Source organism: Amaranthus tricolor, chromosome 8 (assembly GCF_026212465.1).
Source record: "Amaranthus tricolor cultivar Red isolate AtriRed21 chromosome 8, ASM2621246v1, whole genome shotgun sequence".
NCBI lineage: Eukaryota > Viridiplantae > Streptophyta > Magnoliopsida > Caryophyllales > Amaranthaceae > Amaranthus > Amaranthus tricolor.
The window spans coordinates 17,028,868-17,100,956 of NC_080054.1; the positions used below are offsets into that span (position 1 = coordinate 17,028,868).

Genomic DNA, 72,089 nt, shown 5'->3' on the forward strand with positions numbered 1-72,089 from the left:
CAAGAGACTTACTACTTTAAGATAAGTTTTTCCTCCTATCTTTTTAGGGTTTTTTTTTTTATTCTTCCAGTTTTCAGTTTTTGCGTATTACTCTCTTAGTTATTTAGCTTTTATTCTAATATATTTTTTTTAGCCTAATCTTGAATTGCAGTTGTGATTTGTTTGTTACTTCAATTCAATTATGTTCGTAATGCATTCTCTATTCTTCGTTCTGCTCGGTATGATATGATTTCTATTATTAGATCTTAAGTAAGTTAAGTTTATTTTATTGTTATTGCTTTAATTTCTTTATGTTAAATTCTTTAATTTGTTCTTGATTTTATAATCTAGGATTGAAAGATTGAACCCAATTTTAGTATGAAATGATATTTCTCGATTAATTGTTCATAAGTGAAATGATGATTAAATCTATATGCATAATGAGCCTCTTTTTAATAGCTTTATTAACCATTTTAAGATATTTTTGTTTATAAGTGAAAAGTTCGAGATTATAAACATCATGTAGCATTGAAGCATTTTTAGGTTAAATTCCATTAATTTAGCCAATAAGGGTAGTTTGTAGATTAAAACTAGTAAGGTTACAAAAAGATATTAATCGATATAGTAGATGCTTAAGATTAATTAGATCACTTTTAATCATAAAAAGATTCATTTTTATATAAAGTAATTGAATCTCATACTAGGATTAAGTGATTCTCGATATCCTAGACTGTTCTTATTATAGTTCAGACCCAAAATCGTGGGCATGCAATTAAATTAAATAAAAGTTCACATCATAAGGGAAATATTTACCTCTTTTTCCCCCAAATAAGTTGATAATCTCCCCTTTCTTTCATCCAACTCATACCTACATATCGTATATCCTATCATCTCCCTTTTAAACTCTTCTCTAAATTTATGTTAACCAAATATTATTGCTATATAAAGTATAAAAAAATCACAAATTTTAAAACAAACCTTGTGCATATTATATTATTTAAATTAACACGCAAATTAAAGTCTTGCACGTGACATTAATATTAGGTCATTCAATACTATTTTAAGTTTTAACGTAACTTTATTAATCACGTTAATTGGCATCTAACTCTTGTTGAATTTAAACAAACATCAACTCTAATCATTTTCTGAACACATGCTTATAAGGAGGATTGTCCGATAAAATTTGCTATATTTTGTTAGTCCTTTTCATAATATTTGCTCCATGCTATTCTCAATCGTGACATCTTTCTCACGTAAAGTCTTTGTTTCGATTCTCACTTAACATTTTCTTTCATCAACCTACCCTATAATCCTAAAAAATACAAATTATGATAACTAAATTTAACAATATGTAGAGTATTATGAAAATGACTTGCATTACAAAATAGAATCAAAGAGAATATAATATATATATATATATATATATATATATATATATATATATATATATATATATATATATATATATATATATATATATATATATATATATATATATATATATATATATATATATATATATATATATATATATATATATATATATATATATATATATATATATATATATATATATATATATATATATATATATATATATATATATATATATATATATAAAACATCAACACGATTAATAGTGGACTCATGGTATATTGGTACCACACGGCCTATATGTTGCAATTTAGCGATTAGGGAAATTAGGATGGACCCAATTTGGGAAAATCCTGCGTGGGAATAGGAAGAAATTAAAGTATGGCATACGTTAACATGATGCATAAACACACAAGAAATATCAGATACCAAAAGTTGTTAGTGACTGTCTAGAAGATCGTTAGGGCAATTGCAAATTGCACAAAATGCACGCCAACGATTGAAGATAGTTGAGACAAATTTTGGAAGATGGTGCATCAACGTACACGCTGCTTTCTGGGGTGGTACCAAAGGGTATATTAGATTTTTCATTCTATTTTGACATCCTACATCTCACTTTTTTTTATCATCTTTAATTGAACCGGTCTATTAAGAAAAATATTGAGTAAATTACTCAGTGGGTATTAAGGTAAGTATGCATTGAAGATATTATAAGTACTGCACATTTACTCCATGGGTTTTAAGAATATTGTAAATAGCTAGGCATTAAGGATAAGGCATCAAGAATGATGCAATTAGGCGTTAATATACCAACTCAATGTCATGCATATACAGATATACTTATTTTAAACTAACTCAAAATTATGTACATAAGGATTGTGTATTATAAACGGGTGGATAAATATAATTATTCTACTTTTATACTTTCTTATATTCACTATTATTGTCTCATTTGTTTTTTAATACTTTTTTTCAATTATTTTTAATTTGTGTTTTATTCTTAATTTATAGGTCAAAATATAGTCAAGTGGATTATTATTTGATTTATCTTAATGTAAATATTATTAATATTAATTTATTGTAATTTTTACTCAAACACAATTGAAGATATTTATAATTAAAATACAACATCTACAAATATGCCACTTCATGAAATAATAATAGTAGATAAGGAGTATAATATTGTTATGACTTGAAGACGATTAAAATTTGATATACTACCATCGTAGTTTGTCCTAAGTGTGATTCTGTTCCATCTTGAATGGTGTAATGGGAAATTTAGGATTGAAGCGCAGAAGGCTAAGCTTGGGTTTGAATCCCTAGAACTTAAATTACTCCCTCTTTCACGAAATTTACGTTATTTACCATTACTTATATTTTTTTTTCATTCCTCGTAGATTATTAATAAATGAGATTATTCAGAATAATTTTTCATATTTTTATTTTAGAGTTTGATTTATATTTTTTTTATTTTTCATCTACATATTTAACTTATACTTTTTTTGTTTCATATTATTTGCACCAGATAAAATTTTGCATTATCCATCAATTTATTGTAAATTACATATTTCGATTATTATACAAGAAAAAAAATAATCATGTGGGATCTTATTTTAGTTATCTCGTCGTATATTTTGATAATATCAAATTTTTATAATTTTTAATTATGTATAACTCTAAATAAATGATCCAATAAACACATTGGGTTGTGCAAAAATATGTTAGATGCAAGTATTTTAAAATGAAGAAAATATTATCATTGCATTTACGTATTTCTTTCACTCTTCCATGAAATTTCACATTAACCAATTTTCTTAATTTTTCCGCCAATTACCATTGGGGCAAAATTAGTGAGACAGATAAGAATTAAGAGTATGTCGCCTTTGAGCCTAGTGTTTGTCAGGGGTTGACTTGTAATTTAAAGTCGTAGCTGACTCCTGAATCAAATGTCTCAATCAGGATTCAGGCATCAGCTACCTTCTCATTAATCAAGCCAAGACAGCATAAACACCATAGCTAAGCTAACCTAAGTTATGCCATACGTGACATCTAGTCTGGTCGAGCTAATAACCCATACATTCCACTACAACCAACACTTTATCAAGTTTTATTTTTCAAGTTTTATATGATAATTAATGTTGTTTACTTCACATAAGATAAATATCAAATATATTATATATTTTTTATTCTTTCCAATTAGTTTTCATAATTTCTTAAACAATTTTCAAACTAAGTATCACTAAATATGCATCATAAAAATATGATCATTTAATTATATTAAATGAGACTATGCTTTTCGATCCTCATATAGCATGTTTAAATGAAAATGTGATCTTTCATAAATTTAACTTAATATTTGTTCATGTCGAAGAATGGACATATTTTGTACAAATTTGTCTTGTATACAAAGGGTTAATGTTGTTGATTATGATTACTGGTGAAAGTTTGTATTTGCTATCTGACCCTTCTCTTCTAAGTGCACATAACCGTTGGATTGGGGAGAGAAATAGAGCTTAGCTTGTTTATGATTTGAGCACTATGTTGTTGATTATAATTACTGAATTCGTGTAGAACCTCTTTGACTATAGAAAGAGTATCTATGTCTGCTTTACGATAGAGGAGATTTAGATCGTCTACAAACATAAGGTGAGAGATAAAACCATTATTATCTTTAAGGGGTGCTTGAATTGAGAGAAAATATTTAAAGGGTAAATAAAAGTCAAATTAGGAAACAATATTAATATTAATTAAATAGATGATTAAACAAATTTGATTGTTAGAGAGGTGGAAGAATTAATTGAAAATTAATGAAAAATGGAGAAAATAGCAATTAGTTCCCTTATTTTGAGGTCTAAATTTACTTAGGGAAGGGTGAGAGTATTTTTTACCTCCAAAAGAGAGAAATCAACCTCTTTTTTATTCAGCTTTTTTAATTTACTCTCATTCTACCACTATTACAATTCTTTTAATAACTTCATTCGCATTTGTTGATGATTAGTGACTCGAATCGAGTCTTGGTCAAGGAAATTGATAAATCAACAAGTTGGTCAAATTTAGGGGTCGCGAATTTGGTATTGTCTTACGAGAAGTTGAGCAAAAGCTACTAGATTGGAAGACACCCAGGTCGCGGGCCGTACATTTGTTTGCGGGTCCCGAGTTTCTAAAGGAAAAGCTACTGTTTTGGAAAACAGGTAGGTCGTGAGCCACAACCTAGTACGAGAACTGTGACTTGCTTCACTGATTTTGCGATTTAGCAGTTTTTATTGCTTTTGACGGTTTTATTTGTTACTTGGAGCCCAAGCCTCTTCATTTAGGAATTTAATATATAAAAACCCCTCATTTAGGGTTAGGGTTTCATGTCACAAAATAGAGAGAACACAAATTGAGCCATTGTAATTTAGTGAGAGAAATTCTTGATTAATCTTGTAATTCTTTGCGATCATAGTGACATTATTTGATCTTGGTTCCGGTGGACTTAGCTATAACATTAATAGTGAACCACGTTAAATCTCTAGTGTTATTCTTATTGTTCACATTGTATTTCTTCATTGTTTCATTATTGTTTCACGATTGTTGCTTCCGCTGTCGCACAACAATTGGCATCAAGAGCTCAGGTTTAAGTCCTTGGAGAGTTTTTAAGTGAGACAATGGATGGAGACTCTACAATAAGAATTGAGAAGTTTACCGGCAAGAATAGTTTCAGGCTATGGCATATAAAGATGAAGGTTGTGTTGAAACAACAGCAAATCTGGCGTCCGTTGGCCCCGAAAAGTACTACTGCAGGGTCGAAAAACGAAATAACTGACGGTAAATTAGCAGTAATGGAGGAAAAAGGCTCATTCTACCATTTTGCTAAGTTTTGATGATCATATCATCACGGAGGTTGCTAATCAGCCTACGGCGGTTGAATTGTGGCTGAAATTGGAGTCCTTATGTAACAAACTCAAAATTCTTAATCTTAATCTTCCAATTAATTTTTCCGAATTTTCAATTCAAATTTCTAATCTTTTGGTTATCCATTTCAATTCAAATATTAAACTTTAAAATATTATTTTATTTAAAATCTTTTTATAAGCACTAAAATATTATTTTATTATTTTATAGTACGAAAAGTAAAATTTTATTATCATATTCACAATTTTGTAAAATGTTATGTTTTAACTTTCTTTCTTAAACTAATATTACTACTTATTATTTTAACATTATAACTTTGAATTAATTATTTTATACATAAAAATGAGTCGTATTTCTATTATTAACTTTAAGTATAGTTCATGCAAAATTTTCTAAGTAAACTACATATTTTCATGATCAAATTTACCCATTATTTTAAAGTATATTCACGTATAAATACTAGAACAAAAATTTGATGAACCAAAATCCTTTCTATTGTAACTCATGATGTTCATAATGTTCATCACTTACACAAGCTATCACCATTTCCTTACACAAGTTAACTTTCTTCTACACTTCAAACTCTTACACATTCATTTACATACTCTAAATCACTTACACAAGTTAACCTTCTTTATACTTCTAACACTCTTTTTCATACAATCTAATGAACTATAAAATTGTCCAAACCTATTATAAATACCCCCTTATCCATGAGATCACTCACAACACCATCATCAAATCTTTCTAACATTCTTTCTTATATTCTCACTTCACTAAAATCTTACTACCTTAATACCTTTATTATTAATTGAAAAAATTCAAAAAGATGGAGCTTAGAACACTCTTTATTTAGCTTAAATCATCATCATTATTTTGGGAGTTTGGATTAATTATCTTTGGAGCATTATTATCTATCTTGGAGGGTCTTATTTCTTATTATTTTCCTAATTACTCCCTCTGTTTCTTAATGTTCTTTCTGTTGAGAATATTCTACTTTGGAGAGAGAAATTTGATTAAGACTTTTAAGACATATATAGATGATAAAATATATCCATGTGAGATCTCGTTAGATTCGTCTTAATGTATACTTTTTTATTATATATCTTTTATAATTTTTCATGATGCGGATTTAGAGATATCAAGGCTCAAAATTTACTCTGAAATCTGTGCAAAAAGTAAATGGAAAGAACATTAGGAAACAGAGGGAGTAGTATTTAGTACTAATCCTTGGTGTTAGTATGATATAACTTCTTACCTTACTCTTTTTGTGGAATTTGACATTATATTTACTTTATATTAGACAAAGTATGAAATATGTCGATATGTTTTAGTAGGAAGTTAGTTTAATGAAATTATGATCAAGATTATATTAAGTATGTGTATGTTAAAAGTATTTTTAGTATGTTAATTTAATAATCTTTGAACAAGTGTAGGAAGTTGGGTGCAAACTTATATTCTAGTGATATTAAGTATGATTCATGTTATAAACTAGTGCTAGTATGTTTATGAGTTATGTGCTATATTAGAAATGTTATTATATTTAAGAATTTTTATGTTATAATTTTATTAATATGTTTTTGTTAGCCTTCAAATTAGTTTATAAGGTAGTAAGTTATTTTATGAACTTATTTTTTTTATTAAGTATGGTTATATTAAAAATATTGTTATTATACTTTAATTAGAGATTTAAGTTTATCCTTAAAGTTATAGTAAATTTCTAAATTATTGCGCAAAGTTTTAATTTTTGTAAGTGGTTATGTTAATTATTTAGATCTAGGATTTAGTATGATAAATTAAATTAAGTCGTTCTTTTTATGTGAAAAGGGCCCAAAACACTCATAGGCCATTCGACCACCATCATATATATATATAAAAAAAAGAGTTTGATTTACTATTTTAAATTATTACAACTATTTTTGTAATAATAATAAAATAAAAATTTAAAAGGATATTTTTGAGAAATTTTTATAAGTTATTAAATATTGAAATGTTTTTCTTGAATATATGAGATTTTATAATAAAAGATACTTTTAATCACGATTTAGTATAAAATATTTTATTTGCTAACTATTTGACCAAAATTTATGTAAAATGATGTAAAAGTATTTTTAGTATACTTGCCGCTCAAACTATGTGTGAAATATTGATTTTGTGAGACTACAAGATTTACTTGTTTTAAAATTAGAAATATTGACTTTTGTGAAAATTGTAAGTTTGTCTTGTTTTTAAAACAAGAAATATTGATTTTTGTGAAATTATAAGTTTTATTTGTTTTATAACTAGAAATATAGATTTTGGTGAACTTGTAGAATTTTGAAAACTTATCCAAGCGATGCAATTTTAACTTGAATTTTAATTAGAATATTTGATTTTTTTTTGAACAGAATAAAGTTTTATTTATTGTAAAGTTGGAAATGTTAATTTTGAGAAATTATTTAAAGAGAAATAGATTTTAGTAGCTACTTGTGAAAAATATTAATTTGAAGACTTTTAATAGATTATTAAGTTATTAGTGTGAATTTAGCAAACTATTAAACATAAAGGTATAAATAAAATTTAATGTGTAAAAATTTAATAATGAATGTATAAAGACATAAAGGTTAATTTTACGTTATGATTAAGAATTTTATTAAATAAAAGAAATTATATCACATAAGTTGATCAAAGTCAAAGTTAAAGTCAAAGTCGAATTGTAGTAATAAAAATGTGACGTTCTTGTGTGAATGAATATTGATTGAATGACCCTGATAGTAAGTAATGTCGAACCATGGACCGGCATGTAAAATCCCGACGCCCGTGTTGGCCGGCACGTAAAATACAGTGTAAGACAGAGGGTTAGCTACCTATCCTGTAGAGCTCGAGCATAAATTGTATTGGAGGGGTGACGACTCCCACCACAATTAGGGTTTAGGATTACGGTACTCACCTAACCAGACCCTTACATATATCAGGTGTCATAATTATGTGCTTGTTGATCAGTGATAAACTTGATTAGTGTTGTTGTATGGTACGGTTATGAGTATTAACCAAATGAACTTACTTAAGAGATTACCGAATTGTATAAGTGGCAGTAACGTACTTCCGTCAAGATTGAGAATGGTATCTTAATGACTTAAAAGTATGGAGTAGAAAAAGAATATGGTAAAAGTATACGGTGGTTTCAATTAATTATAAGTTCGTACTTAAATTATTATTTTATAAATGTAGCGTATAATTTTCTTATTTTGAGCTGGATAGGAAGTTATGCTCGGCGTTAGGCGTTGACCGATTCAATCGGCTGTCATCCATATCATGGATGGCAGCATTTTGCAGGATTTAGTTCAGGTTCTGATCCAGGCCGCAGCAATTACTATTTATCAAGAACTTAACTGTTTTTTATATCTTTATTGATGACTTGATGTTGATGATGTATTTTTTTCATTTTAAGCAAACAATATTTCTTATCAGATGTAATATTTTGCTTTTGTTTTAAACAGTTTTAGGTACTCCCTTACGGGAACATCTTGTAAAACTTAATTCTGTTTTACTGGATCTGCGTAATTTAGATGTTAAGATTGATGATGAGGATGTTGCGTTGATTTTACTTGTGTCTCTATCATCTAGCTTTGAGAATTTTGTAGAGTCTTTTGTTGTGTGTGAGGACTCTCTGACCTTAGAAGAAGTAAAGGCAACACTTCATACTAGGGAACTTTTTCAAAAGGCTATAGGTGATAACGAGGAGAGTGGCAGTGGGTTGTTTGTTAAGTCTGGGAAGTCGAAAAAGAAAATGGGGTTTAACAAGGGCAACAATACTGGTTTGGGTGCTGGCAACGACAATCAGGGATCTAGTAAGACTGCTGAGAAGACGTGTTATTACTATAAAGAACTGGGTCACTTTAGGGCTAACTGTCTAGTAAGAAAGGGCATGTCCTAAGTTGCTATAGTTGAGGAAAAACCGAAGGAGAACTATAATTCGAGTAAAACTTGGCATTAGTGAGTTCTGCTAAGTCTGGGGGATCTTTTTGATGATTGGATTCTGGATTCGGGGTGTTCTTTCCATATAAGTCCACGTCAAGACTGGTTTGGTACGTATGAGTTTTACAATGGGGGTACGATTATTGTAGGTAACAATGCACCTTGTAAGATTACGGGTATTGGGTCCATGAGATTGAAGACTAGTGATGGGAGAAAGTTGACCTTGACTAGGGTGCGTCATATCCCTGCTTTGGGAGGAGGTATTGGAGTGAAGATGTGATGACATCTTGTTATATTATTAATAGGGGTCCTCATTCTGGAATTGACTTCAAAATCCCGTTTGAGATCTGGAGTGGTAAGTTGCCTAGTTTCTCTAATTTGAAGATCTTTGGTTGTGTTGCTTATTATCATGTTAGTGAGGGTAAGCTGGATCCACGAGCCAAGCTAGGGTGTTTTGTTGGGTACGGTGATGGTGTGATGGGGTTTAGGATCTATTCACCTTCAGAGGGTTGGGTCATTTTGAGTAGGGATGTTACTTTCGATGAGAGCACCATGTATTCCAAGAAGAGCTTTGAGTCTTCTAATTTGAGGAGGGAAGAGGAGAACTTGCTACAGACAGATGGGGTGCTTAAGGTACATCAATCATCCATTATTGATTTACCTCGAGTGCAATTCATTGATGATGATGCTAAGGTTCCAGTGCCGGGTACTCCTGAACCTGAGGTTGTTCCATCTTCTCCTAACTCTAGGGAGGAGGTGGAGCAGTCTAATCAGGGGTCATCTAGTCAATCTGACACCATTCTTGAGAGACCTAAATGAGTTATCAAGAAGCCTGTTAGGTTGATTGAAGACATGGAGGGAAGCAATTGCTTTGTTAAGAATTTGACAGGTTATGTATTAAGTGTAGCTGATGATGTAGAGTCATATGAACCTGCCACGTATAAGCAAGAAATTAGTTGTAGTGATTGAGTCAACGCAATGGCTTGCTGCAATGGGCGAGGAGATGCAGTCTCTTTACAAGAACAAAGTGTGGGAACTTGTCAAGGTACCGGAGGGGAGGAAGCTTATAGGGTGTAAGTGGATTTTCAAGAAGAAAGAAGGGTCATCTGAATGTGAGAAAGTTCATTTTAAGTCTAGGCTAGTTTCTAAGGGGTTCAGTCAGGTAGAAGGGGTTGATTTTGGGGAGATATTCTCACATGTGGTTTGACATACTTCTATTCGCGTGCTATTGTCAATTGTAGCACATTATGACCTTGAGCTGGAGTAACTGGATGTTAAGACGACTTTCCTGCATGGTGATTTGGAGGAGGAAATTCTGATGGAGCAGCCCGAGGGATTCGAGATTCCAGGGAAGGAGCACTATGCATGCAGATTGCTAAAGTAATTATATGGACTTAAGCAATCTCCCTGCCAGTGTTACAAGAGGTTTGATTCTTTTATGGTTTTGCATGGTTTTGATAGGAACTCTTATGATTGCTGTGTGTATCATAGTAAGCTGGATGATGGTTCCATGATTTATTTGTTGTTATATGTTGATGACATGCTTGTTGCCACAAAGAATAATCTGATGTTGCCAGACTTAAAAAAGTTGCTTAGCTTGGAATTTGACATGAGAGATTTGGGTCCAGCTAAGAAGATTTTAGGTATGGAGATCTATAGGGATCGAGCTAGGGGTAAGCTTTTCTTGACTCAAAAAACTTACACCGAAAAGATTTTGTCTCGTTTTGGGATGGAGAAAATCGAAACCTATGAGTGCACCAACATCTGTGAGCTGCAAATTTTCTTTGTCTATATCACCTCAAACTGAGGAGGAGTTGGAGTATATGTCTAGAGTCCCTTATGCCAACGCAGATGGTTGTTTGATGTATGCTATAGTCTGTACTAGGTCGGATATTGCGCACGCTATAAGTGTTGTGAGTAGGTTCATGACTCGACCTGGGAGAGAGCACTAGCAGGGGGAGAAAAGAATTTTTTGCCATTTGAGAAAGACAGCTAATATTGGTCTTGTGTATGGGAAGGGTAAGGAGTGTTTGGTAACTGGGTATAGTGATTCTGATTATGCAGCTGATGTGGATACCAGGAGGTCGGTGACCGGATATGTGTTCACTTTGGGTGGTTTTGTGGTTAGTTGGAAGTCTACATTGCAGTCTTTGGTTACGTTGTCTACTACTGAAGCTGAGTACATGGCTTTAACTTCTACAACTAAGGAGTTTATTTAGCTCAAAGGCCTTGTGGGTGAACTGGGTATTGCACTGGATTTTGCTACGGTGTATTGTGATAGTCTAAGTGCCATTTGCGTAGCTAAAGATCAAGTGCACCATGATCGGACCAAGCATATTGATGTCAGGTATCATTTCTTGCGTACAGACAAAAGGGTAAAGTTAAAGAAGATCGGAACCGGTGAAAACCCAGTTGATTTCTTTACTAAGTATGTTCCATTTAGTAAGTTTAAACATTGCTTAGACTTGCTAAATATTGATTACTATGCGATGTAGTAGGCCTTTAGGGGCGGTGTTAGGGAGCTCTTGTTGTAGGCATTATTAGCCTCAAGGTGGAGCTTGCCCGGGGCTTGTGATGTAGGTGGAGCATCATGAGTTGTTATACTTGGAGACGAATATGTGATGGGTCTTGGTTGAAGACTTGTCGGGATGGGTCTTAGTTAAAGACTTATGGGTATGTACAACTTATGCATGAGCTTTGCATTGGATTTTGCTTGAGATTTTTTTCACTATGTATTGATGGGATCGTTCGCTGACTACGAGTTTTTGTCAAGGTGGAGATTGTTGATGATTAGTGGCTCGAATCGAGTCTTGGTCATAGAAATTGATAAATCAAGAAGTTGGTCAAATTCACGGGTCGTACTGTCTCGCGAGAAGTTGAGCAAAAGTTACTTGATCGGAAGACGCACAGGTCGAGGGCCGTAAATTTATTCGCGAGTCGCGAGTTTCTAAAGGAAAAGCTACGGTTTTGGAAAACAGGCAGGTTGCGAGCCGTGACTTGCTTCGTTGATTTTGCGGTTTAGCAGTTTATATTGCTTTTGACGGTATTATTTGTTACTTGGAGCCCAAGCCTCTTCATTTAGGGATTTATAAGTATATATAACCCCTCATTTAGAGTTAGGGTTTCATGTCACAAAATAAAGAGAACACAAATTAAGCCATTGTAATTTAGTGAGAGAAATTCTTGATTCATCTTGTAATTCTTTGCGATCATAGTAAAATTATTTGATCTCGGTGTCGGTGGACGTAGCTATCATATTGATAGTGAACCACGTTAAATCTCTGTTGTTATTCTTATTGTTTGCATTGAATTTCTTTATTGTTTCATTATTATTTCACGATCGTTGATTCCGCTGTCGCACAACAGCATCTCTAATTACATTAGATTGACTTTTTTATCCACTTAAATATTTACTCTCAATCCAAACGGCTCCTAAAAGAAAAAGAGTTTTCAAAAGCTTAAATTGACAAATTTTTCTATTTTTCTTGAAAGGGTTTCTATACAAAGTATGAACACTGCTATATATGGATGCAGTGGACACACATCTCATAAGAAATTTACAAGAGTGAGCATCAAACCCCCAAGAATGGAGGTTTCCTTGATGAAACTCCATTCTAAGCATAGGCTTTATAGAGGTCAATTTTAAGCGCAAAAAAAGCTTTTATTACCTTTCTTAATCTTTATTAAATGTTTGATTTTTTAGGGTTAATCGATAAAAATGAATCAGAATGCAGCTGCTTTTTTTAGGGTTATCTATTCCGGCACACTGATCCTGTGACAATCTAATCTTCGCAATCAAAGTGCTTTTTTTTTAAATGACTTAATCATTGATAAAAAAGTCATACGATATTTACAATAAAGTAACAATCGATCAGATATATAATAATTTTTATCAAATACATTCTATATAGAAAAAGTTACGATAATTAGCAGAACTGTCACCTGTGATGACGTCATATAACTTTTTATCATCATTTTATAACAAGACTCTAAACTCTCATCATGAAAGACTTTAAAACCCTGGGTAGATCGAGTTCAATAAATAGATAGAATAACTCTATAATATAAAGAAAATGAATTTTATTTATAACTAAAAACGAAAAAACAAAAATAAAGACATAGGGCTTATTATCAACCATAAAATTGATAGTAATCTCAAAATTAACGATAGAGGTTAGGTTTTTTTGAAGAGAAAGGAGGGAGAAGAGAGGAAGATAGGCGGCATAAGGTTGGCAATCAAAGTGCTAATTCAAGCATATTAGTGTTTGTTCAAGCATGATCTCTATTTCAACCCCTTTGCTTTATTGACGCAATGCTTGAAATTCCAACATAACAAAGCTAATCTTTTTTAGGGGAATCCTTTCTATCACATGATTGAATTCTCTATCTATGTTTTAGTGCAAAATTGTTGTTTCAAAATACTTAGTGAAGTCAACACATTCATGTAATTCGTTACCTTTTGATATTCCCACAAAAAATTTTATTTAATGAGAGAAACTGTTTTATGATTTTTTATGGATATTTACTAATTAAAATATACTTGCTATGTTTTTTTTTTGGGTGTGTGTTATTCAATGTATATTTGTATATTAAATAACTTTATTTTGACTAAATGAAAAATAATGAAAATTACATATATTAAAAAAATAGGTTTTAATAAGATTAAAATAAGATCTTATATGACTATATTATTTCTTTTACATGAGTTGAAATTACCAAAACAAGAGTAGAGATGAATAGTATTACTATTCAAATGTAGCGGATATAATAGAACGAAGGAAGTATATATGTAAGATCTTGTAAGATTCATCTCGACATATAGAAGTTATTATATATACTTTCAATAATTTTTTAATGTATTTATAGATATTAAATCTCAAACGTATAATTTGAAAAGTGTGCAAAAAAAACAAAAACAAACGAAAATATCAAATAGGTTTAGAGGGAGTAGTAACCTTGACTACAAATTACATGAGAGATAGTGCCACTGAGATAGGGCCATATACTTTCTTTGTTCCATTATACTTATTAGATTGACTTTTTAAGCAATTTAATGCGTTATTTTAAACATTTATATATTGAAATATACATAACTAAAAATTAGAATAAAATAACTTTATGAAAATACGTGATTAGGCAATATAAACCAAATCTTAGTTGACTATTTTTTTACACATTAGTCGGAATATATAAATTAAACTTTGAATGATTAATAGTGTCATAATCGTAATGTGAAAAAACACTCTTCTATTCCCTTCGTCTCATTGAATATGCATCGTTTTCCGTTTTGGTCTGTCTCACTTAATTTGGATCACTATTATTTTTGAACAATGACTCACCACTTTCTTTTAATCCATTCCATACATTTTATTTCTCTTTTATTAAAACTTACCCACATAATTCATTCCATACATAATTCATTCTCTCTTTATTTATTACTATTTTTTTAAAAACTTATCCACTTTATTTTTAATGCAATTCATAAAAAAGAAATAAAGTAAAAATTACTATATTTAGTCTTAAAAGCTCTTATATTAAAACTTCTAAAATAAGATTTTAAATGGAGCAAAATAATACACGTTTATGGGAAATTCTATTGATGAAAAATAGAGTTCAGTTGAAACGCAATTGACTGGTTCAAAATTTGAAGTACTCCATTATGGAATTGCAAGGACAAGAATAATGGGGTAACTTTCAAATTCTGTTCAGAAAACTGGAAAAGAAATACTCCTAACCCTACTAATGGATGTCAAGTGACTACTCAGAACCTACAACAAAAGAATGTCTCTTCTAGAACTAATAAAGTTGTCATCCATTCAAATAATATGTCTTTCCCCTTTAATTTATACTATAAAATTTTCTAAAACTATTATATACTTCCTCCGTTCCAAAATTGTTACTACATTTGCATGGGCACGGGAATTAAGAAAAGTGATTGACCTACACTGTAGCTGATTGTTTACTTTATAGAGTATAGTAATTTATTATTGTTAATTGAAAAAGAATAAGGAAAAATAGGTTGTTAGGTTACTTTATAGAGTATAGTATATATTTTATTATAGAGTATAGAGTATAGAGTAGGATAAAAATAGGGGTAGATAGAACTTTAAATGATTGTTATATTACTAAAAACAGAAATATAGCAAGTAATATGAAATTGCCAAAAATAGAAAATTTAGCAAGTATTATGGAACGGAGGAAGTATATTTAAATTTCATGATCGAAACTCAAAGGCAAAAGAAGTAATTCTTTTTCCGTATAAAATACTTGTAATATTTAATCTTTCATACGGTCTAATTGTTGGAAATACTTCACCTGCAAGGAAGATCCAACATCACTGAAATAGTTGAGGACTTGCATATAATATTTGGTGGGTAATCCTACTAAAACTATATGGCTTTTAGAAAGAGTGAACCTCATCAAGTGTCTATATACAAAAGTCAACGCTCATTACCAGTAGGTTTGTAGGCCTGAGCCCATGGGTACCGGTGTTTCCACACGAGTGTGTGTAATCAACTCTCTTCTTATGTGGGTCTTGTTGTATAAAAGTTCAAACAAATTTACATGGTTTCAAAGCCGACAATTACCGATCAACTGAAAACAAAAAATCTCGGTCTTTCATAAAAAATGTGTGAGTTCAAGAATGGTGTTCCTGCCCAAATAAAAAATGGGCTCACATTTGAGGGGAGCGATCAAAAATAACCCACATGTGATTCCACATCAAAGAATTAGAGAGAAACTGATTAATATATATACTTGATGGACTATTCCTCCTGATAGAAATTGGTTTTAGAATGGAACCCCATCAGGTTTGTGTGAAGTCACACCCAAATTTATCACTAATGCACTAATTCAATCTTTAATATTTCAAATTATATATAGTAAAAATTAAAAAAATTTGCTATTAATAATCTTTACGTTGTGACATACTAAACAAAAATTCAATTGAATATATTTTTTTAATATTACAAATAATTTGAAAGTGAGAATGTAATATTGTGCGCATCCATTTGAAAGAGAAATGCAGTACAATTAAATGAAGGCCCCTAAAGTCAAAGAGGGAGGACTACCTATTGCTTTAATTACTTGGCTAATTGTGCCACTGTTCATTCATTCGCGACTTGTGATTTTATTACACAATTTACGCAAATCCAATTGCAATCATTTTATTTCCTCTTATTTTTTCTAGATAACGTGGTGCTTGGCCAATAAATTATACTTCATCCGTTCCATAATATCCGCTATATTTTCTATTTTTGGCAATTTCATATTACTTGCTACATTTTCGTTTTTAGTAATAAAACAATCATTTAAAGTTCTACCTACCTCTATTTTTATCCTACTCTATACTCTATACTCTATAATAAAATACTATACAATACTCTATAAAGTAACCTAACAACCTATTTTTCCTTTTTCTTTTTCAATTAATAATAATAAACTACTATACTCTATAAAGTAACCAATCAGCTACAGTGTAGGTCAATCACTTTTCTTAATTTTCGTGCCCATGCAAATGTAGCAACTAAAACGAAACGGAGGAAGTAATTGATTGATGAGAAGATATAATTAATTATTTTGAATATGCTTATCAGATTAACTTCTTGTTATTTATCAATTATTTAATGTATAATAATACGTAATTTTATAGTAGTTATTTTATTGAATTATGATTGAGACATAAATAGTACACTTCTTTTTTAATTTAGGATAACATACAACAACAATAATAGTGTCTTGGTCTAAATCCCAACAAATTGTTATTGAATATATAAATTAATATATCAATTTTAATGGTTTTTCATTTGAATTTTCTTTTTATTTATCTTTTTATTATGTGTTGGGACATAGGACTTTGGACTTGGGACTTGGGACTTGGGACGTGGGCCATGGGACTTAGCAAGGAATAAGGATGAATTTGTCATGTTGGTTTAGCCCATGCGGCCATGCCTGGTTATTGGGTTTAGGTTCATATTTTTGTAACCCCCAACAAGCATTTACAATTTGTTATTTTTGTAGGCCTCGTCATCCTAAAGTCCAACAATTTTTACTCCAATTTTTAGTATTTGTTTTGTATAGGATAGACTAACGGCCTATTTGGTTAGTGGTATTAAATTGTGGTTATGAAAATGATTTATAGTGTAGATTTTATGAAAAGTTTCATATCGTTCTCATGGTAAATGAAACTTTGATCACAAAAAAGTTTTTTTATTTATAAATTTTCAATACCACATGTCCCAATGGTAATGCATTGGAATGAATTTTATGAAGAAAGTGAGATGATTGAAGTTGAACAAGCATGTCCTTTAAGGTAGCCAAGAGATTTTTCAACCAAAATTATACTAGATTTTCATTTTCATTATCCCCGTTTATTATCACCTACCAAACACGAAAAGAAAAACAATGTTAAACGAAAATTGAACTGGGATTCTAATTGAGACAATGTCGTATTTAATTTTTCTAGTGTTTTCAACCCTTTGTAAAGGGCATAGATTATGCAAGCCTTGAAATATACTCCTACACCAAACACATAACTAAATCATCAAATTGAATGTTGAAAAATATTGTTTAATTATAGAATTTGAACCGCCGTAAAAGATTAGTTTTAAAACGCACACATTGATGATCTTTAAATAAATAATAGGAGTAGTTGTATCAGGGCCGATTTTAGATTTTCAAGGGCTCAGGGTGAAAGATTACTTATGAGCCCCCTAAACTATTGTACATATATAGAAAATTTTGAATCTTAGAACTAATTGAAAACTAAAATTTTTCGAGGGCCCTGGGCGTAGGCACGGCTTGTACTTGCTTAGGACCGGCCCAGGTTGTATCAAGGTACCATTGCGCTGCTATATCATGTGTATCGAGATTTAATTAAGAGAAAATTTTTAAAAATAAATTTACTTTTAATATATTGTTGAAAATAAATTTATTTATGGCTTATTTTTGAATAAAACTTACCTATTTGATAAAACTGTTGATTATAAATAAAACTATTGCTTTTTTTAGTTGTTTAACTTACAAAGAAGGTTTGAGGTTGGTTATAAACAACATATAAATTTATTTTTAGTAAATATACCTAATACATAAATATATCTACAATTAAACATTAAGTGAATTTATTTTCACAAATCGAACAAAAATTAGTTTATTATTTACAATTTTAAGGATCTTGGAGTAAATTTAATTGTACTTGGTGTTAGGCCATTTAAGAAAGTGAAATCCCACTCCCTTAGTCGTCTATGTTGCATATAAACAATATTTTAATATAAAATGGTAAATTATTCAATCATAAACAAATTTACCCTATGAAAAAAACAAATTCTAAACTTTGCTACTCGCTTAAATTACCTCCAATGAATCCTAGGCGTTTGGCACATGAAATTTTAAAAGGAAATAAGACTTCCGTCTAAAAAAGTTTTAAGTTTTTATTTGTTTAAAAATATTGTAAATACGAAATAAGTTTAAAAATTCAGAAAGTCTTCAAATAAGTATTTTTCTTTATACTTAATTGTACTTATATAGTAAAAATACTTATTATTTTAATACCAAAATTATATTAAAATAGTGTAATTAAATCTATACAAGAGTTTTTCAACAAATAAAAAACATGAAAAGTGATAAATAAAAATATAAATTACTGTGAAAAATACAAACTTTTACTAATTTTCAAAATACCAATTTTTGATTAGTTATGAATTATATCAACTTATGCATGTTGCCTTGAATAATAGCATTTGTTTATAGTAGGCTATTTGACAAAAAAAGTAAATTAATAGTTAAATAAAAATTGATATTATTTTAGGAAAACATATCCGACATTATTTATGATTAATTAAAAGTTAATATAATTATATAGAAACAATAAAAATTTATATTATTCACGGACTCACGGTAATTTTTTCAAAATAAAATAGTTCAAAATTGAGTCCAATTCCAAAACCAAAACGACAACGTCTTGAAACCCTAACACAATAAAGGTGATGCATACTATAAAACCAGAGATTGAGCAGATTTGGTAAAAATGGAGGGTTTTGGAAGCGCTGAGATGTGATAAAGAAACGGCTTGAAGCAGCGAATCCAGTAAAGAAAAATGAGGATTGAAATATGAGCGCATAATTTCTGAGGAATTAACAACAATTCTAATGATGAATTGATTTTAGTTTTCAATCTGAATATCTAATTCTTTTCGTTGCTCGTCATTTCATCTTAATCTCTCAACTCTAAACGAATCAAACAATCATACTTCTACTTCAACATATATATATATATATATACACATACATACTCCTTTCTGTTCCTCTCGGTCACTCTCGGAAGATCCATCTCGTGTCGCTTCCCCCTCCCGAACCTTATGATGATTCTGCCTTTGTGCTACTGAAGGTTCTCTGGATGGTTGATTTTGAAATTACATTTTGCTATTATTGATTTTTTTTTTTCTTTCCAATTTTTCGGTTTTTTTAAATTTTATTTGAAGAGAGATTCTGCTTTTCTTGGTTGAAAGTAAAATTATTTGTTACAAGTTTTTGCCTGTTACAATTTCAAGATGAATAGTCGATATTTTTTGTTGTTAAATTAAATTGGGGATTTTAATTTAAATGCATGTTAGGTGAATATTGAATAATGATTAGGTATTTGGTTTGTTTTGGTTAATGATTCTTTGATTTTGTTATGTAAAATAAGTACCTTTGTATCTGGGTAATGTTGGATACTTGGATTGTTTGATCCTTTGATCAAAGATCTAATTAATTTCTACATTGAGATTCTAAAATAAGCGAAAGCTGAAAGAGGACGTTGCAGTGGAATTAATGAGAAAAATTTAAAAGATGGTGATATATTTTTTAATATATTATATTTAGGAATAATATCAATCATTCAACTTTTCACCTCTTCGTTATGAATAATTTCAATTTTAGATTGTTTTTAATATGGATAGGTGAAAGGTCGAATTATTAGTATTAGAAAAATTACTAGGAATAATATAAACTCTTGCTTATTTAATACCATCTTTTGATTAACCATTAATAATATCAACTTTGGTAATTTAAAATATACATAATATGTTCAAAATCAAACTATAGAAGATTATACGACAAAAAAATTTGGTAATTTTGTTAATAAACTATAGTTGGTATTATTCTAAGAAACAAACCCTTAAGTTGATATTATTTATGATTAATCAATAGTTTATATTATTATAGAAAAGTTAATAAAATGTATGGTAATTTTTCCTTAATATTAATTTTTTTCTTATATTTAATAATAAAAGTCAAAGTTAATAATAAGACTGTATAATTAATACTTATATAATTTAAAATTATTCAAAAGTAATTTATATCTTTACTTAAAAATGCTCCAATCCATAATACTTTTGTGATCCTTACATCGTTATAAATTTGCAAAAATAAACATAGGTTTAAGGCTTACAAAGAAAGTCAACAAAAAATTAATTTTCAATATAGATTTTATGGGGAAAATATATTGTGATACTAAAATTAGGGAAAGCTAAAAATAAAGACATTGGAGTGTTCATTATTGAGAAAATTTTTTATTAAAATTTGGAAAAAAATTGATGATAATATCATATATTTCGGTGGTATAATTTTATCAAATTTGGAAGAAAAAAGCAATAAGGTTATCTCAAATTAGCATTAACAAGACTTCAAAAAATATTAATGATATTTCAAATTGGCATTAAAGACAATTTAAGTAGTCTTTAAGGATATCTTAAGTTGGAGTTTAGGACACTTCAAGTAGTTATTAAAGATATCACAAATTGGTATTAAAGACACTTTAAATAGTCATTAAAGATATCACAAATTGATATTAAGGACACTTCAAACAGTCATTAAGGATATCAAAAGTAGACAACTAATATTTTCGCATGTTTACTATCCAACATTGTTTATGTTCACAAGAAATGATCATGATAATACACTACAAATTATCCAACACATTGAGAGGTATACTAAAACGTCTATTTGAGGTATCTTAAACCCCTACATATGGTATCTTAAATGCCTACTTAAGATATACTAAATACCTACTATAAACCTTTATTTGACATATTTTAAATGCCTACTTGTAATATCTTCAAACCCCACCGAGTAAGCATGCATTACTTACTCTACATTTTCCATTTAGTTAAAAAACTTTTAATCAACCAACCTAATTAGAAATAGTTTCTCAAAGAGATCGCCTCTTACAAAAAATTTGTGAACCACTATTTATAAAAGACTAACTATTTTTCATTATTTTACAACTATGTATTCTAAGTTCATTTCATTAGTATTGATAAACGTCTTATTTCAGTTGGAGAGCAAATGTCATTTTAAAAAAACATTATCAGCATAATTCTTATTTGACCTCTTTTTTCCTCAACCTACTCTGTAATCCAAGAAAAAAAACTCATTTCGTTAGAATCCCATTAGGTAAATATATTTTTTAGTTCTTTAGAAGTCTTCACATAAGTAAAATAAAAGGATAACAAAAAAAGGAAGTAATTTTATAGTACGATCTAAGTTTAGTAAGATTGATGTAACGAATTCCCTCTTACCTATTATCATGGATCTTTTAAGACATTTTCTCTATCTCTGAAATTGTGCATGCATCAAGCTCCATTGAAACAAATTACCTCATATTTCTTTTCCATTTTCCAGAAAGCAATAATAAATCACTTGAATGCATTTGATAAGAACTTGTAAATTGTAAAAGTAATCTAATCCTTCCTCAAAAAATGGCTTTCGGAAGGACGCGAAACGCTAAGAGATCATCTTCCTCGAATTCATATGTCTCGACCATTACAACCGTATTCTTTATAACCCTTTTTGTTTTAGGTGTATGGATGCTTACCTCTGATGATGCAGTTTCTCTGAAGGCTACAACTCGAGCTTCTACCACTATTACGCCTGATGGTAAAGGGAGCTCTGGCTCGTTTGATGATAATCCCGGAGATCTACCAGAAGATGCTTTAAAAACAGATGAGAAGTATCAAGGAGATAAAAATAAGTTAGATCAAGGTAGTGCTAAGGATTTTTCTAAGGAATCTAATGTAGGAGGATCCTACGATCATAATAAAGGGGAAAATGAACCTAAAATTGACGAAAATGCGCAGACTCTGGGTGACAAAGAGTCCGCTGAAGAACATGAAAAGCAAAATGAACGCCAAATACAAGTCTCAGAAGAGAGTACACTCACCGAGAAGCAGAACATTCAACGAAGCATTACGCAGGATCAAGACAATAAGAAAGGTACACTATCGGATCAGGTAGATGAAAGAAGAGATGGTGATCAAAGCAAGGAAGATGCAACACAAAAGTATGATAGCCAACAACTTAACCAGCAACAACTTATGGAGGACCAACAACAAGAACAGGAAAAAGAACAACAAAAGGCTAAAAACAAACAAAATTTGGATGATCATCAACAAGATCCGGAGCATTTACAACAAAAGGATATCAACCAACAACAGGCTACAGAGGAACAACAGGAGCAGCAACCACAGGATGAGAAACCAATCACATTTAGTGATGAAACGAAGAATGGTCCATTAAAACAAGATAGCACAGAAGATTCAGCGATAAAACAGGAAAGAGAGGACACAAACCAGCAAGAGAAACCAATGGACAGGCAGCAGGAAGAAGAAGCAGGTAAGCAGGCAGATCCCGAGCAGGAGAATGCAAAAAGTACTCAGACAAGTAAACAGGAAACAATGGGATCAACTGAAGAGAAATCAACAGGGTCACATTCACTCCCTACATCAGGGATTCCAAAAGAGTCCAATGAATCAAAAAGGTCTTGGTCGACTCAGGCAGCTCACTCCAATGATGAGAAGCAAAGACAGAAGGAGACTGTAAAGGGACAAGATGAGGAGAAACTATATGGGTACACATGGAAGCTTTGTAATGCGACAGCAGGTGCAGACTATATACCATGTTTGGACAATGAGAAAGCGTTGAAAAAATTGCGTACTACCAAACATTTCGAGCATCGTGAGAGGCATTGCCCTGAGGATCCCCCAACTTGCCTTGTCCCAGCTCCTCAAGGCTATAAGAAACCTGTTCCATGGCCACAAAGCAGGGACAAGGTGAGATTTTATTTACAACTACTACCACCTATCAAGTAACATCAATCTGCTATACATGTTTGTTTCAAGTCTTTACACATTAATTATTAGCATGATATTTGTTACCTCGTCAGCCACAAATTCATATTCTTGTCATAATTTAACATATAGGTGAGAGTTTTACAATAGTCTGGGAGTGATTAAACTCTGACTGATTTGTGCGGTTTGGCAGATTTGGTTTCACAATGTACCCCACCAAGAATTAGCACAGGTGAAAGGCCATCAGAACTGGGTGAAAGTTACAGGGGAGTTCTTAACTTTCCCCGGAGGTGGAACGCAATTTATACATGGTGCTTTCCATTATATCGATTTCCTTGAAAAGGTAAGTCTCTTTGCATTACTAGCATGTATGAATGGATGAGGGAAATGAAAGAGAGATAATCAGATAGAGATCGGCTAAGTTTCATTTACAAATACTTTGAATCAGCTGGAACCTATGTTACTTGGACTTGGGTATTGATGTCGGATACTGATACGTGTCCTAGTGTCGGATACATCTAAATTTTCAATATTACGCTTAAAATGAAGTGTCTAAGTGCCATACCAAAGTCTGAACATCAAGGATCGGACACAGATACATGAAGCAAAGTGAAGTGTCCGAGTAACATAGGCTGAAACTGGTTTTGTCTCACCATATCTTGATCACTACAACTGCTATAAAAAATAAAACAAACAATTTTCAGCCAAACATAAAAAGAAAATGGGGCAACTATTTTCTTTTTTTTGAAGATCCACATAAATTGAACATAATAAGTAGAGATGCTCTGCAGTATGAAGCTGGATTACTGATGCTGCTCTTATTTGGTTACAGACAGTTCCAGGAATTAAATGGGGCAAGCACACAAGAGTCATATTAGATGTTGGATGCGGTGTTGCAAGTTTTGGAGGCTTTCTTTTTGAGAGGGATGTACTTACCATGTCATTTGCGCCTAAAGATGAACACCAAGCTCAGGTTCAGTTTGCTTTGGAGAGAGGTATACCTGCAATATCAGCTGTGATGGGTTCTCAAAGGCTCCCATTCCCTAGCAGAGTGTTTGATGCTGTGCATTGTGCTCGTTGTAGGGTTCCTTGGCATGCTGAAGGTTAGTACCAACATTATATGTAGGCTAAGAAGGGAAGGGGGGCCTTCTACTGTTTAACATAACAAGAAAAAGAGGGCACTAGAAACAAAATTAACTAATTCTGAATGGAATACCCTGGTATCAGAACAAAAATTTTTTAAAAACGTTTTTCTTGGAATCTCCATGAAGGTGGTAGACTTCTGCTCGAACTTAACAGAGTACTAAGACCTGGAGGCCATTTTATTTGGTCAGCAACACCTGTTTACCAAATGCTTGAAGAAGATGTAGAGATATGGGAAGGTAAGTACGATCTCAATACTTCCAATTTTTAACTACCATAAACTCAATACCAACTATCAACCTTGGTCCATGAAGCACACATATTTTCAAGAAAACTTATAAATATAGTTCTGTTTTTTGAAGCAATGACTGCATTGACTAAATCAATGTGCTGGAGACTTGAGAAGAAAGAGAAAGATGCTCTAAATAAGGTTGGAGTTGCCATATTCCGCAAACCAACAAACAACCAATGCTATGACCAAAGAAAGGAAAATAAACCTCCAATGTGTAAAAGTGATGATGATCCTGACGCAGCATGGTTACTTTTTCCCCCCCACTTCCATTTTTTTCTTAAAACAGTGGTAAAACACATATCTAAAAGTTTTTTATGACAGGTATGTCCCACTGCAAGCATGCATGCATCGTGTGCCAACTGATGCATCAGCAAGGGGAGGAAAATGGCCAATTAGGTGGGCTAAAAGGTTGGAGACTCCGCCATATTGGTTGAACAAAACTCAGATGGGAATATACGGAAAACCAGCACCTGATGATTTTGAAAAAGACTATGAGCACTGGCAAGATGTGGTGAACAAGTCATACTTCAATGAACTAGGCATCAGTTGGGAAAATGTACGGAATGTTATGGACATGAGAGCTGTTTACGGAGGGTAAGGATCCATTTACTCTGTTTATGTTTCAAAAAATCTGTTTGGAACAAGTCAGATGAAAATTTTACTAACCTTACCTTTCCAGATTTGCAGCAGCATTAAGAGACCGTAAAATCTGGGTCCTTAATGTTGTCAATGTAAATGCTCCAGACACACTTCCTATAATCTACGAAAGAGGCCTCTTCGGGATCTACCATGACTGGTGTGAATCTTTCAGCACATACCCACGAAGCTACGACCTTCTGCATGCTGATCATCTATTCTCAAAACTGAAAGGAAGGTGAAATTCGATAGCCCAACAGATGTTCAAGATTAAGCATTTTAATAATAGCAGAACATAATTTCAGTGTAATTTTCTTTACAGGTGCAAACTTATGCCAGTGATGGCAGAAGTAGACAGAATAGTCAGACCTGGAGGAAAATTGATTGTTCGCGACGAGTCCAGCGCAATTGGAGAAGTTGAAAATCTGCTAAAATCACTGCACTGGGAGGTTCATTTAACTTTCTCCAAAGATCACGAAGGAATACTCAGTGCAACCAAATCTGACTGGCGACCAACAAATGAATCTTCATGATACCTAATCTAGTAGCTTGCAGGAGGAAAACTACTTTCATGCCTCTAGAATTAAGTACGAATGAAACACCACATCACAAAACAGCTCAGTAGCTGTATAGCCATACTCAAACATAAATCACCAGGAAGAAATTATGGTTATGGAATACAATGGTGTTATTTGATGAAATCGTAACAAATCAAAATGCTTTCTGACAGCAAAAGTTTGTTGTATAAGAAATTGCATTATTTAGTACTCCATTATCTTAGTATTCCAGTAAGGTTTCACCCATGGTTTCGTACATCAGCCAAAAATCTAAACATGTGTATGAAAAGCTGCCTGTCAGTTTAGACTTCTGAACATTCAATGTTCAGTAGCTACAGACATGTTTAAAAGAACGTGTGATTTGAGCATGTCTTTCTCGGTCAATAATTACAAATAAGTTCAAGTTCCTTTTGCATACACGTAACTCCAAAATTGAGTACCATATTATTTCCTAGGCACATATATGGAGGAGAGTTAATTACAATGTTTTAACACACTGAAAACTGCACATAATTTTTTGACTCACGGAGAGTGGGGCAAAAAGTTCATGAACATAACATGATGTGATTTACAACCATATCATAGTCCTTACTAGGTAAAAACAATCCATGACCTACACCAATCTCCAGAACATCACAGTTGATTTTTCAACAGTTTCATTGTAGTATGTATGTATGATCAGCCATCAACTAATTGAGAGATGTGTCTGCAATTGTCCGCTCAAGACTGCACTCTGTAGATCTGAATTCAAGACAAACAAAATCATGCATTTGATAGAAGCTAAAACTTGAAGAGGCAAAAAAAAAAAATACATGTCACTATATACGAGAGTTTTTGATGAAAACAAAGATTACACACCATCTGAACCACCAATATGCTTTCCATTCACAAAAACTTGAGGCACTGTACGTCGACCAACCAGTTCAAGAAGAATATCTTGAATTTCAGACCCATCATCTGAATGGGTGATCATGAACTAGTTAACAACTTTGAAATAACTAACCATATAATGACATGAATGAAAGAATGGTCACTAAATACCTCGAAGATCAAGCTCCACGACATATGGATGTTCATTCAGTTGTTTTAATATACGCTTTGCACGCAAAGAGTATCTGTTAAGAGAATCAACAAAGACGTCAATAATCAACCAATGATCCTTTGTGATTTTTTAAAAAAGCAGACAACTTTTAACCACGGTTGAAACTCCCTATTTGACAAAACATATGAAACTTTACATTCCAAAAAATGCAAATAATAGCTAAAGGGCAAGTTTTATCGAACGACCATTAGACAAGCGCTACTATACGGCAAAATGTTAAGATTTTATAAAGCATCATAGTCGCAAGATGTGAGTAGCGGAAATGTAAATGCTTCGATAAATAATTGAACATACATTGAGCGAAAGAATTCGAAATGAAGATATAAAATAAGTTTAGAAGGTGCAAATATTGAGGAAAAGATAAAAGAAAATTGTTTCAGATGGTTTGGGCGGTATTAGCAAACCAGTAAAGTAGATAAAAAAGTTGGAACTCGAGAGAATTATTAAAAAAGGTCGAGAAAGACCAAAGATGACATGGAGGTCATGAGCGAAAAAGGGCATGAAGAATGTAGATAAACAGATTGAGATGCTAGAAAAACAAAGTGAATAGAGAAGAATAATCTGTGGGTGAACGTTAGAATGACATATTAAATTATGTAGACAACCCCAATCTTTTGGAATCAAGGCTCAAGCAATCTTCTTATTGTTAAAACTTACAAAGAACCCGTATACGAGCCAACGATAATTCAGAAGAGCCTACAACCTAAAAGGTTCTTTTCGGTCAATGCATTTACAATGACTTGAGCTCATTAAGGAGTGACATTCCAAACATACCACGTCATCATCCAATGTTATTAAACGGCTTCTACCTAGGCATATTTTGGGGTACGCAACCTTAACCTGTTAGTGATGAAAAAGAAGTAGTTTTCGATTGACCATTGGTAGTAAATTAGCAAATGTCACTAACAATTTCAAATAAATAATAAGTGCTCATGATTTAATAGCTATTTTAATATAACCCAGTATAGTCCGAGACTAAAAAATTGTAAATTATTGGCCCAATCGAAATAAGGGGCATTCCAACAATAGTAAGTGTTGTATTAACATAAATTCCTCAAACCATATGGTAAAACACTACAAATTCATCATCAAGAAAGTTTACTGATTTAAGGCTTGTTCTCCCTCCTAATTAAACATGTATTGAACTTGTTAGAATTTATTAAGTATTGAAGAGCCGAAAATGCGAGAATGAATTAATAATAAAACATGTAGGAGAGAACAGGCCCTTACTCGAAGGCATTACATGATGACAATGCACTACAAAACTTTAAATGATTCAAACTGTAATTATCTCAAAGTGTGGCAATTAAAACAACTTATGGAAAACAGAAGTAACACTTTAAAATGAAGTTATTACATTGACGGGGTTCATTTAGCTAGGATTCTTTCACATAATTAAGACATAATTCCAGCTTCTAATCCAAAGGATTTCAAAAACATAATATACAATGCTCCTTCATCAGTGATGAATGATGATACAAATAATTTATGATTACGAGTTGTCTCTGCAAATGATTATCAAGAAACATCAAACGAAAACCTAATTTGAACAAATTAAGGAGTGATCAATAAAGTCGCAATATGATGAAATTGAAGAAATTATCCAGAGCAGCATATTGATTGAATTAGGGTTTTAAACAAGATAGCTAAAAATGAGAGGGAGAGAAAATTACGGGCAATAAGATTTAGAAAAAACAGCGATACGATTGGAGTAGATGACATTGTTGACGAAGGCCGAAGCAGAATTGCTGGCCATGGCTACTTTGATTCCGCCATTATTACTCATCAAAATCATCACCGCTATCAACAGAATCATAGAAAATTTCATTTGAAATAAACTCGCAGCAATTCCATGACATCTCTTCATTTTTTTTCTTCTTTCCTGAAATTACGACTTATGCTTTGTTCTGTTGTGCTTTCTCGGCACTATGTCAAAGACTCAAAGTATGTTTTTGACTCGTATACTCCATGTCTCCATTATTTATGTTGAAAGAGTCCCAACACATGAGATCAATACGCCAAGAGCAACCTACTTTTTATATCCTAATATCACGTTCCTTAATCAATACTAAATAGTAAAAATAATAATAGAAAGTTAGTATAAATTTTAATAGGAATATCTCTCGATAAATTTAATGACGAAAATTAATAGAAAATTATAAATAAAAAGACGTTTTTATGATCAAACTTTTATTACCCTAAGAATGACATATTGTAAAAACTTACATCATTCTTGGCATAAAAGTAAAGATTACAAACCCATCACATAATATTTGCAACAAGCCCATAAAATTAATCTATTAATTAGTATGTTTTTTGATTTTATATAGAACTGGCGTAAAAACGTGTGCAATGTGTGATTACATAAATTATTTAAAATGTATGATCAAATAAAAGATAATTTAAATGTATGAATGAAAACTAAAACGAGAGTGTAAAGTCATACTTAAAATAAAAAAATAAACTCCCTTCTATTATTATCATTTTAATTTTCATTTCACATCATTTATCAATGAGTTTTAATTTGTATTTTGTTATTAATTTATAATTTTTTTTTGAAAACTGTTAGTAATTTATATTAAATCATTGATAAATAGAATCTTGTTTGATTTGTCTTATTGTAAACTTTATTAACACTAATTTTTTAAAAATAAATTAAATATTCACAAATAAAGATACATAAAATCTTAAATAAGACGGTCTCAAGGTGAAAAAACATCTCTATTGAGTTGACTGACGTCATTTAATGTGTTATTTATTTTGTTTCAGTATTATTTATTTTGGCGTAGTCTCTTTCATCTTGTCCATATTGTCCTCTTGAGCATTCTTTTTGTCTTTTAATTTATTTATGTCTAAGTAGATTAAAAGCAAATAATGTCGACATAAATAAATGAATAATTTTGTTAAACCCTTCAAAAAACATGCACATAATAAGGTTTAAACCTTAGTAAATGTTATCATATTGGTAACTCATACCAAGTTAATCAACATGCAAATTAATATCTCTAAATATATGATTCTGTACATAATTTAAATGTTGTTTGGTTGACAACATTGCATGGTGGTACCAATTCTTATTGGTTACTACATTTTAGTTTTTACATAATCCAATGTGTAATTTAATAATTTATATCTTAAATTATGTTTAACTAAAAGTTACAAAAATTTAATATTATGAAAGTATACAAGTAGACGACTAAAACAAGATTTCATTTGACTATATTTCTTCTTATACATCAGCCACAATATATAAATTAAAAGTAGCTTGAAAGATGAATAGTGGTACTAAATTAAATGTAGCGAGTACCGAGTATATTAGAACGGAGTAAGTATTAGTTTCTTAAACTATAATATAATTAATTTTCCAAATAAACTGAAGACAAGACGATACAAATTGAATTTGTTTTTGTAAAAGATGTTCCACAAAACAAATTGTTTGTAGTAATTTCAATTGATTTGTAATAGAATCAAATCTGTATATCACAAATTCAATTTCAAATCCAATTCAATTACAACGGCAAAAATACAAGAATTACATGAGAAGAAGAAAAAAACGAATAGGATGCACAGAAATTCATTTGAGAGAGTTATTGTATTCCTTGAGCAATTGATTATAAGTTTCGAGTTCATCATAGTAAACATCCCAAACGCATCGAACGCATCCACTTCCACAACAATCTCCAGCCTCTGGTTTCTCCGGCGGCTCTGGCAATTCCTTTTTCTTCGGCGGAATTTCTTTGTTCTCCGCCTTCTTCTCCGTCTGCAACGTTTGCGTAATCTCTGATCTGCTCTCGGAATCCGCCATTGACGTTCTTGGAGAAAAATTGACTGGCTTTACGATCAGTAAATTAAGATTATTCGTGTTAAAATTGGTATTAGGATGAAGATGGATTGTTTGATTGAAGCCTCTTAATTTCAACATGCGAAAACGTTAGGCTACTAATCAATTGTTGTTTGTAGTATTTAGGAATTTGATAGGAGGTATGGAAGGGAAAAGGGAAGATGAGATTCGATTTGAATTTGACAATTTCAATATGGTGTCTGGTGTGCATTTATTTGACCATTTTGGGTTTCTCATGTGGGACAATATTTAACTACCTTTTATACCCTAACAGCCGCAAATCAAATTTTATACTAGTAGGGCAGTAGCATTTACCAACTTTTTATCAATTACAATTTCATAATATAAAATAAGGAGAATTTGTTAAAATAAATAAATAAAGATTTTTGGAATAGATTTTTGAGTTCCAGCAAATTTGAATTTAAGCCTAGGTTAAACACTGGGTTTGGGTCTAGGGTATTTAAAATCGAACCCTCTTTTTATAACTATTTAATACTCATATAGTTAACCCTATTCCGAACCTGCTTTAAATTCAACCTATATTATCTGATTTTTTTAGTTGCTACATATAGTGACATTTCTCCTCATAATATATCACTATTTATAGCAACTAAATAAAACCAAAGGAAGTATCACACAACTTAAAATCAATTTTATATTCATTCTAAACAAATTTCTATATTTATTTGAACTTAATTTAGACTTATACATAACCTATAGCCCCATTTTCGTACTAATGAATCCTTTCAAATGTAAAAAAGTTTATGTATATTTTAGCAAATACATTAAGACCCTTTTAGTACTCGTTTGAGACCCTAGACCCATCAGACCCGACATGTCCGAGTCCTTGTATGAGACTAAAAAAAAATAATGGATCTGGGTTCGAGTTTGGTTAGAGCCGACCCAGATATGACCTATGACCATTCCTATGCAATAATCATTAACATCGAATGTATCGTGCTTATAATAATTATGATCATGGATTAAGAGAAATAAAAGACGACAAATTATACCCATAAAGTAGAATGCGGTCGAGAAAGATTATAATTTTTTAACATATAATAACTATTTAATGGTCAAGTATACAAAATGTTCCACATCATTTGATAAACTCATGGTTTTTTTAACAAGTAATTTTTCACTATCACCATTGGTGATCATAATTTTTGTAAGGGTTTTCAATATTTTGGGCATGTTCGGCTAAATACTTTTAGCTCATTTTTCTGGTTAGCTATGACTTTTATTTTTTTTATAGATTCAATAACTAAAAATGTGTTTAGTAAATAACATTTAAAATAAACTGAAAAAGTCATTTTTATGCCGAAACAAAATTAAATATTATGAGTGGTTTTTCATTGTTTTCTGAAAATTTAATTTAAAAAATCCCACCTTTTGCTCGTTGTCTTTTAAAAATTCCACTTTTCGATTATTTTTTTAAAATTCAACTTTTATACTGCGTTTTCTTTTAAAAATCCGACCTTTTGGTTCTTAATTTATTTACTGCTGAATTTTGCAAGTAACTTAATGAGGTCAGTACTTTAAAAGAAAATGCAGCATATAAGGTCGAATTTTTAAAAAATAATCGAAAGGTGAAATTTTTAAACGACAACGAGCAAAATGTGAGATTTTTAAAATTAAAATTTTCTTTTTTTTTATTTGACTTATTTTTTCTTCAACAGACGGCCAACAACTTAAATTTTTTTTTTTTTAACCAAACATCATCATAAACCATAACTACCACCTTAAACAAGTGAATTTCCAACTAACAAATTAAAAGTAGCCAACTATGGCCAAAACACACCCTTGGTATTTTCAGGATCATTTTGGCCACCTATAAGGTTAGTCTTAATTTCATTCATAAAATTATTGTTTATCTTTGACTTATCCCTTACCATTTGTCTATTTTTTTTTTTTTAAAAAAAAAATTTACCTACATTAATCCAACTTTTTCCTTATTTTTCTACAAAAATTACCTACAATAATTTAACTAAGAAAGGGCACTCATCATTTTCTAACCTTGTAGCTTAATATTGGTCTATCTGAAAGAACACCTCTTCCCAGGAATTTGACAATGGTTTATGACAAATCAAACACATTTCATTTGCTTTAGAATATGAAAATTGCATTGTATTGTTTATTGAAGTTTCTTACTGATACAACGTGTTCTTGCATCTTTGTTTAACCTGTTTAACATATAACAAGCACATACTAACTCAAATGATGGAATTGGCAACTGTTCCCAACTTTTATCAGCAATCGTTTCGATCTGATACCCTTCTGAGACCAAGCAAGAGCAGCACGAGGTTGATGTAGTCAACTTTGTACCCGAGCCTACAAAACTCGAGCTTGAATGCGTTGTATGGAGGATACCTTGCGGATAAATCAGGAAAGAAGCCTCTATGCAGCACAGCTTTCTCATGACTAAATGTCTCGAATGAAAACTTGCCATGATATCTCCCTATCCCACTCTCCCCTACTCCTCCGAAAGGTAGTTCATCACAAACATACTACAACAAGTATCAAGCATACTGTTAGAGTATATAACATATCATAAGCCTTAACCATCAGCTTAAGTTTTGGGTTGATTTGGTTTCTTGATATGGTATCAGAAGCAAGCGTGACAAGAGGTCACGGGTTATGAGATGGCATGTGCTACATCCACACATCTAGCCCAAAGGCTCTCGTATGAGGGAACGTGTTAGAGACTTAGAGTATATAACATATCATGGGCCTTAACCATTAACTTAAGCTTTTGGTTGAGTTGGTTTCTTAACACGTATAGCTTTATTAAACAACTTTTGATATATTTATGACAAAATCACAACATTTACCCCTCTAAATCCCAGATGGGAGGCACAAGAGTAACAAAATAAGAAGCAGTTATAACTTATATGATTTGGCCTGGCCCAAACAAGCCCATATAGTATAAAATGAAGCCTGGTTCCTGGCCTGACTCAAGTGCATGTGGGTATGTATTGAAAGCCTGGTCCAAATAGGACATAATAGCTTAGAATTCAAGCCCACAGATTGGGCAAAGCCCATGGTCCTGCAGGATGATCAACTCTAGTTTATGGTATCATTAGTTAGACCTTAAGAATAAAAGATAACAAGCAGGCATTACCTGAATCATAACATCATTGAAAGCTACAGTTCCAGAGGATGTTTCTGAGATGATTCTCTTTTTGAAAGCATCATTGTGTGTAAATGCATATATAACAAGAGGCTTTGTCTTCATATTGATGAAGTTAATACTCTCTTGGATGTTCTTTAACTGTTTTCAGAAAACACTTCATTAGACAACTTCATACATGACATCAAGGAAAATAAAATAGTTATTACTATAGTGTAAGTGCTACATCAATAAATGTTGGAGGTAATTTTGATCACATCATTGCTCAGGCATATATCGTTAATGAGGATGATGGGAATGCAAGAGAAAAGGAGTGACATGAAGTTGGTGCTTCAAGAAGCAAAAACAACGGTTGCAATAGGTGGCCTTGAACAAGGCAGCATGCAACAACAAACATCAGTAGCACATTGATGCAGTGTGCTCGAACGAGCACATTGTGTCAAGGCCTACTGACATATTTTTTCTTTGAGGACGCGTATTATCCTTGTACAAGGCTTCTATTATTAATTTAGGGGGCTATACATAAGGCCAAAATCAATGTTATAATAAGGTGGTAGAAGCTACACAAAAGAGAGAAATAGGTTTGCCTTGAGCGTCTTCTTGTATTAGCATGTTAAATGAGGGCACTTTGAGCTTGATAGTGTTTTTCAAGCATTGCGAGTGGTATTTCATTAATGTATCATTGAGGGGAGGTGTCTAAGACACTATTTATATTGCATGTGCATCCACACTCTTTATTTCATCCTCCTACACCGCTTCTCACCGTTGGAGGGTCCAAGATCCTTCCCTTTCGAATACCTAACCGCTAAAAAAGAAAGCATATGAAATATATTCTTACAGTTATAATAGGCAAAATCGGGCCAAAAATTTCCTCGTTCATGACTGCAGAATCAAGTGGAGGATCTAGCAAGATTGTTGGTTCAATAAGCCTGGAAAAGAAAAATACAGGAATATTAGCTCTAGTTAGGTTTAACAATAGATAAAAACCCAAAAATGGGCGCATCAAGCATCAGTATAATAAAAAAACCTTCGGAAATTCTACGTGGTGACCTTGAATTTTTTGTTTTTTCATAAATGTTTGTTCAAATTCACGTGGTGACCTTGAGCTTTCAATTTTCCATGTGATAGACAAAATGTTAAGTTTTTGGTTGAATTAAGTACCTATTCAACTGGTTTTCGAAATATATGGTCAATTAGGGTGATCACGATGTTTATTTTATGAAAAAAATGTCATCGCGTTGGGTAAATATAGCATAAAGTTAACAATTCTGTTTAGTCTACAACATGGAAAAACTGAAAAGTCCAGTTCACCACGTGGATTAAAAAAAAAGTTTGTCTACCACGTGGAAAAACCTAAAATTTAGGGTTGCCATATGGAAATTCCCATAAACTATAAATTAATGGAGTTCTTCTCGAGCAAAGGAGAAACATTACAATTTATCTTCATCATATGAGCCTCCATGCACAATTGAAGCTCCCACCATTGGATCCTTGAGGAAACTACAAAGTCTGTTAAAGTGATGCTTATTAACAATCCTGCTAATGCCTCCTAAGGTCTCTATGTTCTCCCCATAAATTCTTCTTATTAGTTTCGATAGCATGTCGATCTGAACAAAGAACATTGCACAAAGTATATGACAATCCGCATAGGGATTACTTGCTTACCATAAGTTATCAATGGTACCCCTAAGTTTTTTTTATTATCAATGGTACCCTCATACTATTAAGCGTTTTACAACCGTAATCTTTTTAAATTTTTGCGTCAAAAATCGTCCAAAACCGTTAACTTTTTTCTTTTTCTTTTATTTTTCAATTCAAAACATATAAGAAAGTTGTTGTGCGACAGCAGAAGCAACGATCGATGAACAATAAAGAAATTCAATACAAACAATAAGAAAATGACACAAGAGATTTAACGTGGTTCACTATCAATATGATAGCTACGTCCATCGGCACCAAGATTAAATAATTTCACTACAAGGAATCAAGATATCTCTCACAAATAATAATGGCTCTCTTGTGATCTTTCAATTTGTGAATAATGAAACCCTAGCACTAATAGGAGGAGATATATATACTAAAACCTAACTAAAAGATACTTGGGCTCCAAGAAACTCAAATAACCGTCAAAAAATCCACGAGCAAATAAGCAAAACACATAACCGCCAAAGCAACGAGTCGTCTCCAGTGAGCAACGACTCTTGGCAAAAAGCGACAAGTCGTCCCCAAAAATCCACGACTCGTGGCAAAATTTCTGACCCAAAGATGCGACTTCAGAGAGGAAGCCACGACTCGTTGCTTTATCTCCTTCAGATGCGACGACTCGTCGCTAAGTCTCTGACCCATATCTTTACTCGTTCGACTTCAATTCATCTACAACCACGATTAAAACTCGATTCGAGTCACCAATCATCAACAAAAGTTAACGGTTTTGAACGATTTTGGACGAAAAAAGTTAAAAAGGTTACGGTTGTAAAACGCTTAATAATACAAGGGTGCCATTGATAATAATAAAAACTTAGGGGTACTATTGATAAAGTGTCAAAATTCAGGGGTACCGTTGATAATTTTCCTATAATCATTCTACATACCAATGAGGACGCAAACTTATCCTCCACGAGCAAATAATCCACCGCGATACAAGCTTGTCCACAAGCTGGGCCCCATTTAGCAGAAGCTAGCCTTCGAAGAGCCACCTTAAAAACATTTTCAAGTGAATTAAATCATTGAAAATGGAAGAACTTTAGAAGGAAAATGAGAACAAGATCTTTCTTGATCAAAGTTTTCATACTTGGGCCTTTTCTGCTCTTTCATGTTGTAAAAATTTAGGTTACTTATGCCATGTTATGTTCTTCCTTAATGTAAATTAATTCTAGAATAGAGGTGTACAATGGGGCCGACCCTTTAAGAAAATTACAGCTTGACCCTTTTAAACATGGGTCGGGTCACGGGCTTTTAACGGGCCTCCGACTCATTAAGAATCTCTATTCTAGAAGTATATAATTTGCTAATATATTGAGTATTTGGCCCTCTAATTCAAAATCTTGGCTTCGCTCTTGGTTGGGAACAATGTAAATGCGTAGAGCCTCCTACTTAGCTCTTGTTTTGTCACACACTTTATTTGCAAGCACATATTCTACTTAAGATTAAGTGATTATTGTAATATACCTTAAGATTGGAGGATATTGAGTTGTAATCAAAGATCATGGGACATTTTCCGCCTAGCTCTAAGGTTACAGGAGTTAAATGTTTAGCAGCTTCAGACATCACTATTCGACCAATCTTCGGACTCCCTGATCGTACAAAGTTTAACATACATTGTATAAATGATCTTCAATGATATAATCATTAGTTATACAAGTTCGCGTTGTATCAATATAATAAAGTGACCTATGAGGTTGTCAAACAACAAATTTATTCACGAGTATTGTTAGAATATACAACATATTTTGGGTCTTAACCATTAGTTAGGCTTTTGGTTGAATTGATTCTATAACATGGTATCAGAGCTGACTCTTGTCATGCTAGCACTTGTCACGTTGGCTCTGATACCATGTTAAGAAACCAACTCAACCAAAAGCTTAGTTAATGGTTGAAGCCCTAAGTTATGTTAATACTCTAACAAGGAGTGCTAATTAGGCACCTACCAGTGTAGAATATCTTGTCCCATTTGTACTGCAAGAGGTGTTGGCTAGTCTCCGCGCCTCCTTCAATGACCTTAACCGCGGTGTTGTCCAAGTATTGTGGAAGGGTGTTAGCAAGAAAGGAAGAAGTAGCTGGTGCATGCTCTGAAGGCTTTAAAACTACTACATTTCCTGCAGCTATTGCTCCTATCAATGGTTCTAAAGCCAAATCTATATCATCAAAGTTTAAACATTATTAGTAAATCTTAATAGTTGATTGTTTGACTAAGTAGTATTGTTAATTTAGCTAGTATAAAAAGTTGTAACTGACCTAAAGGGTAATTCCAAGATGTCATTATAAGAACCAGGCCATATGGTTCTGGTATTAATTCTCCTTTTGCTGGGAAAAGTAGCAATCTCATTCCAGCCTACATTCAAAACATTCACTTTTTGATTATATTATGACAAAGTTCGGTCATCGGATCCGTTAACATGGTTACATTAGATGCATTTTTCAACTTATAGTGGCTATAACTCATAAAAATGACCATACAACTATAAATAATAAATGAGTTAAACTATATGGCTATAATTAAAATAATTCTTTTTAAATAAGTTAACTCATAATTACAGAAAAGTGAATCTCTATCCCCATAAATTCTATTTTCATCTTTCTATTTAATTTTGTAACATTCTTTTTATTAGAATGTCTCTATCATTCTCTTTATTTTTGTCAACACTATACACATAATTTTATTATTCCTACCATTTTTTTGATGTTTGTGGCATTTAAAGGTGTAGAAATCTGATACGAACTTTTTTTTGATTACGGGGTGGACCAAAAAAGGGAAAGATTAGATGAAATCTAAACTCGAGTCTTTTCCTAAAAAATGGTATTTATTTATCAACTGATACAAAATTCTATTCTCATTGTAAGTTGAAAAGCTTAAATCTTTATTCTTTATTATGCAAAACAAATTGGGCCTTAACTTAAAATGGTTGTGAAGCTTAATGAATCCGAAAATTTGAAAAAAATAAGACTAATTAACAAAAATAGTCAAAAATCAAGCTTTGGGCAAACTTTAATCCTAAAATAGGTGTGTTTGCCTTCAAAGCTAGGTTTGTTATATATTCGTTGTTATTAACAGCGAACAATGTGTCTGCTGAAGGTTATGTCAAGGTTTGTGCGCTGTTAGTAACAGCGAACAAAGACTTTGGTAAAAAAAAGTCAACATATTTGTTCGCCGTTACTAAAAGCGAACAAAAGCAAACCTGGTCAAAGCAGATCAAGCCTTTGTTCGTTGTTAGTAATAAAGAACAAATGTTTGACCTTCTTTGACCAGGTCTGCTTTTGTTCGCTGTTACTAACAGCGAACAAAGACTTGACTATTTTTTGACTAGTTTTCTAAGTTCACTGTTAATAACAGCGAGTATATATCAAACCTAGCTTTGGAGGCAAGCACGCTTATTTTGGGATTATAGTTTGCCCAAAACTTAATTTTTGACTACTTTTGTTAACAGCTAGTCTCTTGAGAAACGGTTTCTTTGAGAGGCGTATCTCAAGCCCAACCCATTAAAGACTAATGTCTACATACCGTATTCTTAATACCTACTTATATTATTGTTAATGCTTACTTACCGTATTCTTAATGTCTACATTCAATATCTTAAATGTGTACTTACATTATTCTTAATACCTACTTACAATATTTTAAAAATATATAATGAGCCGGCCCAATTGAAGATGATCTCTCAAAGATACCGTCTCTCACAAGAATTTGTGTTTTGTTAAGTAGTCTTAATTTTTTCAAATTTTCAATGAATTCCAATGTACCTTTTTGGGAGCCATCCAGCTCTTCAAGCAATCCAAAGCATAAGTGATAGCTTTCTTCGCTGGTCCAACCTATTATGAGACAAATCAGGCCACAAAGGTGAATACTTGAGCAATTAAAAGTTCAGCTAGTCTCTTGAGAGACCGTATTTTTAAGAGACGTGTCTCAAGTTCAACCTATTAAAGATTAATGTTTACTTATCGTATTCTTAATGCCTACTTACATTATCCTTAATGCTTACTTACAGTATCCTTAATGCTTACTTACAGTATCCTTAATGCCTACTTTCAATATCTTAAATGTCTATTTACAACATTCTTAATGCCTACTTACAATATTTTGAAAAATATATAATAAGTCGGCCTGATTAGAGATGGTCTTTTAAAGAGACCGTCTCCCACAAGAATTTGTGTTAAAAGTTATTAGTTATAGAATATTAAAAAGAAGCAATTAGTAAATCATTTTAAAAAAACATTAAGGGGTGTTTAACAATTAGTTGTTGGTTGTTGGTTGTTGGTTGTTGGCTTTTTTAGTTGGTTTGTATGACTAGCTGGAAATGTTAGCTTTCTAAGCTAGCTGAAAAAATCAGTTGTTTTTGGAGATATTTGGTAAATTTAGGTATTGGTTGTTAGCTATTTATTAGATAAAAAGTGGGTCAATAAGCAAAAAGCCAACCAAAAAGCTAATTAGAATAGCTTTTTTATTTTAGCTTAAAAGTGAGCTTTTCAGCTAGCTTAAAAGCCATTTACCAAATACTTTTTTTTTTACCGTTTGACTAACTAACATATCAAAAGTCAACCAAAAAGCTAAGCCAAAAGCCATAATCTAAACACCCCCAAATTCTCAAATGATATGGTCTGAAGGTGAGACAATCTATATTAGATTGGTCCAATATATATTTACAGTCTTAAATGGTCTCTTATAATCTTAAAGTGATAACTTACAATCTTAAAGTAATTAATTATAATTTAAAGTGATAACTAAGTAATCATTTTTTATAGTTTTAAAATGATCATTTATAACCTTAAAGTGATCACTTACAATTTTAGAGTGATTGCTTATAACCTTAAATTGATCATGTTAAAGTGATTACTTATTATTTTGAAGTGATCAATAAGAGGAATTGATTGATTTTATGAGCTTGTCTCATCATACAACAATTATTGTTTAAAAATTAAAAATTGACATTAATAATCTCATTTTTCATCTATTCATCGTGAATAATTCAACCTTTAAATTATTTTCTACTAATCTAATCTTTGCCACACATTTTCCTATAACATACCAGATTACTAATAATAGACAAGTATATAGTATGCTGCTAGCAAACTAAGACAAAAATTAAAATTATTTATAGCGAACCAAAGGCAAATGTTAGATTATTAAAAAATAATTTAAAAGTGAAATCATTCACCACAAACAAATAAAAGATTAAAATATTAATGATATTTTTTTTAATACTCCACATTAATTTTGACTCTTTTTATTTTTAAACTTTGACTTTTAAACTAACTCACTATCAAAAATATGAAATTAGAGTTTGAAAGGAAAAAAGTGAAGGTGAAGCAACGAAATAAAATCAAAAATATATCCTTAAAAAAAGACTAAGACTTTAAACTGAGGACGTATTATGATGAATGTGATTTTGTTTTTCATAACATTACATCTTAATTAAATGTTAGTCCATCCACTTTTTTTTTCGGTTATATATATTTGTGTGTAACATAAAAATGTAATTTTGAGTCTCAAATCTATAAATATGTTTAATAAAAATAATTGAAAAACTCAAAATATATCTAACAAAATCGCATATAATTTAATTTTATTTTATTATAAGAAATTATAAAAGGTATCAAGATAAATCTAACAAGTTTGCAGATAAATATATTTTAACTTTATATATCAATTAAAAACTTTACTTAAATTTTTAAAAATTATTATGAAATATTTCATACATAAGAAACAAAATATAATGGATTAATGAAATAATTATTTTTTTTCTTGTAATGTCGATAAATTAAGTTTTTTTCATCATACTCAAATAAGAATCGATTTGATACCATATCAAATTAGAGATGTCAGACCACCGTCCAGACAACATGGGCCTTGGGGTGGAATAATAATTAAGGTGCATTTCTACTTTTTTGTATGGAACATATCATAGTGGCAATTTCAATTTATTAAAGTGGATGTTTTAATATTTAAAATATTAATTTTAATAATTAAAATAATATTTTAAACATTAGAAAAATAAAAATAAAATCTTTAGTATGGAAATCAATGTTTTAATTTATTTAGCTATGCTATTTGATCTAATTTAAGACAATTTTACGAAAAATCCTTTTTTAAAAAGAATTTGTGATCAAAAATAGTATATTTTAGGTTTGAAAGATTGAAGATATATCTAAAAGTGTGGAGTCACTAATTGTACAGAAATAACAAGGATTGGAAACTGTATCAAATCCTGTTAAATAGTAATCTATTTTCAGTATAAATTAAAGGGAAATTTGCAAAAAAGCACCTTTTAAAACCCCTTTTTTGCAAAGAAACACCTTTTATAATTTTTTTTTGTAAAAAAACACCTTTTAAGAGACTTTTTTTTAAAAAAAACACCTTAAATCAGTTTCAGGTGACTTTGGTCAACTTTCCGGCGTTGACTATGCCAGTCAACGCCGGAAAGTTGACCAACGTCACCGGAAACTGATTTAAGGTGTTTTTTTTAAAAAAAAGTCTCTTAAAAGGTGTTTTTTTACAAAAAAATTATAAAAGGTGTTTCTTTACAAAAAAGGGTTTTAAAAGGTGTTTCTTTGCAAATTTCCCTTATTATTATTATTATTAATTTTCTTAAATTTTTTTTTATTTTTTTTTATATAATAATAAAAATAAATTTTTTTTAAAAAAATAATATTAATAATAAAAATAAAAATAAAAATAAAAACAAAAATTTTAAAAAAAGTTAAAAAAAATTTTAAAAATTTAATAATAATAAAAAAAATAAAAAGTATAAAAAAATATAAAATAACAATAATAATAATTAATAATAATAATAATAATAATAAAATTAAAAATAAAAATTAAATTAAAAAAATATTTTTTTTTAAAAAAAATAAGAATAATAATATTTATTATTATTATTATTATTATTAATTTTTTAAAATTTTTTTTAACTTTTTTTAAAATTTTTGTTTTTATTTTTATTTTTATTTTTATTATTAATATTATTTTTTAAAAAAAAATTTATTTTTATTATTATATAAAAAAAAATTTTAAAAAAAATTAATAATAATAATAATTAGGGAAATTTGCAAAGAAACACCTTTTAAAACCCTTTTTTGTAAAGAAACACCTTTTATAATTTTTTTTGTTAAAAAACACCTTTTAAGAGACTTTTTTTAAAAAAAAACACCTTAAATCAGTTTCCTGTGACTTTGGTCAACTTTCCGGCGTTGACTGGCATAGTCAACGCCGGAAAGTTGACAAAAGTCACCGGAAACTGATTTAAGGTGTTTTTTTAAAAAAAAGTCTCTTAAAAGGTGTTTTTTTACAAAAAAAAATTATAAAAGGTGTTTCTTTACAAAAAAGTGGTTTTAAAAGGTGTTTCTTTGCAAATTTCCCTAAATTAAATGCACAAACATTTTTTCAGATCCAAAAGTGTAATATTTAATTTTAAAAATACTTGCAATGGATTTGAATAGAGAGGATTTTACAAAACATGTTCAATAAATTTTGGCTTGTTTAACTAAAAAATGAGCCCAATTCTTCAAAGGCCCAATTTTCTTAATACTAAACATGTAATAAATGGGAAAGCAAAAACAAAACCAATCGATCTCCTGAGAGATCGTCTTTCAGGCTCAATCCATTAAAGTTTAATTAAACTAAAAGATTATGATGGGCTGATCAAATTAGAAATGGTCTCTCAAAGAGACCGTTTTTCATAAGAATTTGTGAAACAAAACTAACTATATAATATGTGCTACTCTTGTGAGAGACCCTTCTCGGTGAGACAATCTCATAAATAGGAACTCATATACTAGTAATTTGCATTAATTGTGCTATTCAATCCATGCATAGAACGGAACTCACGGTGAAATAAGAGAATTATGTCTTATTTTAGTTGGATTAAATACCCTATTTTTCAAGTAAGATCCTGAATTTAATTAACTCTTTTCTTCCCTCAACCTACCCTATATTTCAAAAAAAAGTTTATAAAGCAATCAACTTGAGTAAACTTGAATGAATATGCCTAATTTTTGTACATCTACCATTAAGCCCAACACACTCTTTTATTTCACTTAATTTGTCATATTTTCTATTTTAATCCGTCCTAGTGAATTTTCCTTATTTTTATTTTTGAAATTTACCTATTATTTTTACTCTTCATATTATCTCTCATATTTTTAAAAAAACACGCTACTTTAACTCATTATAGTTGACTTTTTAATGTCCATGCTAAAAACAAATAACACAAAATAACCATCAGACACGGTATGTGCCTAATGACGCCGTTCGTGAAGCTATGCTCAATGGATGTGCATCTAATGTCTTTAATTACGTGTACCAGAATCTAGGGCTGGTTAAAAAAATCCGATCTGCTTGATTGCCAATTCGTAACATAAATGGCAGGTCAATTTCTTAAAAAATTACAACCTACGGATCGAGTGACCTTAATCGGGTGGGGTCGTGGGCCGAAGTAAGATTTTAGCGGGTACCCGATGACCCGCTTAAAAATGAAACAGTTAGTTTTTAGGGATTTAACAAGGTAGATTCAACTTTCATCTTCAAATTTTCACTCTCATTTTCTAAAGGCAAGCCGTCATTATTCTCTTCTATGTGATACTGTCTTCAATCTTCATCTTCTCTCCCTTCCTAATTAACTTTTTTTGTTCTCTTCTTCATTTTTGTTGCTGAAGCATTACTCCTATATGAGTGGAATTCCTTTGTAATCAAATACAAGTAATAATTTAGTTTCAATTTCAATCTTTCCGTCTCTTCGATTTCTTATTCTCAATTCCTCTCTTCATTCCTTCTGTTCTTTCAAGATTTGTTACCAAATTGATCTTGATGAGCATTCAAGATCAAATACTGACGAAGTTGGGTTACCTTGCATCAGCTATCGATTCGCTCTCATCATTTATTGTTCTTGTTAGTTTTTGTAAGGTTTTTGTTCAATTTTTATTATGTATTCTCGTTTTTTTACCTTGATAAAGACTTCTTTTCGTTTTGTTTTTAGTTAGTGTGTTCTTACTTTTCAGTATTCATTTACTCTTGTTCTTGTTTTGTTCTGACATTTCATTTCGTTTTATTCGATTTAGTATTGTTCAGTTTTCATTTACTCCTATTCTACTTTTTGTTCTTAAGAATTAAATTCTAGAAATTTTGATAATAAATTTCTACGGGTACCTGGTGTCCCGACCCGACTTATCTGGATACCTAAATTCCAAGTACCCGGATAAATCGAGTCGGGACTAGAGGTGTTCATTTGGGTTATCGGGTCGATTTCGGACGGGTGTCATTCGATTCGGTTGTATTTCGGATCGGTTATATTTCGGATGCGTGTTGCGGGTCATACTCGGGTTGGGTCGATTAGTCACGGTTCGGTTGAAGATCGGTTATTCGAACTATCGGGTTAGTATCAGGTCGGTGTCGTTTAAAGTTCGTGTCGAGTTTCAATCGGTCTCGGGTTGTCATCGGTTAATAATTGGTTCGGTTTTACCAGGTACAGATCGAGTTCGGGTATTTTTCAAGTAAAATTCGGCTACGAATTGCGAATTACTAATTACTATTGATCGAATCAGTATCAGATTAAGTTGTTAGTCATTTTTTAATTGATGATAAGGTTCCTTTACTTAAAGCAAAATAGTGAAAATGTAAATCAATTAATGATCATTATTACATTGTTACTTTTACTTGCTTGACCGGAAATTAAAATTATAAAGCTCTATCAATTTTCATCTAATTCGATTAAAAGTAATTAAATAAACATTGACCAATGATTATTAACTCTAAATATATGAAATTATGTATTTATAAAATTTATTTTATTAAAAAATTTATGACTTTATTAGAATAACTAATAGATGATTGAATATGAGTCAATCATACTTCTATGTAAAAAATTGGTTCGGGTTTATAGCAGTTCGATCTAAACTTCGTTCGGGTTAAGTCGGTTTTAGCCGGATCGAGTTTGGTTTTGAGCATGGTTCGGGTCGGTCATTATTAGGTTCGAGTAATCTCGGTTAACGGTTATGTGTCGGTTAGAAAAATCGGTTACAGCTCGGGTTCAGTTTTCCCATTTTCGGTTGTCAATCGGTTCGTGTATAGCTTTGAGTCGGGTAATGTCGGTTCGATAAACCTAAAAAAGGAACACATTTTCAGGTCGATTTACTTTCGATTTCGGATCGGATTTTCTAGTCGGGACATAAACCGTTAAAGAAAGTACCCGACTAACCAAGTACCCGAAAGGCCGAAACGCTGGGTACCCACTAATAAACACCCCTACTAGGATCCACATCATAACTCTTTCGTGTCAATCAGATTGATACCCATAATACATCTATATCAATCTAAGTGAGATGGAGGGATAAGTAACGTTTAATTTACTTCATTCTTTTTTTGTTTTTCTAGTTAATTTTTTGTACAATTTTTAAAGCAAATTTTAAATTTTAATATCTCTAAATATGCATAATAAAAATTATAAAAAATACAAAATAAAAAAGTATATGTTAAAACAAATCTAATAAGATCTCACATGAATATATTTTATCTTCTAAATATGTTTCAAAAATCATAATCAAATTTCTCCCTCCTTAAAGTGAAATATTCTAAACGGAAAAAATTTTAAAAAACAGAAGGAGTATTTCGATTTAAGTAATGTTTTTATTAATTTTTTTTATTCTATAATACACAATTTTAATATCTTTACTATTTTCTTAATCTTTATATTATTTTTCATTATATAAATTTCACGGGAAGACCGGAGAGGGAGTACTTGCTTAAACGGACACTTTCTTTTAAAAAATTTGGTTGGATTTAAGAAAAATTAGGTGAAAAGTTATGAATTTAATTCGTACATAGAGGAGGGTAAATAGTAGTAGTTATAAATATTGTACTTCTTCCGTTCCTAAATAGATGTAACTTTTTATATTATTCATTCATCCTATAAATTTGTGTTTAATTTTTAAATTATAAATTAAAATATAGTCAAATGAGATTTATTGAATTCGTCTTAATGAAATTATTAATATCTCCTTTTTATATTTTTTATTATACATAATTAAAAATGTTAAAAATCAAATTAATACTTGTAGTATGTAAAAAGTCAAACATTGTAGATATTATGCGTTTTAAAGTTTCTTTGTCCGATCCTAGTAGTGGGTTTGAACAATAGTGTCACTCAATGACAGATAAATAGTACATTTCTATAGTTACCTATAGAAGTGATTGTCGGACTAAAATTATGTCCGTCTATTTAAAAAATATAGCAAATTTAAAAAGACGGTGAAAAGCTAATACTCCAGCTCATTGGACTATTTTAGCCAATTATAGTTATCCTTGGGACATGAATGTCTTTTGCTAGTAATATATAGATAAAATTATCCATTTCCTCAAATTTAACATAGTATCAGTTAAGCATAATATCTTAGAAATGGACCACTTTCTTTTAATATAAAGATCATATTAAATACTACTCGATCTAATATTATTATTTTGGTTTGTAGAAACTCCAATTTTCCTACCTATATTTGACAAAAATATGGAACAATATGAAAGCAATATTAATTAATTATCAGAGTTTAGAAAATCAGAATTTCAGCAATATATACTTGTTTTGTTGTTGATCTTGAGTGAAATATAAATAGAGACAAATTCAAAATATTATGATAGAGTAAGCTGAATAATTATCCTTATCAAATCACAATTATTAATTTATTATTAATTATTAATTAAATGATCTAGATGATGACTTATTGACTTATGCAGGTCCGAACCTAAAACATTATTTTGAATATTTTAATAGATAATAAATCGATCAAACCAGAAGAAATAAAGAGAATATAAAAACATAGATCAACTAGAAACGAGAATAAAAAAAATTAGAAAAATAAATCTAGAATTCCGACTTATGCAGAATACTAGATTGATAATGAAAATGAGAAAAATAAATAAATAATACCTCATCCTTAAAAGCTTCAACTTTGTCCTTTCCAATATCATCAAAAAGAACTTGAAAGCACTTGTTTTCTTGTTCTTCAACCATTTTGAAGAGAGATTTTAGTTGGGTTTTCCTCCATTCATAACTTTTAGTTTTTCCACTTTTGAAGGTCTGACTTAATTCATTTAAAATTTTTTCTTTGTTCACTATATTATCCATAATTATGGATTTTATGCTTTTTTCTCTCCCAAGTATTATATACTTATAACTTTTAAGTAGATAATACACCACCTAATATGAGAATGGTTAGTAGAAGCTTAAAAAGGAGTATAAGTTGCAAGTGTTCTTTAGTAGGAAAACTTTCTAAGGAGTGCCATATATCCATGCCATGAGGTTTCAACTAACTTCATTAATGAGAACATTTAGTAAGTGGGGCCAAATGAAAGAAAGTATTGATCATATTTCAAGGTTAAAAGTGTAATTGTGTGAATTTTAAGTTGGCCCATATATTCATAAATTTTGAGAGGAAGATACGGAGCATCCTTAGCTTGTACTAATAAGTTAGATGGAAATTTTGACTCACTTACATCTTTTAAATAGTTGTACTAATTAAGTTAGACGGAAGTTTCGAACTACTTATTTGTTGTTCTTATTAATATCTCCGTCCCATGAGTTTTGCTGCAATTTCATTTTATTCGGTTACATAGAGATATTCTATATTATAGGCATAGGCTTTTGCAATAGGCTAGTGATTGCAAATCTAAAAAAATTTCACAAAATAGCATTGTACTTTTGAAATTTAAGATATCGTAACATTAATGCCTAAAAAACGTTAGATTATACGTTAAGTTGTGAAATTTCATTTTTACCCTTGTCTTTTTTCATTAAAATACAGTAATCTTTTTTCCTTAAATTTCACAAAATAGTATTGTACTTTTGAGATTTAAGTTGTCGTAACATTAATGCCCAAAAAATTGTTAGATAATACGTTAAGTTGTGAAATTCTAAAAATACAATGCTATTTTGTGGAATTTTTTTTTAAGATTTGTTACCATTAGTCTTTTGCAAAAGTTGGTGTCCACCATGTTAAACATCCCTAGAACTATAATATTTTCATTTTTGACTATGATCCATCTTATTTCTTTAATATTTATCCACACATTTAAAAACAATTTTTTTTATTACATTCACATATTTCTCTTGCTTTCTCATAAATTACACTTTTTATACACTTTTATCTATTTTCTTGATTTGCTTAAAATTTTATCCTTGTAGCAAATGTTACGAGACAAGGGATGATACTCCTAAATTTTGATTGTTCATAAATCTTGATTGATTGGACTAGGTATTGTTTAAAAACGTGTTATAGGTAGGAATCTCAGATCAGGTTGAATTGAGACTGTGTTTTGATCAAATATAAATTGTTAGATATTCTTAGTTCAAACTTAACCCATTATGTTAATAGGATTGAAAATCACAACACTAACTTGATCTATAACAGATCAGGTAAACATGAATTAAATCTACTTAACTCGTTCATATGCAGACAATTTTGACACTTTTAAACTGTTTGACCTCTTTGTTTTGAGTCAACACAACCCAAAAATAATTTGTTTAGTTAACAAATTGAGTAAATTATAAGTCATAGTACATATATAAGCAAATCACAAATATCTATTAAAAATACATATATATTAGGAAAATATATTGGAATACGTACTCACACAACAAAATTATAAATGGGTGTTTGGCAATTGGCTGATGATAATTGACTTTTTTTAGTTAACTTGTTTGACCAGATGAAAATATTGGTTGTTTTTGTTAGCTTTTAAACTAGCTGAAAATATCAACGGTTTGTGGAGATGTTTAGTAAATTCGTATATTGATTGTTGGTTGTTTATTAGAGAAAAAGTGAGACAACAAGCCAAAAGTCAACCAAGAAAGCTAGCTGGAATATCTTTTTATTTTAGCTTAAATGTCAGCTTTTCAACTGACGTAAAAGAAATTTCACAAACATTTTTTAACTGTTTGACAAACCAACAAATCAAAAATCAAAAGCCAACTAAAAAGTTCAGCTAAAAGCCAAAAAACAAACATCACCAATCGAAAAATCATGGCATTTCAAACGAGCGACGTGGTTCCAGAGCCTAAAGCATGGGCGTTCATTTGCTCACATGAATCGATTAAAAGCACACGTTTATTACGAACAAAAAATTAATTGCCTAATGAGTAATTTTCTTTTTTCTTTCACAAATTATAAATATTATTTAAATATTAAAAAATGACAAATATCACTTTATTGATTAAATTTTGATTACATAACAGCTAAATATGCTAAGTTTTTAAAAATGATTTATTAAAAGTTTTAAAACAAGGCATAAAAAACTTAAGTAAAGAATTTTTATGTCCTATAATATATATATATATATATATATATATATATATATATATATATATATATATATATATATATATATATATATATATATATATATACATATATATATATATATACATATATATATATATATATACATATATATATATATATATATATATATATATATATATATATATATATATATATATATATATATATATATATATATTGTATAAATCTATTTTAAAAATGTAAATAAATTCAAATATGAAGAGTAATCATTTTATTTTGTGATATATAAATCATTATAGAATGGGAAAAATATCTCAATTAGTCATGATTATCAATTAAAATTCAAAGACTAATAAGTAATAAGAATCATAATTCAATGTAGCATGTCTAATAAATACGATTCACACTTAGTAATCTATTATAAGACATAATAATGTGTGAATCTACTAAAAAGTATATAAATTCAAATTGAAAGATAAATTATTTGATTATAAATTAATCAACATTGAATAGGATAAATATCTCAATCAATATATTGATTTTTGATCTAAATTGAAAGACTAATAATGGCGAATTAATTTTCTGTTTGCATCAAATACATTGACTAGCATGTTATTCTAGTTAATATTTATAATAAAGTTATGCCTTAATTGGTGTATCTAATGTAATTTTATATTTTCTTATTTGAATTCTTATACGGAACGGTATGTTTCATAACAAGACATAAATAGTGGTAATGGCATACGGCAATATTACTTTTTAGTAATTTTTTTAATGAAAAGTAGCATTTTCATTTCCATGGGAATAAAAATCCATTCTCAACATGTGTGTTTTCTTAACATAATTTCAATGTCACATAATTATATTGTTCTTTTATATGACAATGAATGAGAATAAAATTTGTGATCTAAATATTTTTAGAATTGAATAAGCATAAATATAACCTTTATATAGCATAAAATATTACTTTCTTTCTAAAAATTACATTAAATATTTAGTATTTATTTTTGATTCAAGATAAGGCTAAAGAAAACTATAAGTAAGAGGAAAGCGTGATAAGAATCGAACTCTAATAAAAAAATAAAAGGTAAGGTCTCCGACTATATTAGACAAACAAGTTATATAGATTATATATATATATATATATATATATATATATATATATATATATATATATATATATATATATATATATATATATATATATATATATATATATATATATATATATATTATTTTATTTAAATTAATAGTTAATATCATAATAACTTGAGTTAGTATTATGAGTTATGAGGTAACGGATTCCAGTTGAGGAGATAGCTAGCTAGACATAGACCATAATGGCCATGTAATTATATTATTTATCCCATACTTCTGTCATATACTCCTAAATTCTAGTATGATGAGCAATATTTTGACTTTTGTACATCATTTTTTTATAAATAATAATTTTGTACACATATTAGTATAGTACTTTAATGATAGAATATAATTTTTTTTGTTAATATTTGTTAACACTAAAGTTTAGTTAATTCATTTTTTTTTCCAACTATACATTATATTATTTCTTTTTTCTTCTATCACATTGATGCTAAATAAATGCACAAATTTAAGATTATATCACTAGTGGAAAAAAATGTATTTGCTGCTCATCATTTGCTGCGGTTTTTGTGTATTGGCAGCAAAAAATAGAAAAATGTATCAAAAAAAAATATATTCTAATTTCTGCGGTTTTCTAGTTGACCGCAGCAAATAACCTTTCACATTGCATTAATTGCTCCGATTTTTCCACAACCGCAGCAAATAACTCTTCAAAATTAGATTAATTGCTCCGGTTTTGATTAAACCGCAGCAAATATATCTTCATGAAAATGCTAATTGCTCCGGTTATGCTTGAACCGCAGCAAATAACCTTCACAAAATTTCTTATTGCTCCGGTTTTGTTTTGAACCGCAGCAAATGACCGTTGGACAAAATTTTTTTAAAACCCGCCAGTTTCTTTTTTATTCACATATGCCTTCTTCTCAAATACGTTTATACAGTTTGCTTTGTTCCTCATTGAAAAAACGCTTCATCTTCATCTTCATTTGCTTCGTTCCTCTTCTTCATCTTCACAAACGTATAAGATTAAGCATCAAGATTTGTGTTCGTTTCTTGTGTTCATCTTCATTTTCACAAACGGTCATTTGCTGTTATTCATCATTCTTGTTGCTGTTAATCTTCACAAACGGTCATTTGCTGCTGTTCATCATTCTTAGCTTGTTGCTGTTCATCTTCACAAACGGTTTCTGAAGGTAAATTCTTGCTGCTGTTCTTGTTCATCATCAAACTTCGAATTTTCATAAACCTACTATTCTTCTACTGTGTTCTTGTTCATCATCATCATCATTCTTCAATCATACTTAATGTGAATGGGATGTACGTGGCATAATGATAATAATAACATACATGATGCTTTAAAAATCACCTTTTTGTTCTAGTTTTTTTACTGTCATTAACCCATAAAAATCAATTAATATCACAAAAATAAAAGACAAAAATTCATCTTCAAAACTCACGAATTTAGTAATTTAGTTAAAAATGTGGTTTGTTAATTAATTATTTGCATATTTAGTAATTATTTGTGAATGTGGTTTGTGTGTGGTTTGTAAATTAGGTTTAAATTTGTCATACTTTATGAATGTGTATGTTGTTGTTTTTAAGTTTTAAATTTATCATATATATCATATTTTGTTATATTTTTAAGTAATTTCTTCATTTTATTTATGAATGTGTGTGGTTTTTAAGTTTTAAATTTATCGTAATTTTTTTTCTAGTTTGTAAATTAGGTTTAATTAGGGTTGTTTATGGTTAAATGAATGAGTTGTTGATATGAATGTTAATTAGTTGTCCAAGTTTATGAATGTGATTTTATTTTTATTGTTTTTATATGAATATTAATTATGGTTACTACAATAAACATCATTTGGACAGTTTAAAAAACATTGTGTTATTATTTGGGTTAATTAGTGTTAAATGAATGATTATTACTTAATTTTGTGGTTAGTTAGAGTTCGTTAAGTATATATGTTTAAAAGTTGTGTATTAATTTTGTTTTGAATCAATTAATCACACTAATTAGGATGACAAACGATCGTTCTTGGATGTATGGAAGCATTGAATCGTCGGAATTTATTGATGGTGTATTAGAATTTTGTAGTATTGTGGTTGAACATCAAGTTAGGACGGGGGGAGTTGGTTTTTATTGCCCATGTGTCAGTTGTGGCAATGTATCAAAGGTAGATAGTGTTGATATCCTTAGGGAGCACATACTTCGACGTGGGTTTAGGCCTTAATATCATGTTTGGGTTTGGCATGGTGAGGAGAGAGTTTACAAAGAGAAAAGTGTTGTTGAGGACGTCAATAATGTGGCCGATGTCAATGAGAATGTAGTAGATCATGTTGATGGGTATGAGATAGATGAAGAGAATGTCGATGAGGATGTGGATCGTGTTGATGAGATGATGGAGGGAGTCGAGGATGATTTAGAAAAACGTCCTCGTGTTTTTGAATTGTTGACAGAGGCTTCTCAAAAGCCTTTATACCCTGGATGTACAAAGTTCACCAAACTAACAGCAGTGTTGACAATTTTCAACATTAAGTCAAAGTTCAATTGGAGTGACGCTAGTTTCACAATGTAGGACATTTAAAGTAGGACATTTGCTGCTATCACTATAGCTGGGGGCCAAAACCGCAGCAAAAAATGGTCAAAAAACCGCAACAAACGAGGTTTTTTCCACTAGTGTATAATGATAAGGTACTTATGTACATAACTAAATTTTAATAATAAGGACTAACTCAATTTGGACTCCTTTTATAAAATGGGCCCTACGTAGTTGCACATCAAAATTATCCTCAAGAACAGCCCTGCCCTAGTCCTTAAGTCCAAGTAATATTTTCATTGTATATATATTTGGTAGAACACTCATTGCATTAGTATGTGAGACAGTCTTACCTTAGACGTTCTCTAACATGAGTTGGATAGTCTTTCTAACTCTAATTAATACAATTATTAGTATATGATTTATTATTTTGGGGTGGTATCATGGTCTCACAAAAGTAGCTATCGTTATGATTAAATTAAAGAAGCAACTATCTAGTTGGATAGTGGCAAGGATAACAAATTTCCAGCATCTAATTCTTACAATCAAATGATTTTTTAGGTTTAAAATTCTGCTATTGTTTTTATTTTAATAAAGAAGCCACAAGCAAATATTTTTAACATTTGAAATTCTATAATTATAATGTGTCTTAAGTTATTTTTTTTTTGGAAATGAACAAGAATAGACTGAGTAATGTACTCTTTGGCCGCATCTTCATCCTCTATGGGTATGAGTTGTCGTTTTACTTCCCTCCCTATACCCTAATCATAGTTTTTATGAGCGAGATACACTGAGTATGATGATGATATTGTTTCAATAAAAATCTCAATCTCCATTATAAATAATTCTAGAATGTCATAAGCTTTTTGGATCCACCATGTTGTATACAGAAATCATCAGTGTCACGGTATTCAATGTTTTCCGGTTATAAAAACTATGCTAAGGCTTTAAGAAGGAATACAAAAGACAACCTATATCTGTAAAGGAGAATGTAGTTAAATAATCCTGCTGCATATTTAAATATTACATGCTATTCAAAATGACTTTTGGTCAACTGAGTATTTATCAAAAATTTTGAAATTAAGTTTATATTTTGAAACATTAAGTTAAAAACTATAAATATTTTTTTTGTCTATTTATTTTGACAATCACTTCTACTCTCCTATGCTGGAGGAAGTGCCAACTCTTATAAGGTTGGTGATGATTTTGATCACCTAATTGCCTATATTCTATCTTGCACTTTAAAAAAAGAAGATATAAATGGCATGGGATATGAAGAATTGAAATTGAGATCACTTGATGAAACTATCAATAAGAATGATTTGAGATGCCTTGATGAAGGCAAAGAAGCACTCAAGGAGGGTATTGAATTATTCCTCGAACAAGGCAAGGCTCAAGAAGATCGGTGCTCGCTCGAGCCAACACACACATGAAGTCAGTAACTGGCCACTGAAGGCCACTATTTCGAGGGGTAGCCGGTATTGTTCAGGACTAAAATGTGCGTTTCTGTTTTACTAGATTTTTGGCTTGGGAAGCAAGACTACTTGTCCTAGGGTTTCACTTATATATTGTGGCCTGTGGGCTATATAAGGAATTAAAAAGGATTAGAAAATTAGTAGAGAGAACTAATACATAGAGGCAAACTAGGGTTTAACCATTAGAGTTTTCTCTTTTTTATATTAGTGTATTTGTCAGAGATCACCATTAAAGGTGGATTTTTTTACCTTGAGAGATTGTTCTCAAGCGTGAGTGAGGTTTAATTTTTCATTATTGTATGTTGATATATTAATGAGGGTAAATATCTTTTAAAGGGGAGGTATATACCTTGTAAACATTTATATTTGTTCTTCTTGATTGTGCTCTATTTTTGTGCATTATTCACCCATTTATTTTTCATAAAACTCCCAAAACCCTTGCATCTCATCCTAAATTCTCAAATCATTCTTCTTCTGGACACCATAATGTTTCTGCTTTTAACAAAAACACTGTCACATTATTAATGACAAATTCATAAATAAGACGGTTTAATGGTGAGACTATCTCTATTGGATTGACCATATATATTTAGTCTACTAAAATAATCACTAACAATTTTAAAGTGATTAATTCGAAAATGCACTACAATATAATTTGCATTTAGTAGGATATATTTAACGATATTTAATTTAAATGTTACTACAAATTTCTAATAGTGTATAGAGTGAATTTAGTGACATTTATTAAACATTTTAGCAGCATAATAAAAAATTATATTAAAAGTTTTCCATGACATAGGATCTAGTGACATTTTTCATAAATGTCACTATAGACTATAGTAACAATTACGTATGCCACTAAATGTCAAATAAAGTGTTACTTAATCACTTTATAGAGAAAACTAAAATATAACCAACAATTATTACACTAAAAATATAAATCAGTGTCATTTTTTTAATATCATTAAATCATATATTCATATGCCTCGAAAAGTTAAGTTTGTTGTGGTGATGGTTGATTATATGAGTCCGTTTCATGGTGAGACATTCTTATACAAAACTAATTGTTTTTATTTTAATGAAACTCAACAAAAAGATGGGAGAATTTGAAGGGTAAATTGTGACTCATATTTGGAAATACAAAAATGAAAAACCATGCATGGTGAAACAAGTGTTATTCAATTGATTAATTTTACGTTACTATTTCTTGTTACATGCTGATTAATTATGTAGGTTCTTAAATAATAATTTAGTAATTTCTATATACATTGTATGATCATAAAAAAATAAATTGAAAAGAACCTCATGACCAATTAACGTTAATGAAAATCACAAAAAACTTGAAATTGTAATTAAGAAACGAGCCTTTTAAGGTCTGATCTTTTATTCTTTATATCTTCTTTTCTTTAATTCTTCCTCAAACGAACCCAACTTTAAAAATTAGGTCTCTTAAGAGATCGTTTTTTTAGGAGACGGCTTCAAAAGCGAAGCTCAATTTACAAAACCACCTACTATGCGTACGTATTCACAAAAACACCTAATACTCCTACACTAAATAACCTAAACACCTACAATACATATCATAAACTTCTACACCAAATAACCTAAACACCTACAACACATAACATAAATACCTACACAAATAACCTAAACATCTACAGCACATAATAGCAAAAATACCTACAACACATAACAAAAAAACCTGAACAAAGTTTAGTCAAAACCGCAAACCAAATCGGACCAAACCGTGATTTAGATATTTGATTTGGTCTACGGTCTAAATGGTCTAGTCTGGTTTTTTTGAAAAAAATTACGGTTTTCGGTTTAGTCTTGGTTTCTATAATTTTTAAACCGAACCAAACCGTAACCGTAATACTTTTTTGGTCTGATATAAACCATAAATGGAAGACCATAAACGGTAGTAATAATAGGCTCGAGTTCTTAAAGAAACATAAAACAAGCATGGGACATTAGCTGACTAATTATTTTCTAAACATTGATGCTTGATGCCATTATTACTTTTTTTACTTTTGCAATACCAAAGTGCACAGCCGCATACATATTTCTTTCTCTCCAATTTCAAAGTTCATAATTTTCTTTCATCTAACTCTCATTTTCTAACTGATGCTATGCCATTATTTTCTAATTGTTGCTAATCGGAGAGATATAATAAGAATTTATTTTGCTGTTGGTATGCCATTATATTCTAACTTGTTGGCCAGCAACTCTTCTAGTAAAAATATTAATTTACAAAGAAAAAAAACCGTAGACCAGACTAGAGCAGGACGTTATAAAACGGTTTGATCCGGTCTGGTCTGATATTTATACTGGTCTAGTCTGGTCTGAAAAATTTTTCGACCAAAATTTCTAATCTGGTCTGATTTTATTGCCAAACCAGACCAGATCGGACTGTATGCACCCCTAGTAGCACATAACCTAAAATCTTATAGCAAATAATCTAAACCCCTACAACACATAATACCTACTTGACAACTTCAGCGTGTTAAAAACACCTACTTGATATATTGTGAACCCCTACTTAATATATCCTAAATATCTGCTTGAGGATCCTAAATTCCTAACGAGTAAGCGTACACTTACACTATATTTTTTATTTTTGTAATAAAGAAAAATCTGATGGACAGGCCCAATTGAGACCTTCGCTTTAAAATATTTTCTCTCACAACGATTTATCAACTTAAAATTATTTGATTACACCTTTACCATTTTTCTCTCTCCTCAAGCTCATTAACGGATATACATTGAGGCTTATAAGTACCTAGACATCACTATTAATTATAAATTATACTAAATATGTCAAAAAAAATTAAAATATATCTATATTAATTAAAAAGATGTGTGGCTCCTCCAATTGAATTTTTTCTAATTAGTAATAATCAATCTCGAAAACCTCAATAGTTAAAATCCTTAGTCTGTCATTCTCAAGTTCTATGATATATCACATGATTTTACCAATTGGAAAAGGTAAATGGAAAAATGTTTTGGAACTCGAGTGATTTTAAAAAAACGTTGCTCGTCTCAGAGTAAAACTTATTTCCATGAATATTACAATTTGAGAACATATATCACACTTTGCGAACATAAAAAACTTATTTCTCATAGTACCGTCCGCGTAGGATGAGGACGAATCTATTTTTCAGTTTATTAGATCAAACGCTACCTGAGATAGCGTTTTGGCATTTAACTCAAACCGCTATGTCAGGTAGCAATGACATTTTGCTTTAGCAACTTTTTTTTTTTGTTAATATGATTTTTACTTCTTGTATAATGAATACACGTGAAAGAGAGTTTGATAATAATACTAAATTAATAATTCCATGTATAATTACCAAAGTTTGATTTTCCTTAATTTTTTTTACAAATATTGCCTACAGCTAATTAACCAAACCACATTCTCAAATGTTAGTTTGGTATAAAAAAAAAAAAAAAAAAAATCTTCCGACATAGGATAGGAAATTTGCAATTAACATTATTGAGTGCAATGCAGCAAAAGGTTTTATTTAGTGAGTTTGATCATGCATATAGTGGTCGTTTTTAACCGCTATGCATACAAATATACCCTAATCTATAACCTAAAATGGGTACAATTCAAGCATTGAAATAAAAAGCAAGTCATCTCTATTCTAATTAAGTTGTTTGTCATGTCAACATCAAACCATCAAAGTATTAACCAAACCACCCTGCAACTTTCACTAATCAAGCAAGCAAAACTATTGAGTAGATGAAGGAATACTACGGATCGGAATACTAGGGATGAGAATACTTTTGACATTATTACTGATAGTTAGAGCTGTTTAAACGAACCGAAACCGAAAATAAACTGACCCGAAAATGTGTTCGTTTTTTAGGTTTATCAAACCGACATTATCCGAACCGGTTGACAACCGAAAACGGGAAAGTTGAACCTGAGCTGTAACCGATTTTTATAACTGACACATAACCGTTAACCGAGATTACCCGAACCTAATAATGACCGACCTAAGTCATATCCGACCCGAATCATGCTCGAAATCGAATTTGATTCGGTTAAAACCTACTTAACCCGAATGAATTTTATATCGAACTGCTGTAAACCTGAACCAATTTTTAACATAGAAGTATGATAGACTCATATTCAATCATCTTATTAGTTAATCTAATAAAGTGTTAGATATTTTAATAAATTAAATTTTATAAATACATGGTTTCATATATTTAGAGTTAATAGTCAATGGTTAATGTTATTTAACTACTTTTGATCGAATTAGATGAAATTAATAGAACTTTATAATTTTAATTTCTGGTCAAACAAGAAAAAGTAACAAAGTAATAATAATTACTAATTGATTTGCATTTTAACTATTTTGCTTTAAGTAAAGGGAATCTTGTCATCAATTAAAAAATGACTAACAACTTAATCTGATATTGATTCGATCGATAGTAATTAGTAATACGTAGCCGATTTCTTTTTTTTAAAATAAAAACCCGAACCTGATCTGTACCCAACAAAACCGAACCATTTAGTAACCGATGACAACCCAAGACCGATTGACACTCGACACGAACTTCAACCGACACCAAACCGATGCTAACACGATAGCTTGAATAACCGATCTCCAACCGAACCGTGACTAACCGACTCGACCCGAGTGTGACCCGTTGTAACGCACAGTTGAAAAATAACCGATCCGAAATACAACCAAACCGAATGACACCCGTCCGAAACCGACCCGGTCAACCGAATGAACACCTCTACTGATAGTGATATTTTTCTCGTGACATGCTACTGTAGCACTATCACTAGCAATCTTCACAATATGCTACTATCAGTTGGAATCTCAAATGGCTAAAAGCTACTATTACTCTTCTGTTTCTTTGAAATTGACATGCTATGATCAGTAGCAATCTCAATTTTCAAATGGCTGAAAACTACTACTCCCTCCAATTCAATTTAGTTGTCCTATTTGGTTTGGGCACAAATATGAGGAAAATAAGAGGACCACCTAAAATAGTAGACTCATGTACAATATTTGGTATTTTTAATATCAAGAACTGGAGGGGACTTCCTAAAATAATAGACCCATGGGCAATATTGGGTGTTTTTAAAATTAAGAAAATAAGGGGAGCACCTATAAATGTAGGTCTTAAAATAGAAATGAAACAATAGATGTGAATTACCCAAATAAGGAAATGGGGCAACTAAAAAGAATTGGAGGGAATATTACCACAGCAAATTGAAAAGCAACATGCGACAATGTGTTTTTGTCGCTTATTTTGTCCCAAAAGGAATTAGGCGACAAATAGCTTTGTCGTCTGAATCTTTGTCGCTAAAAAAAAAACTTGTCACCTAATTTATCGCTAACATTAAATACAGGTCATAAAAAAAATTGAATAACTATCATTATTATTAAATAATAATAGTAATTACTATTATTATTTAACAATAAAAACAAATATTCAATTTTTTTAACAAATATACATTATTAAAGTAATATTTACACAACAAAACTGAATTAAATGAAATTTAATAAGTAAATTAAATTTTAACTAAAAAATAATTAGTAAATTGTTAATGGTTCTTTATTAAATTAATGATTCCCTAAAAAAGTTAATTATCCTTTTCAAATTCTGAAAAATAGATAAAATTCTAAAAATTCATAAATGGTCCAATAATATAAAAGAACAAAAAAACCCAGAATTAAAAAATAAATGAAGAACATAAACAAAGAAGAAAATAAAGACCCAACATAAAAAATCTGAAAAAAAAAATGAGAAACAAAAAACATGAAAAAAATGAAGAACAAAAATCCAAATTAAAGAACAAAAACATGAACAACAAAAACAAAAACCCAACAATTTAAAAATGAAAAATTAAATGAAGAACAAAAACTTGAAAACAATGAAGAACAAAATCGAAGAACAACAACACTAAATCGAAGAAAAAAAAACGAAAAACAACAACTCAAAATCAAAGAACAACGACCTTGATTGAAGCATTCAAAATTCAATATTAGAAAGATTTTTTAAAAGGTTTGAACTTAGAGAGAAGATAAGTGTTCTTTTCGAAGGAAGGAGAACGAAAGGTAGTAGCTTCCATTAATGAAGTGATTAAGCTTCTTGTAGATAAATTTATGGGAGTTTAGGGAAGGAGAAAAAATGTATCAGAGAAGAATGATTGGAGAATATGGAGAGACATATGACACAAATGGAGCACTTAGCTTATAAAGAAAATGAATAAGTTTTGGTGACAAAATGTTTTGTCATATAGTTTGTCACCAAAATTAAGAGAGATAAAATGACGACAACGAGTTTGTCGCAAAAAAGTTTTTACTGTTTAATCAAACTTATCCCGCCCAATTACTAAAAAATAAACCGTTTAAAAATTTTGAACAACAATTTTGGCGACGAAAAATTCCTTTTTGTCGCTTAGTTTGTCGCCAGACTTAAAGACAAAAGTTTTTTTTTTGTTGCTAAACTTTGTTTTGTTTTTGTAGTGTACACTTTTGTCTCTTTGAAATTGCTATTGATAGAGACATTTCTCATCTCAACATGCTACTAACACCAGCAATCCTCACGACATGCTACTATCAGTTGCAATCTCAAATAGCAGAATACTACTATTACTCTTTTGTTACTTTAAAATTGCTACTAATGATGACATTTCTCCCTCCGACATGCAATTATCAATAGCAATGACCATGAGAAAGTATAATTTACAAATTACAAATATAGTTAACATCTAAAGACGACTTTCTTATCCACCTTTTCTAAATTTGGTAATTTTGTTTTGCATATTTTACTCAAATTTATTTATTACCCAATAAAAACCCAAGCTAACTCCTTAAATATTTGCATTTTCTTCCTGCTTCAATTCGATCCCTTATCTTATTCACAAACCCCAAGTCTTAAACTCCTCAAATTCTTCTCTTTCAGTCACACGCCACCTTCAATTAATCTCAGGTTTGCTTTTTAATTTAATTATTATTTGGTTTTATTCCGATCAAACTTTAATTCTTTGATTTTGTTTAAGTATTTAATACTTTTAGGTTGAATATTGATGATAATTTCATTAATTTATCTTATTGATGAGATTTTAAGCGTCCATAATACATGGAAAAACCTAAACAAGGGTTGAATAAACCATGAAAAGCTTGTTGCTTTAAATTAATTTTTATTTTTTAAAAAAGGAAATTTGCCCGATGGATTTTTGTTGCGAATTGAGAGCTTAGAATTTATTTACAAGGAGGGTTATGACGACTTGTGTTTTTGATTTTGTAAAAATAATACTTTATGGATATAAATGAAGCTCATCTGGTTTTCTGTGCATAAATTAAATAATATTAATTGCCTAAAATTAATAAATTAACTTGTGTTTTCTCTATGGTCAAATGGTTATTTGTTTGATATTAATTTTAGGCATTTTCAACGTTCGAACTCTATCCATTTCTTGTAAAACTCCATTAATTTTGCTGTTTTTTTTAATAACTTAAAATAAAATCTCTCTTTCCTTTTTAATTTGTTAGATCTACTAAATTTAAGTAAAAAGGTTTTTAAATTAATTCCTTTTAATATTAGTTTTAGTCAATTAGCTTAGAAAAAGGATATGGATAAATTTGAGAAGGGTTTTACTGGCTACAACCTTTCTAAAGTGTTTGGTACGTGGTCTTCTAATTCTCGCGGAACTCTTTTCATAGAAGCAATATATATTATCATGATTAAAATCATAGAGGTGTTTGCAAATGCATGATAATTGTTAGCTGATTGGAGTGATTGATTTGATTAACTTATTTGATAAACTAGTTTGACCATCTTATTTTCAAAGTGGTACTATGAAAAACTTGTTCAAAACTAGCTTATTTGTAATAATAAGCTGTTTCAACCAACAAATTTAACGTACACGGCGTATCATTAGAAGATTTGAATACTCAATACTCTATTTGTGCTAAAATTGTCTAATTAGTTTTTTTTCCAAACACCCTACATACTCCATTCGTTTTTTGTTTATTTTTTACAGTTTTCAATGCAAATTTTTAACTTTAATATCTGTAGATATGTTTCAATTAAAAATTATAAAAGTGTATATTAATAAACTTTATATTAAGAGAAACATAATAAGAAACTATATTCATATATTTAAGAACAAAACTATCCTGAATAGTCAACACATTGCCCATTACCTATAAATAATCTCATTTTTTGGAAAATTTTAAATAATTTAACATTTGTCTTTATTTTATTGTGAATGGACACTCGAAAAAACAGACCAACTATTCCAAGTTACTTCTAGGCCTCGCCATAACATTTAATAGGTCATCCTCTTTCTTTATAAGCTTTCTTCCATGGAGTAACACTATATTTAACCCCCAAAATTCTAGAGAGAAAAAAAAAGTTGATATCTTTAATTTAGTAGAATTCTTATAATTTGTAACAAAGGTCTATTTACAATAAAATGTATACAGAGGTTAGATTATTTTAAAATTTTCAAAATGTGGAATTATTAGCAAAGAATGAACAATATGTTGAATTATTCAGAATAATTTTCTTTATATTTTATCTTTAATGTATCTGAAAAAGAAAATTATTTAAATTTATTTTTTCTAAACTGTACAATAGAACATTAAGTAAATAAATATAGTTACCATCAATTACAAACTTTAATTTGTTCCAATAGCATTTCCATAATTAGCAAAATCTTTCACTTTTTTGTTCTTCATTTTTTCAGCACCACTTTAGTTAAATCATACACAATCTGCAAATTAAATATAGAAACCTAGCTACATTTGTGAGACAATGCTACAATTCCATTGATAAACCCTTGTGTATTTGCAGAAAGTTTAATGTCAGAGGCAAAAATGGGAAGAGGGAAGATAGAGATAAAGAGAATTGAAAATACAACGAGTAGACAAGTTACTTTCTCTAAGAGAAGAAATGGAATAATCAAGAAAGCTCAAGAACTTAGTGTGTTGTGTGATGCCAAAGTTTCCATTATTATCATCTCTAACTCAAGCACTAAGAGAGTCTATGACTACACCACTCCTGGAGTTTCGTAAGTAATTGCTATATTTGACTTTTTATATAACTCATTGTGTCATCTTTACCAAGGGCAAATTCAGAAAAAATTTATTACCTAGGCTAATATTATATGACCTCTCATTGGCATGATGTAATTAGCTGGAAACAAAGCACATAAAACGTCGTCTGGTTCGAACACTGAACATCACTTTAACATACAACTTTATTTTTCATGACCTGGATCATGGCCCATGCCAGCCCAGGTCTAAATACACCCCTGCATTTTTACGATCATTTATATATTGAACTATACACCTAAAAATTATAAAAGTTATAAAAGTATGCGATTAAACGATTCAAACACCATCTTTTGTTTTGTTTTGTAGAGTTTTTAGTGTTAATTATTGTTTTTATCTAATTTTAATTATTTTTTGGGATTGTTGGAAATGAAGGCTCAAGGAGATGTATGATGAGTACCAGCGGGCTGAGGGTATTGATGTGTGGCATAAGCAAAATCAGGTTTGCTCCTAATTTATCTTATTTTTAGGGGTGTTAATTGTTAATCATAAAATCACTGCAAGCTTTTAATGAGATATATTTAGCGACATATTTTTAATGTCGCTATTTTAAATTGTTAATAGTATATATAGAGAATTTGGTGACATTTATTAGACCCTTTAGCAGCATATTAAAAAAATCACACTAAAGCTTTTTGCGACATAAAATTTATTGACATTTGCCACAAATGCCACTATTGACTATAGTAATAATTACATAGGCCACTAAAGACCAAATAAAGTGTCGCTAAATCACTTTATGGTGAAACTTTAAATAAAACCAATAATATTATATTAAAAATATGAATTAGTGACATTTATTAACGCCACTAAATCCAATGTCACAAAAGAATTAGTGATAAAACTCATAAATTTCAACTTGAATATTCAATTTGTTTCCTTAAACTTTCTATCAACTATGAATGTGGTAAATATGTTAGTTGACTTAAAATAGATTAGTGACTTTATTTCAGACTATATTTGTATTATAAAGGAATGACTAACTTGTATGGAAATTTGTATGTTTTTTTGGGTAAACTAAAAAATATACTTCATCAACACAAATAACCGCAATCATTTAGAAAAAAATAATTTATATTTGATCCTATATCGAAAAATTACAGAAATATTGATTAACATATAAACTTGATAGATAATTTTTTCAATTACAAATTGGTTTTAAGATGAGAGCTCATTGGGTTTTTATGCGGTCAATTCTTCTCTTATGTGAAACTTTTATATGAGCATAAATTTATCATAGAATCAGAGCTGATAATTTTCCATCAACTAAAAACAAAAATTCTCAATCTTCTATAAAAAAATATCGCGGGGGTTCAAAAAAAATAATGTTTTCGCCAATTAAAAAATTGGCTCACATGTTTCCGCCCAATTAAAACAATCCACTTGTTATTCAATATTGAAAAATTGGAGAGGGTGATTTACTAACATAAAATTAATGTACAATTCCTATAACTAATTGGTTTTAAGATGAAATCTTTCGATTTGTATGCAGTCAAATATCCTTTTTTCCTGATCTTGTCGAATACAAGCTCTTTTAACATTTATCACAATCCTCCTAATAAAATAAAGCCAAAAATTCGACTCAAAGCCAAAATTAAAAAAATAAAAACAACCCAAAACCCAAAAATTAAGAAATACAAATTTAATTTGACTTTAAAGATATCAATTCGGACATTAAAATGGTTAATTTCAAATTTAAAGTAAACCTTAAATAGATTCATAATTTCAAATTTGACATTAAAGTGATCAATTTCTTCTTACAAATTTATGTAGTTAATAGGATGAATTAGTTAAAATCTTTAAATTCGACGTTAAAGTGATCAATTTAAACTTTATAGTGAACACTTATATATAAAGTGAAAATAAATGATCAGTTATAACTTTTAAAAGAAATCAATGAAAATTTCAATTTTGACTAAAAATGGTTAATTTTGATATTAAAGTGATCAATTTCTAGTTACAAGTTTAGAACCTTTAATAAATCAATTATTTTAAAGTGTTCAATTTCGATGTTAAAATGATCAAATTTAAACCCTTAAATGATCAATATTATACAAAGTGATCAATCAAATGATAAGTTAAAGGTATCATTATGACCTTAAATAGATAAATTAATAATTACATGTTAAAAAATTATAATTAAACTAATTGAGCTATTGATCTCAACACAGTTGCTTCCAAGACTTTCTAAAAATAAAGACCCCTTTAATCCTACGGTCAAAGGTAACAAACAACTTGACTTGCAAGTCAGTAAACTAGCCCTAGTGGATCATAATTAAACTATATATTCAACCCTGTTCATCACAATGAGAAAATTATTCTTTCCATTTGTGTCGACTTGTGAAAAATAGAGGTTTTTCTGATCATTAATACTCTCTCAGTTCCATATTACTTGCATCAAATTAACTATTGCATTATTTATTATTTTATGGTATTTTATATTTATCGACTATTATACGAGAAAAAAATATAGTCATGTGAGTATTTGTTTTATGCGTCTCGTCGCATATTTTCGTAATATTAAATTTTTATAATTTTTAGATATGTATAACTCTAAATATATATATAATCCGACAAACGCATTAAATTTTATAAAAATGTGTTAGATGTAAGTATTTTGCAACGAAAGGAGTATAAGACCTTTGAAAATAATTGGTGCGTCCAAGCTAAATAAAAAATTGGTTAGCAATGGAATAATTCTTTGCGTCCTGCATGGTCATATCCAGTAGCTCAGGCCACTAAAAGCAACATAGATATAAGCTATTCTCTTTTTGGTATTCCTTCTAATCTTGCTATAGTCAAAATCTCCTTTTTGGCTGCCTTGTCAGTCATACCGAGTCAATTCAGTCAAAATATTGTCCCCTTACCTTAGCTCATATTTCGGTTCTGAAATAGTCGCTACATATGGATTTTAGATATTATTCATCGTTCAAGCTTATTTTATTATATTGCAGCTAGCATGTAAGAAAAAACATAGTCAAGTGGGATCTTGTTGGAATCGTCCAGTCGCATGCTTTCATATATTAAGTTTTTATAATTTTTATGTGTATAATTCAATATATAGATAATTAAAATAATACATTGGATTGCGTAAAAAGTCAAATGTAACAAACATAGTGTAACGGAGGAAGTATACTCTTTCTTATTATATTGCTAGCCTAGATAAGAATTCCACATTTTCAACTAGAGATGGTTATGGAGCGGGTCCTACCAGATCCAAACCTAATTACATTCATTTTAAATTGATCTAGATTAGAATTGGAACCCTAGGTATTTGAAATTTTTTGACCCATACACAAAACTGTCGTGTCTGTCTTAATAACAATAAAACAAATTAATATTTGTCAACAACATAATCGACCAACTAAAACAAATTAGGGTATCGCACAGATTAAATAATACAGTTAATCAATACCAAAATAATAAAAACAAAATTGAATCAGGGTAGAGCAAAATAATGGAATAAGGGTAGAACAACCTAATACCAAAATAATAAAAAAAAATAATAGAACAAAATAATCGAAGCAACAAACAGATTTCATTCCAAAATAATGGAAACCAAACAAAATAAAACAATTTAATAGCAAAAAAATTTCGATATATAACAAAAAAGAAAATAGAAATAAAGGGGAGGGGCTAGTCCGTGTCAAATAGGATCCCGGACTCATGATTAGGGATGGACATAGGTCTTAGACCCTAAAGGTTCAAACCCAATCCGATCCTAATTTAAGGGTTTAAATTCACTTATTTTTGGTCCCTAATGGTCAAGGCCGGTCAAATATGGGTTTATGAGCTTAGCGTTTAAGTCCGTGTTCGGGTCACACTTTTGAGACCCAAATTTTATTTAAGGCCCTTTCAATTTTTTTTAATTTTGTAAAACTGTTATTTGTATTACTTTATTTGATTTGGAATTTTGCCAATTTATGTAATTTAAAATGTAGTAGTTATGTTTGTACTTTGAAAATCGAAACATTTGGAGAATATTTCGTTTTAAGATTTTAAAAGGTGGAAAACTTTGTATATTTAATCTCTCAATTAGTACAAATATTAGGGTTTAGAAGGGTTACCCATCAAGCACTATAAACACGTCTATATCCACTATTTAAATAATTTGGGATCTTCCTCATATGTAAAGTATTTCCAAAATAATGGTATATCAAATTTCAGCTTGTCATTCTAGAAGGTTAATTAGATTAATGTAAATTGCAATGGCATGAATTATCTTCTCAGCTTTTAAATTATGGGCATCTAAAGCAAAATGTTCATGCAATTATGGTTATGGTTGTTGATGCAGCAAATGCAAGAGGAGGAGAGAAAACTAATAGAGGTTAACAGTATGCTGAGAAGAGATATTAGGTATGAAATTTTTTACATATATCCATACATTGTTGTGCACAAACTCTCAAATGTGACCGTTTAACAGTAAGATTATTTTTATTGAGCTGATTTAATATATATTTATAGTCTTAAAATAACCACTTATGATATAACTTTACAATGATCAACCTGCTTTAAGGTGATTATTTTTAGGGGTGTTTGGTATGAACATTTTAATGTCAAGTAAGAGATTCAATTACTATTATTTCACATGTTTTGTTTGGTATAATATTAGGGTAACTCAATCCCTTTCTTAAGGGTAATGGATACTCTTATTTTGTTTCCTTTATATTGTTATACCAAACAACTTACCTTTACCCTTACTCTTTTTTATCATTTCCCTTTCCATTACATTTTTATGTTTATACCAAACAACCCCTTATAGTAATAACATTTTAAATTAGGTTGGACTTATTATGAATGCCAGCATATTAACGGGGAAACACGAGATGCACACACTTGATAAGCCAAGGAGATATATATCATCCCATAACCATAGGGTAATAGGACGAAGGGCTCTAATAATTTATAAAGTGTACACACCATTTTTAATTTGTCGATGTGGGATAAACTATCCCAACACCCCCTCACATGCGAACCCCTGTCAAGTTCGCATGTGGGAGTCATCAATTAGGGTAGGAATGCTATTTTTTCGTACCTATCATTTTTGAATTTTTTGATCGAACCGTCGACTCTGATACCATGTTATATTAGGTTGGACTTATTGTGAATGCCAATATATTAACTGGAAAACACGAGATGCACACACTTCATAAGCCAAGGAGATATATACCATCCCAAAACCATATGGCAATGGAAAGAAGGACTCCAATAACTTATAAAGTGTGCATATTATCTCTAAATTTGTCAATGTGAAATAAACCATCCAAACGTAATATAACCTATAAACATTGATTTGTTTCAGTAACATCTAGCTAGAAACTTATTTAAAAAAAAAACTTGGAGGAGAATTTAATATTCGATTATAAATGAATTTCATCAATTAAACAATTGATTTGAGTGAAGATGTCGGTGGAGCAAGACTCTTGTACATGATGGCATTGTAGTCATTGAGGAAGTAAACAAATTTAATACTTGGAATATAAGCATGGCCGCATGGGACATAATAAATAGGAGCAAGCTCACTCAATTATACAGTGTGAAGAATCCAATTAAATGAAAGGAGTTCTCTAGCCAAGAAAGCATGAGCTTTACCATTGTTGATCGAGAGAGTACCGACTAAGATTGTTAGATACGAGATTCTACCTAGGATTATGAAGGGGTAGGATTGAAATCGGTAGAAACAGATCGTAGAGTCATGTAATCCTATAAATATGCATTAATGTGCTTTGAATTTCTAATTATTAATTATATATGTTTTTTTAAAAAATTTAAGGTGTAAATAAAAACTTATTAAATTCGTTATTTAAGTTTTGAAAAAGATTACATTTAATAATCATTTATAAACTACGAATCAAGAAAAACTTAATTTTATAGTGGTATTAATATAATTATTTTAAATAAATATATTAATGATTAAACGAAATCTGGATTATATGAAAATATTTTATGACTTAAATTACCCTTGTAGGATCAGATCGTTGGATCTTAGGATCGTAAAATCATGTTGTGATTCTTCAACCCAAATTCTTGAACTAAGTAGAATCACACGATTCTACTAACATTAAGATCCTACCTACTATCAAAATCAATCGCCTATTTTTAAATCGTAAGATTGTAGAATCAAAGATCAGGATCAGATCTAATAACCACAGTTTCGAGACATGAGCTCATAAAATTTGAGTGTAAAAGTTAAATAGCATGCCCCAAATTTCTATCATGATCTTTCTTGGTATTTTTTGATTATACTTGCAAAATTAGCTATAATGCATATCTCTTAATTGATCAAAATTGAAAAGAAAACACCTTTTATCAGCCTTAAAATGAGCATATTCATGCACCAAAGACAGGCGTACCATTTTTTAACTTCTTGTTTGGGCTATGAAAAATGGCATACCCGTCCATTGGCAAAGGGCAAAGCTGGTTGTCGCCTAAGACCTCAAATCTTTAAGGGCTCTAAAATTATTTTTTTTATGTACAAGATTGATATTAACTTGAACTAAATTTAGATATATTTATATTTCTTGCTAAGTAATACTCCCTCCAATGTACTACTAATGTCCCATTTGCTTTTTGGACACTATTCATCTCTTACTCTTAATTTGTATTTTATTATTAATCTATATGTTAAAACATAGTCAAGTGGGATCTCATTCGATTCGTCTCAATGCAAGGATTATTTATATCAATTTTTCATAATTTTTAATCATTCACAATTAGAGATATTAAGTATAGAATAAGTGCATTGGAGAGAGTGCATAAAGCAAATGAGATATTAGTAGTGAATTGGAGGGTGTATGAGTTACTGCTGCTTTTTTTTAAGTAATATGAGTTATTAGTGCTTTTCTTGATAGAGTAGTTTGAATATCAACAATACAAAACAAATATGTATTATAATATTCATTGCGCCTTAAATTATTAGGGGCCCTTGTTTTTTTCACTTTGGGGCCTAAAAATGAATGGGACAACCCTGAAAAATGGATACCATTTAGGGAGGGATACCTATATTGTAAAGGTATGTTTGACAAAAATTGATTTGAAAGTACTAATTAAAGACACTAATTGTGAAAAGTCTTATAAATTTTACTTGTACAAAATTAAGTTTACTTAGAAAAATCAAAGTCACATACTTCTTCCATTCTGAAATAAACATAATCAAACTCTTGATGCAATAAGAAATGTGGGTTTAAACTATATGATGAAAAGATCTAAGATGTCGGGAATCCCCTAAATTCTTATATGATCAAAATCTTATTAGTGTGTATGAAATTTCGGATTAATTGTGTGATTAAATATGATCTTGTTAATCTCAAACTCTCGCTCTGTTGATTAACTATAAGATTTAGACCCTATTAATTCAATTCTCACACACTAGTGTTATTAAACGAATTAATAAGAATTTATTAAAATTTATCCTAAAGCAAAGTTGATCTTAATCTCACACGCTAGTTCAACAAAGCATAATTAATTTAGAGTTATTGGCACAATTCAATCACTTTAATCCTAATATCATAGACACATTCAATAATCAAATCATACTTGAATTATAGGTTCAAACCCTAACCGTAGAAAATAAATCTACTTACTATTTATGGTGGAAACAATGAACACAAACCCTAAAATGAAATTAAGCATGATGTTGTGGCTCAATGGATAGAGTATCTGCATGTGGAGCAGAAGGTTTGGGGTTCGACCCCTACTAACTGCGCGCATCTCTCTTTACTCCCTCCTTAAGGGAACGAGTATGATTTGTTCGCATCTTTCAGGAAAAATAAAAACCCCCCACCCGGACCCTACCTTGCGGGATACTGGGAGTGTCCTTAATAAGATGATAATAATGAAATTTGCAAGGAAAAACAATAATTAAACTATGAAACAC

At 30.3% G+C, this 72,089-nt stretch overlaps 5 protein-coding genes across 5 annotated transcripts in view; 2 read left to right on the top strand and 3 right to left on the bottom strand.

Moving 5' to 3' along the window:
• Nucleotides 1-21,940: 21,940 nt before the first annotated feature.
• Nucleotides 21,941-25,912, top strand: LOC130821600 (probable methyltransferase PMT27). The gene is made up of 8 exons (XM_057687389.1): nt 21,941-23,290; nt 23,502-23,651; nt 24,141-24,411; nt 24,580-24,690; nt 24,814-24,988; nt 25,065-25,337; nt 25,423-25,617; nt 25,702-25,912. Exons 1-8 carry the CDS (start codon nt 21,941-21,943, stop codon nt 25,910-25,912), a joined length of 2,736 nt encoding a protein of 911 aa, XP_057543372.1.
• Nucleotides 25,318-29,045, bottom strand: LOC130820293 (glutaredoxin-C3-like). Its single transcript, XM_057685614.1, has 4 exons — nt 28,712-29,045; nt 26,978-27,051; nt 26,795-26,893; nt 25,318-26,677 (listed from the first exon to the last, which is right to left on the bottom strand). The coding sequence occupies exons 1-4, from the start codon at nt 28,903-28,905 to the stop codon at nt 26,622-26,624; spliced, it is 423 nt and encodes a 140-aa protein (XP_057541597.1). The 5' UTR covers nt 28,906-29,045; the 3' UTR covers nt 25,318-26,621.
• A 1,303-nt stretch (nt 29,046-30,348) lies between these two features.
• LOC130820294 (uncharacterized) lies at nt 30,349-31,150 on the bottom strand. The gene has a single exon (XM_057685615.1). The coding sequence runs from the start codon at nt 30,958-30,960 to the stop codon at nt 30,613-30,615; it is 348 nt and encodes a 115-aa protein (XP_057541598.1). The 5' UTR covers nt 30,961-31,150; the 3' UTR covers nt 30,349-30,612.
• A 1,664-nt stretch (nt 31,151-32,814) lies between these two features.
• On the bottom strand, nt 32,815-47,982 carry LOC130820295 (aldehyde dehydrogenase family 3 member F1). Its single transcript, XM_057685616.1, has 10 exons — nt 47,638-47,982; nt 39,467-39,535; nt 37,964-38,060; nt 37,657-37,863; nt 37,178-37,302; nt 36,601-36,705; nt 35,444-35,616; nt 34,848-34,938; nt 34,001-34,150; nt 32,815-33,386 (listed from the first exon to the last, which is right to left on the bottom strand). The coding sequence occupies exons 1-10, from the start codon at nt 47,833-47,835 to the stop codon at nt 33,129-33,131; spliced, it is 1,473 nt and encodes a 490-aa protein (XP_057541599.1). The 5' UTR covers nt 47,836-47,982; the 3' UTR covers nt 32,815-33,128.
• A 13,967-nt stretch (nt 47,983-61,949) lies between these two features.
• LOC130820296 (MADS-box protein CMB2-like) overlaps nt 61,950-72,089 on the top strand; it is a 13,914-nt gene continuing 3,774 nt past the window's right edge. The window contains exons 1-4 of the mRNA XM_057685618.1: nt 61,950-62,084; nt 63,954-64,170; nt 64,589-64,655; nt 68,508-68,569. Coding sequence (XP_057541601.1) covers nt 63,962-64,170; nt 64,589-64,655; nt 68,508-68,569 — 338 coding nt within the window. The 5' untranslated portion in view covers nt 61,950-62,084; nt 63,954-63,961. The remainder of the gene's footprint in view (nt 62,085-63,953; nt 64,171-64,588; nt 64,656-68,507; nt 68,570-72,089) is intronic.

Excerpts from the sequence above, each read along its gene's own strand:
- LOC130820293 (XM_057685614.1), bottom strand. The coding sequence starts at position 28,905 with ATGAAGAGATGTCATGGAATTGCTGCGAGTTTATTTCAAATGAAATTT. Across the intron at positions 27,052-28,711 it reads TTTTCTAAATCTTATTGCCC|ATACTCTTTGCGTGCAAAGC; the intron begins GTAATTTTCTCT and ends TTCTCTTAACAG. Across the intron at positions 26,894-26,977 it reads CGTGGAGCTTGATCTTCGAG|ATGATGGGTCTGAAATTCAA; the intron begins GTATTTAGTGAC and ends TCACCCATTCAG.
- LOC130820294 (XM_057685615.1), bottom strand. The coding sequence starts at position 30,960 with ATGTTGAAATTAAGAGGCTTCAATCAAACAATCCATCTTCATCCTAAT.
- LOC130820295 (XM_057685616.1), bottom strand. The coding sequence starts at position 47,835 with ATGGATAATATAGTGAACAAAGAAAAAATTTTAAATGAATTAAGTCAG. Across the intron at positions 37,864-37,963 it reads ATCTTGGAATTACCCTTTAG|ATTTGGCTTTAGAACCATTG; the intron begins GTCAGTTACAAC and ends TTGATGATATAG. Across the intron at positions 34,939-35,443 it reads TCATATGATGAAGATAAATT|GCTTATTGAACCAACAATCT; the intron begins GTAATGTTTCTC and ends TTTCTTTTCCAG.
- LOC130821600 (XM_057687389.1), top strand. The coding sequence starts at position 21,941 with ATGGCTTTCGGAAGGACGCGAAACGCTAAGAGATCATCTTCCTCGAAT. Across the intron at positions 23,652-24,140 it reads ATATCGATTTCCTTGAAAAG|ACAGTTCCAGGAATTAAATG; the intron begins GTAAGTCTCTTT and ends ATTTGGTTACAG. Across the intron at positions 25,618-25,701 it reads TTCTCAAAACTGAAAGGAAG|GTGCAAACTTATGCCAGTGA; the intron begins GTGAAATTCGAT and ends TTTTCTTTACAG.